Source organism: Alligator mississippiensis, chromosome 6 (genome assembly GCF_030867095.1).
Source record: "Alligator mississippiensis isolate rAllMis1 chromosome 6, rAllMis1, whole genome shotgun sequence".
In the NCBI taxonomy this organism is placed as follows: domain Eukaryota; kingdom Metazoa; phylum Chordata; order Crocodylia; family Alligatoridae; genus Alligator; species Alligator mississippiensis.
In genome coordinates, this window is record NC_081829.1 from 5,848,978 (window position 1) to 5,919,158 (window position 70,181).

At 51.6% G+C, this 70,181-nt stretch overlaps 1 protein-coding gene across 5 annotated transcripts; it reads left to right on the top strand.

Annotated features, from left to right (window-relative positions):
• The first annotated feature begins 439 nt into the window (after positions 1-439).
• SPOCD1 (SPOC domain containing 1) lies at positions 440-35,126 on the top strand. Of its 5 annotated transcripts, none has more exons than XR_009462929.1 (17): positions 440-500; positions 2,104-2,933; positions 4,954-6,664; positions 10,540-10,593; positions 11,900-12,004; positions 13,330-13,452; positions 14,468-14,573; positions 18,845-18,986; positions 21,842-22,001; positions 23,240-23,356; positions 24,030-24,155; positions 25,041-25,158; positions 27,173-27,317; positions 28,650-28,806; positions 30,243-30,332; positions 30,989-31,280; positions 32,779-32,861. XR_009462929.1 is itself a non-coding variant. In XM_059729581.1 (17 exons), the coding sequence occupies exons 2-17, from the start codon at positions 2,254-2,256 to the stop codon at positions 33,657-33,659; spliced, it is 4,902 nt and encodes a 1,633-aa protein (XP_059585564.1). In that variant the 5' UTR covers positions 440-500; positions 2,104-2,253; the 3' UTR covers positions 33,660-35,126. The 5 variants fall into 5 exon arrangements, 4 of the variants coding, with proteins under 4 accessions (XP_059585564.1, XP_059585566.1, XP_059585565.1 ...); XM_059729581.1 differs by having other exon boundaries at positions 30,989-31,175; positions 32,779-35,126; XM_059729583.1 differs by having other exon boundaries at positions 4,954-5,627; positions 30,989-31,175; positions 32,779-35,126.
• Positions 35,127-70,181: the final 35,055 nt, after the last annotated feature.

The window sequence follows — 70,181 nt, forward strand, 5'->3', positions numbered from 1 at the left end:
GGAGCGTCAGACACTCAGCCTGCTGGATGTGCTCGTCTCTCACCCGTGACAGATCCAGATTACGCTCTCCCCTCTTCTATTTCCAGGCTCTTATTCAGCTTTCGTTGCCAGGAGATCTCAAGAGCCTTCCAGGGTTTAAAATGAGCCCGGTGACTAATGTCTGCTAAGTGGGGCTCCTCTTCGTCCTCATGAGGGCACGTTCACAAGGGCAGGGGAGCAGGGATGCTTTGCTGGCCAGCGATGCCACAAGACGAGATGGCACGACTAGGGGGTGCACTTACTAATGGACTCCCTCCCTTACTACGCAGTAACAGTAACGCAGCAGCGCTTAGCTCAATCCACTTCCGAAGCTGCCTCAGAGCCACGTGCGCCGGCCCCGCCCCTTCGTCCTGCGCCACGTGCTGCGCCGCCTCGCGCCTTCCCCCCGCGGCCACGTGCGGCTTCGTTCCGGGTCACGTGACGGCGCGCCTCGCCCTTGTCACGTGGTGCGGGACTGCGAGGTGAGCGCGGAGGGACAGGGCAGGGCTCCCCCCTCCCCCCGGGCGGAGATGGTGCGGTCCCCACTCCCCCTCCCCCCGCAGAGTGCTGAGATTGGTAGCGTCCCCACGTGCGGGCAGAGAGCGGCCTCCACCCGTGCGGGGGGTCCTCGTTCGGAGCCCCGTGTGGAGGGTGGTGGCGTCCCCTCCCGCCGGGTGCAGAAGAGAGTGGGGTCTCCTTCCCCCTGGGGTGCAGAGCATGGTGGGTTCCCAGTGCCCCCCAGTGCAGAGGATGGTGGGTCCCCATTCCCCCCAGTGCAGAGGATGCTGGGGGGGGTCTGCATTCCCCCCAGTGCAGAGGATGGTGGGGCCCCCATTCCCCCCCCATGCTGAGTATGTTGGGGGTCCCCATTCCCCCCAGTGCAGAGGATGGTGGGGCCCCCATTCCCCCCCCATGCTGAGTATGTTGGGGGTCCCCATTCCCCCCAGTGCAGAGGATGGTGGGGTCCCCATTGCCCCCCCATGCTGAGTATGTTGGAGGTCCCCATTCCCCCCAGTGCAGAGGGTGCTGGGGGGGTCTGCATTCCCCCCCAGTTCAGAGGATGGTGGGGCCCCCATTCCCCCCCCATGCTGAGTATGTTGGGGGTCCCCATTCCCCCCAGTGCAGAGGATGGTGGGGTCCCCATTGCCCCCCCATGCTGAGTATGTTGGGGGTCCCCATTCCCCCCAGTGCAGAGGATGCTGGGGGGTCTGTGTTCCCCCCCAGTGCAGAGGATGGTATCCCCATTCCCCCCAGTGCAGAGGATGCTGGGGTCCCCATGCCTCCCCAGGTGCAGAGGGTGGTGGGGGTCCCCACCCCACCCCGAGGTGCAGAGGGTGGTGGTGCCCCCTCTCCTTCCCCCCTTCAGATGCGGAGCAGGGTGTGCTTGCCTGCACCTGCCTCGTGCAGGAGGGTGAGGCCCTCTCCATGCCAGGCCGCACAGTGTGACTGGTGCTACAGTCAGGCTGTGTTTTATTCCCATGGGGTGTGCGTGATGGTGCACAGAGCCTGCCTTTGCTTGCACAGCACGTGCACGGGCACGTGGGGGTTTCAGGGGCACGCGTGGGTGAATAAAATCAGACGAGCATGTATAGGCGTGTGTACGATGGCACAGATTACCAGAGCAGGTGTGGGTGTAACAGCTCACGGCTGTGCAAAACCTTGAACAAGTGCACGGTGCTTTCGGATAAATATGTTGACCTCTGGGCATCTTGGGCAGAAAGAATTAGGGCAGGAGCAGAGAGGTGGCGGGCATGCCCCCCTCCAAGGGGAAGCCTCCAGTAGAAAGCGGCTGCCATGAAGCGAGGGGGCTCTGAAGAGGGTTTGACCCGGGGCGAGTCGGCTCATGCCGTGCACAGAATTGGCCTGGAAATGCCAAGTGCAAGGGCCAGTGTTGGAGGAAGGAGCAGACGTGGCAGCAGATGCCAGGCTGGCGGAGCCTGGGAAAGGAGCAGAGAGCGAGAACTCCAGAGGTTCAGGTAGAGGCAGCTGTTATCTTTGAATCCAGCATTTCCCTTCAAATGATGCGGCTTGCGGAGAATAATGGCTTTGTTACTAAGCTACGTGGATGCTGTGTTTGTTTTCCAGCAGGTCTGTTTGTATGTGATGTGGGGAACGCAGCCCCGGCTCCAGGACTTCTGAACAACATCTTTGTGCCAGTTACAAGAGGAATGAGGCAAAACCAGATGTAATCGAGGCCTGAAGAGAGCGAGAACCTCGGGCGGTCCATTTATCCTAATGGAAAATCAGAGCTTTCATATCACAGCTTGGAAAGATCAGGCAGGGGGAGCGCCAGAGGGGATGGAAGACATTGTCGCTGCCTGCCTTGCGGATAAAGAGTCACAAGGCGAATGCTCAAAGCTTGCTCCAGAAGTGGACGGTGAAAAGGGGCCATCAAACATTGAAGGGTCTTCACTTGGCCCTGGAAACTGTGACAAAGCGCTGCCGTCAGAAGAAGCGCTTAAGGAAAAGGCTACTGTTGCTGGGGGGGCTTTTGAAAGCCCTAAAATAAGTGGCGTTACCGGTGATGACAATAAGGGACGCAGAGCTGTCCCAAGTGAAACCCGCTTCGTGAACTCGCCGCATCTTGATCAAGCTTTAGATGAAAATAATAGCAGAGAGCGCCAGAGCGCTCCAGAAATCCCACATCTTGAGGCCTTGGGGAAAAAAGAGAAGTTGTGCAATGTAGAAAATGTGGAAGTCCGAGGTCCTGAAGAAGCAGCGACGTTGCAGGAAACAAGGTTGCCCGGTTTGGGAGGTGTCAGAACAGAAGCGTGTCTTAACCGGGAAGGAACCGCAGTGAAAGCACTGCTAAGCCCAGTAGAGTTTGCAGGACCTGTTTCCGTCTTCTGGGAGCAGGGAACATCCAGGTCACCCAACGGCCCTGATCCAGGAAAGGAGGAGGAAGAGCTTTGCAGGTTTCAGTCGAATTTTTTTTTGCCCTTTTTCCTCTCTAGCTCTTGAGAACGTAAAGGAAAATAAAGAGTTCATTAGCAGACTAAGGCAAGACCATTGCCAAAACTCCCTTACCCACCCAAGGAGACCACTACCCACCTGCCGTACTCTTACAACCCCCTGGACAGTCTTAACCTCGTCACCCTCTCCCCTCATTGATCTCTTCCATAACTAGACCTCCCTTCCATTTTCCAAACCCTCCCAACTCTATCTGAAGGGCAGAACATGCAGACGTACCAGTTTCTGAAGCCATTTGCTTCAGTGAAAAGCTCCTGAGTTGCATCCTTCCAGTATTTGTCAGACCCCATTTCTCTGTCTTGCAGACTGAGGGCTGTCACAGTGCAACCACATTTCTTTGCAGATTTTGGATGCAGGAATGCTTGTGACACCCAGCCCCACATTTGGGGAAGGGATTCTCACCATAAGTCCTGTGAAGAGTGTGAATTTAACCTTATTTCTGCCTGTTTTGAGACTCCCATATATCACATGATTGGGGCTGGTTGGTATGAAGCCATAGTTGTTGCTCTCTGGGGACACAGAGAGGGAGGCAGCCTGATTTGGGTCCATGGCATCTTGTCTGCCTGCCCTAGTATTTATAGCTATCAGTTGTTTTTCATGAGGCCTCCTCCTCCTCGCTGCTTTTTTGTGACTCAGTCGTAAGGATGACTGTTTTACAAAAATAGAGTTGGAAAATAGGTGCGTTTTCAGGGACTTGAACAGGGTGAAATGGATTCACACTTAGGCACCTAAATCCACTTCTATGTCCAATAGGTAGAATAGATTCTGGCCTTAATTCTGTAATTGTGTAAGTTGTCACGATGCCCCGACCATGACATAAAACTTGATCGAATCACTGTTGTCTCTGGGTCTCGTGCACCTGAATGGGGAAGGGCGGGCAGAGGGCCCTGAGACCCCTTGGTCTGATGAATCCTTGAGAGAGAGCACTTCTGTGGAGGAGGAGGTCCTCAAACTGGACTAGAGCAGGCCAGCCTTTATGTTTCCACAATTCCCAGCTGAGGCAACTAAGGCTTAGTTTACTGTTTCATTCTTAAACAATTAAAAATTAAGGATAGCAAATAAAAATAAGCATGAATAATTCATAAATAATGACAGTAGTTATGCATCCAGCTTATTTAGTCACCTGAATTATTCATCCTCATTGCTGACTACAATTTTGTAGTACTCAGTAATCGTTAAGGGCCATATGCCATCTCCGTTCAGCTTCCGTTTATATCTGGGAGCTGCGTGCACGCGTATTCAAGAAGCATGTGGCTCTTTAAATACAGTAGCAACAAAGGTGCATGATGCAGCCCAGGTTTGTGGGAACATCAGGCAGTCTGCAGGTGCTGGGTGCGTTGCCATGATCTCAGCACCACCGAAACGTGTTACATCTTTGAGTGTGCTTCAGCTGGCCCTGTACGGTTCGTCTTGAGGCAGTGGTGGTGTCACAGATCGTTCCTGGCACCAGTGTGAGTGCCTCAGCCAGCAAGTGATGCTTCTTGATCAGCTGAGGTTTAAATATAGGTCTCAAGGTGGAACAGAAACCCAACCTGAAATAATAGCAATTTTAAACTATTTGAGAGTAATTGTTTTAGTACAGATAACTTCCGTTATGCACCATTGGTGTAATTGGCAGTCATAAAAGTGTGATGTCATAAAATCTTCGTGGGACAGTGGTGAGTTTGGTCTTAAAATAAGGAACGATGTGGGACAGTTGAGAAGTACGGTAGCCAGGTCTGCAGAATTGACCTGGGTACCTAAATTCTTAGGCTCAGACCTTGCAAGGCATGGACTATTTTCAGTCCCATTAACATTCGATGAGGAGTCTTGTGAACCCTTTAGTAACTTGGACCACCTTAATTCTTCACAAATAGTGTTGACGAGGGGGAGCCAGCATCTCTTTAATTAACTTTGGTTGTAGCACAAGTGTTTCTGAATTGTCCAAGCAGAAAGAAAACATTATTCTTTTGTTTCCCATCACAGCATTCACACCACAGCTGGCAACGACCCGGTTGCAGGCGAGAGAGTGGGAGAAACTCCTGTTTCAAATGAGGATGGGAGTGATGAACACTCAGCAGTTTCTTTGAACGGGGTCAGACAGAACAAAGTGCCATTGGAGAGGGAAGGCGAGATGGCCGGAGAGGGTTTCACTTGCAGCAGAAACTCTGATGTCAGAGAAATAAAAGGAGAAGATACAGATTTTAAGGAAGAGATCATTACAGCTTGCGGGCCTTTGGGAAGTCCTAAGAGAATGTGTGGCAGGAACAAGATAAGCCTTATGAAGCCAAGTTACGTAGTCTTGAAAGATCTCAGGGACGAGTTAAAAGAAAATGGATATTCGTTAATGAGCTCAAGTGGCGAGAGACTGTCATTGAACACCCAAAAGGAGAGAGAGACTGTTTTCTCTGACGCGTTACAAATCACTTTGCGTGGGGGTTTAGAAGAAAGCAACACTAAGAAACAAAATAAAGTCCCCAACATTAAGACAGGGGTGCAAAATAAGAATTCAAACAACGCGAAGATCATGGAGATCAGTAGGTCAGAGAAAGGAGTCACTTCTACAGGATCGAATGGTATTGATACGGAGATTCACTGTGCTATTGAAGAAACCCAAGAAAATGGATCACTAGTGGAAATGGGCTCTCCAGATTATTCAGGTATGTGTGAGCAGGGCATTTTCGCTAAGCTGTCTCTTCTGGAAGACAGGCAGAAGAGTTCCTCAGTGGATGCGTTACGTATACCGGAGGTGTGGGGAGTACAGCCGGATCCTTCCCCTCTCTCCAGCATGACCCCTGAGAAAGAGCAGGAAAAACCCAGAAAGGTAGTTCCCATTGAAACGCTTATAAAACACTGGAACAAAACAGATAGGGAATTAGGGAAAGATAACATATCTGATAGCTCCCTAACAGTGGATTCTAATAGAAAGGGATGTGATTCCAGATGTTCAGGAGGAAACCAGACCAGTCGTATTAGCCAGTCCAGCAGAATTGTTCTGGCACCTGAGAATACTGTTAAGGGTCTTAGAAGAAAGCCGATGGAAGAGACTTCTGTAGATCTATCAGTCAACAAGACTCAGCGCATGCTTGGTGACAAAAAGCCGTGCAAAGCATGTTGTCTCCTCTCTGCTCGTAGTGAAGAAGACAGAAATATCGCAGACCGGGAACCCATTTGCATTTCCTCATCTAGCGCGGCAAAGTACGAAACTCCTGTGAAGCGTGAGCTTTCTCGCACGATGGAGAACCATCTTGCCCCAGTGGAAGGCCCAGCGCAGAATTCATCGGAGGAAGTTGAAGTCTTCCACGAGCAGCCGAATGCAGAAGAGCAGAAATCCTGCAACCAAAGAAACTTCAAACCCAGCCGGGAAAGTGATGATGGTTCTTGGTTTCTGAGCAAGATTGCAGAGGAGTTGGAGGCTGTGTGTGTCGATGCTGAGCGCAAGTCAGTGCAACAGGACTCTAGAAGGGAGTGTTTCGGTCCTGCTGAGGTTGCTCTGCTATCACAAAGCACGGAGGTGTCTGTGTCTTGGAGAAACAAGGCCAAGCGTTGTTCTCCCTCTGGCATGCAAAGCAACAGGTACCGTGAGATAAGAAGCAGAGCAGCTCTTTTTTCCCCCAAACAGGACAAAGATGAAGAAATTAGCAGTGTAGGAAAGAAAATGGATCCTGATCCTGCCCAAGAAACGAGGCGTGAAGGGGTAGGTTTATAAATAATATTGTCCCAGGTAATGGTCATGGGGAACATACAGAAAATAGAGCAGCTTATGAGCTTAGGCTGCCTTGGCTTTACTGCAGTTGGCATCTGGAGCTAAGAACTTGGGTTAGCTTGGCCTGGGTTATTGCATCTTCCTGGGGTTGAACTCATGATTCATCTGTATATGTCCCTAGAGCTTCTGGGGTCATATCCCATGAGTTTTGCACTGCCATACCCTAAGCCACAGTGTGGGGACAGGCATCACCCAGGGAAGAGTAGTGAAGACATATCGTAGCCATCCTCCCATCCCCTGCAATCTTGTATCTTGACCAGAGCAGTGGCTCACTCAGTTGCAGGTAGAGCGTTGCACGCTCAGACCGAGTGTGACAAAGATGAAGCGTGACCACGCTGTAGATCACCAGGGGTCATAACTAGCTTACAGGCTTCAGCGGAAATTTTTTCTCCAGCACACAGTACCAGCGATGCAGAAAGATGAGATGGGCATCTTTCACCAAAGTGATTACTCTAAGCGGCCACTTTGAAACGTTGTAATTTAAGTTTGTCAGTTTAAAAGCAGTCGCTCAGCTGGAGCCAGGATGTTTTAAAAATATGCCTCCACATTTAGAGAAACGGTGTTTGTGATTCAGTCTGTGGCACTTCGGTCCATGAGTCCATACCCCAGCTTAGTGCCACGAGGTGTTGTGCTGATGGAAATGCTGTATCTCGTCTGAAGGAATCAGAACTCGTGGTAGAGGTGAGATCTTTTATTAGACCAACTCGATTTTTGCAAAAAATGAAAGTTTTTTTGGTGCAAAAATCGAGTTGATCTAATAAAAGACATCACCTCCACCATGAGTTCTGATTCCTTTTGCTTCTGCAATATGGCTACAACCTGGATATCTCATCTGAGATGCAAAAAAAAGTGTTCCAGCTGCTTGTGTATTCCGGGTTTAAAGAAAAAGAATAGGTTTCTTAGTCCTGGTGTTCTCACCATGTTCTCATTAGAATAGCTATATTTTACCTTCTTAAAATTTCCCCTGCAGTTTCATTTGGCTGTCTTTTCCCCCTTATCCTAGACCAGTGGTTCTCAACCTTTTTAGACTCAAGGCACCCTTTGCTAGATCCAAAACACCCCTTGGAAAACGCCATCTCTTGCTTTCACTCCGTTTATGCCTACCGAAAACTAACAGAGCAATTCTCCTGTTGCAACAACACTCAAAGACCAGAGCAGGTCAGGATGTTTTTAACACTTTGAATTCTTATCTGAAATCTTTGGTTTTAGTTTGTGAATTTTGGAAGCGTGCCTAACAATGCTGTTAGGCGTGTGGTCGGAAGGGACCACAATGGATCATCGTGTCCGACCCCCTGCCCCTGGCAGGAAAGAGGACTGAGGTCAGATGACCCCAGCCAGGTGGCTTGATAGTCACCCGGCTGGGGTCATCTGACCTTGGTCGTCTTTCCTGCCAGGGGCAGGGGGTCGGGCACGATGATCCATTGTAGTCCCTTCTGACGCTACAATCTATGAATCTATGAATGCTAACATTGCTTAGCACCCTGTGGCACCCTTGAAAGGATATCAAGGTCCCCTGGTTGAGAATCACTGGCCTAGACACTTGTGCTGTGCTTTGCTAAATGGCTGTCCTGGTCCGCCCCAGACGGTGGTTGGGGTGATTTCTGTAGGTATGGCAAGCAGCGCTCTTTGGGAGGAAATGGGTTTTTATTTAATTCTCCCTTTTTCTGGAGAGACTCTTTCCTTGCCTATTCTCCACATTGGGTCTTTTCTCCGCTGGAACAAGATGAGGATTTTCCTTCTTGGATTTCTTCCTGGTTTTTTCCAAATTGTTCCTCCTCTGTAGCGGTTGTAACACGTTTCCTTCGGCTCTAGTCTACGGACAGATGGCTCTTTTGTTTGATTGCTGTTACCAAGCTACTGTGCATAGTTTAACTTGCATCACGCTCCCTTTGAAAACTTCAGTCTCAGAAGAGTGGAAGACTGATTCCAGAATTGATTTGTTTTGACCTGTTTTCCTGCATTCTCCTGCATGATTGTACCTTCGGCATATGCTTTGTTCCCCTACCAGTGTGACACTGGTGATGGATTTGCAGGTCTGCTGTGCTTCACATGTGCTACATCATCTTTTTAGGCAGTAGAATAGAAAAGTATTTCATTCTGTAATATATACAATGTAGAATTAATTTGATGAATAATGCGTTGAAAAGGAGAATTTGGTCCTAGGTATCGAGAAGTCCCTGCCGACAACACGCACAAACAAGAAACATTTGGATGCTTATCTTGCTTCAAGAAACATTTGCACGCTTATCTTGCTGGGATACTTTAACCCCAGCTGACTTCCTGCCCCTTGGGCAAGGGGGCTGGACCCGATGATCTGACGGGGTCCCTTCCAGCCCTCATGTCTATAAAACCTATGCAATCAATGAAAATTAAAAACAGAAAAAGAGTCCATGCTATGTTTAGCCATTTTCTACCCAGTTTTCTCACATTCCTGGTAGTGACTCATAAAACCTGCTGCTTTGTGTTTCTCCTGTTTAGCCCGAGGGCCTGGTTGTACAAGTTGTGAACATCTTGAGAGGGTCTGAAACCCTTCCATATCCGTGGCCGTATGCGTTGAGCTCTTTACCGGGAGGGACTTAGGCTCCGACGAGAGGTCTTGTCTGCATTTTCCTGAGTTAAATGACTCTCAGTTAAGTAGAGACACTTAGCACATTTGTTAAGGCTGGTCTCGCCTCTTCCCAAACGCTTGTTCCAGGTTACGGATGTTTGTAGTCGATCCTCAGCTGAGCCCTAGGGTAGGTGGTTCATGGAAATTCAAAGGCAGCCCCAACTCATGGCATAAATGATGCTTCTGCAAACAGAGGCAGAAAACCCGGCTTATAAACCCACACCTGGCTAATCTGCAAACGTGGCGTTAGCTGCAGCAGGATCAGAGGCAGATCCACGGCATTTTGCCTCACCTGGGAGACAAAAGAGATTTCATCCCAGTTTTTTCTTAGTAGAAAACCCGGTAAGCAATCTCGCCTCCCCAAAACAACCCATCACTATAGCAACTGCTAGGCGATGCCAACGTGCAGGCATAGATATGCAAGCACTAATATAAATGGAGCTGTTTCAGGGGGCAGGAATACATTTGGGTTTGGCAAGGTTAAGAAGTTAGAAGCAAAGGGCATATTTATGACTCTCGGTCGTGCTGGGACTTGTTCTGGGGTTAACAGAAAAGACGAGGTCCAGGGCATACCAGTGTAGATGAAAGGCAGACGTGCTTACCTGGAGCTAGACGGAGTTGAGTGTACAAGTCTCACAACTGCAGAATCTATAGCTCTTTGGATCATCCTTCATCTGTAAGCACCAGTATGCTCCGCATTATTGAAACATGAGAGAGCTCTGTCTCCTTTGAAGAAAACCTGTTTGCAGTCTCGATGAAACAAGCTGCATTTTGCTGGTGTGCATGGAAAATGATTCTTTCCGAGGCTGCAAGACACATGGGAGTAAACCTGCTTGGGGCTGCTTCGCCTATCACCTGAAACACCTGTGGCACATGTCACTAATGGCACGGGCAGGCTCTGGCGTATGGCACATGGCTGATCGGGAAGGGGATTGGAGTGGCCCTCAGGGTGGGTGCGGGGCTAGTTTTGGCACACGTGCCATAAAGGTTGGCTCCCACCGATCTAAAATATCACTTGCCACTCGCAGCTCTGACCTGCCCCCCTTGGAGCTGGGCCCTGTGATGCTGTGTCTCGTGTTTTGCGACCGATTTGTTAAGGATCCGATATCAGAGAGGCATCTTGCACGGCACAGCTAGCAACGGACTCGATTGGGTTCAAATACGAGTGGGTAACCTGTCTCTTCTCTTTCTGTCCAAGGAGGAAGAGGAGACTTTGGTTCATCAGCCGAAGGGCGTGCAAATTGTGTGTTACGTACGTTTGCCTTTCCAGCATTATTATCTTCTTTGCATTCGATTTTTCAGTGAAACCAGTAAAGGCTGATTCATAGCATCATAGAAAATGAGGGTGGGAAGGGACCTCAGGAGGTCACATGTAGCCCATCCCCTTGCTCAAAGCAGGACCAGCCCCAAGTAGATCATCTAGGCCTTGTTTCCAACGGGAGTCTGAATCACCCAGATTTTTCTTTGCCATTTGCTTCCCTGAGCTTGCTGCCCCGTAGCCAACTCCTCCCCTCAGAGTTGGGAGCTAACTAAAAAGAAAGCACCGATCTGATTTGACAGCCTCTCTTCGGTGCATAACAGCACTTGAACAGTTCAGAAACCTTGATGCATTTTATCATCCTACTGCTACTACAGCGGTGATAAGGTTGCTGCTTAACAAGCCTGCCGTTCTGGGGGTAGAGGACCTCTTGGGAGCCTCTGGGACCTCCTGGGAGCCAACGCAATCGGGAGCCAAATTGAAATCACCCACTGGGGAAGAGTGAATTCGGCTACCTTCTCCTTCCAAAGATCAGAGGATGGGAATAATTAATTTCCCTCTTCAGAAAAAACGCTTTGCCAGTCAGTCAGAGGAGGAGGGACATGCTTACCCCTTGTTCCCACTCCAGTTGTTCGTGCTGTTGGATAAACCCGGAGGGGAATGGCTCCTATCACATTTGAAAATAGTTGAGATTTCAAAACGTTTTTATATTCCTCATTGTGACAAAATCAAAAGTTTTCCAAGTTTTTGGCAGAAAATATGAGTGATTAAGAACAGGATCAGATGCCTGCCTTTCATGCATTACTGTTCTGCATCTAAAGAGCTCATTATATGGAAAGCGCCAGTAGACGGTATGCCCGTGTGCGGAGGAGAGGCAGCGATGTGGACTAATAATTGCAGATCATTTCCTTTCCCTGTTCTCCCATTCCTCCCTTGGGCATAACAAAAGTGCCGTTCATCTGCTCCCGGCCCGGCTATTGACAGGCTGTTGCGGCTTGTGGGAGACCTGTTGCTCACGCTCAGGTCCTGAAGTGCTCGGGATACTTTTGTGGTTCAGCAGTGACTTTCTAACCAGTTCAAGGGTGGTTTTGCTAGGCCCCAGCGGGAGTCCTGCCTAGCACTTGTTGCCTAAAAGGACAGTGACAGTCCAGGGAAAGGAAGGCAGGGCAGAAGCGGGGTGGGCCCTGGGGAGTCCAGCAAAGATGTGGCAGTCCCCCATTGTGGGGCAGAAGGAAGGTTTTCTCAAATAGTTATTTTCTAGCCAATTCTCTGTTTTAAATTGTTTTGCTTTTTCTTTCAGAACATGTGCGGGTCAGTAGTCAGACTCCTGGGAGCCCCCAGCAAGGCCCATAAGACAAGCGGACTGAAGAGGCTGCTGGAGCTGGAGGATTCATCGGCTGGTGAAGTATGTGTTTGCTGCTGGTCCTCTCCAGTATTTCTCCTGACACCATAAGAAAGTAATACAACACGTGGCTCTGAGCAGCCACAAGAGAGGAGTTGGCAGGAGACGGATGCTTTCTCTCTCCAGCAGTGGCTTGAATTCAGACCCTGTTGTTAGTGCTCGGAAACCTTTCCACCCCCAGCCCTGCCTGGGGTGCGATTTGACAGGTGTTTCAGAAGAGCACCATTGTCTGATTCCTAAGAGACGGGCATCCCTGGGTGAAAAATCACCACCGTAGTTGGTAGCCTTGCTGCCAGAGAAGGAGTTGGGAGTCAATTTGTGCTCTCCGGTCTGTTGGATAAAGCCCTTCTAGAGAGGAATAGTAGGAGCAGGTCAGCCTCTCTTTGTCATGTAGCCCGGGTACCGGTAGCGAGAGCAGGTGGTGACCTGTTTTTGGTTTTTTTTCTCAGTGAAAGCAGGATGTTAGGAAACCGCTGTTGCAGCGAGGCTGAAGGAGACAGATTCTCAGCAAGAGGCTCCTAGATGAACAGGACTTCCTCGTGCCTGATCAGGGTGTGAGATCTCCGGGAGATCTTCCTCTGCATGCGTGGAGTAGAGCGGAGTGGGCCCAGAATCATCCCTTTTCATCTGTTTGGTGGTTATATTTTAGGGACTACTCAAATACCATTTTTCCAGTCTCAGTGGGACAGGAATGACATGATCCATCTCCTCCAGGTCCTGTCTCGGACACTGGCCTCTTCGGAGGCTCTTCAGACATTTCAGAGGCAGGCGTAAGAAGCCTGCTCTAGAAAGAAGTGTGATAGCTTGCCCCCCTCATCAAGGTGTCATCCTAATCCATAATAAAAATTGGTTCAAGATGCGAATCATGAGGTGCTTTTTGTCTCTTTTTGGGGGGGCATTCATGCTGGGGTGTCTTGCTATCCTACAAATGCACAATTTTTTCTTTGAATCTTATAAATTTCTTGGCCTCAAAAACATGCTAGTAGTTCAGCATTTAACTACATGTTGTACATTGACCAGTAAATAATGATTTGTGCCTTGTGCTATTACATGGGTTCAAAGCTAAGTGCCAGTCTCCCAACCCCCTGTTGCTGTCAGTGCTGTGATGGCAGCCTGCCTCCATTCGGAAAGGAGAGGATGCCTCCCGTTGTCCTTTTGGCATCAGGAACGGTGACTTCAGTATGCAGAAGTCAAGGAGAAGTATGAAAATAGGATTGCTCAACGCGGTTTCAGTAGGGGCAGGTAGAACTAGGGGACAGTGAGCACTTCATTGAACACTTGCTTTCCATTTTGAAAACGTGGTCACTGGTGATGTTTTTCTCTTTTAGAAAATGTCTGAGCCGAACTGGGGAGTGACCAGCAGCAGGGCTCCGAGGGCACGTAAGAGAGCGAGGCTGGAGGGATCAGAGCATGTGTCAAATGAGGGATCTGCTGATTTGCAGCCTGCTCAGGTATTTTACCTTTCACAGCATCCTCCTGACCTAACCCAGGGGGCAAGGGAGTTGGGGACAGCGAGGAGGTGGGGACATCTCTGATTTCCCAAACAAAAATTTAAAGTGAAGCCCAGAGCGAGGATCCAGAAGGCTTATTGTGTGCTTTTCTGCCTCTTACCTCAAGATCGTTTAGTTTGAGTCTGCCCCAGGTCCCTAGCAAACCAAAATTGTTACCAGCTGCTGACTGTCATGTGATGCTTTTTGTCATCTTTGAACAATGCCTTCACAGCTGCAACCTCAAGGGCAGCGGGAGGGGGGGCTTGCACATTGTATTTTGGATCGTGGAGCTGGCTGGGGGAATCCAGTTGAATGCATATGCAGGAAATCCCAGTTCTGCTTGAACTGGCTTTGCTAGTGGACAGGTGTCCTGCTGCAAAACAAGGATATGATGCCACTGTTCAGGTATTTGGAAGGTATAAATAGGAAGGAGAGGTTGTTTTCAGTAGGAAAGAAACAGTAAAGCAAACAGCAATGTGCTGACACTACCCACAGGCTCTCAAGATAGAGACTATGAACAAAAGATACTCTAAGCAGAACACTGAACTGCGTTTGGGTGTGTAGGACATGGGATGCATAGTTTAGGGAAGGGAATGAGTCACCAGCAGATTAGATAAAATCCCAGCTGGATTATTGCAGGGGGGAAATCCTGGCTGATAATGGGCTTGTTGACTTCAGAAGTCTCTTTAGACATGGGAGCTGTCTAGGGCTGAATCCCGCGGTCTTTACTTTGACAAAACACACGTTGATTTTAATGGGAGTTTTGGCTTTGTGAAGGTTGCAGGTTAAAAAAATAGTAATTCAAAGCAGTGCCTGATTCGGGTCGGATACGTGCCTGCAGTTGGGTACTTGCCGTCGTGTCGCTGAATGTTGTGCTAGTGAGAGTGATTGTGCACATCTGTCATGAATTCTCCCATATCCCTTTGTCGTTTCATCCCCTTTTTTCTTCTTTTCTCTTATCTCTTCCTTGCCATAGAAGGAAATTAAAGACAGCGACTGTAACGCGGTGCTGCCTAAGAAAACAAAGCGGCTCCAGAAACCGTATGCAGCACATATTCTTTGGCAAAGGCCTTTGAACTCAGGTAAGCTGTTACACACTGAAACGCAGAACAGGTGGCCAGACAGCCTAGCCATTGTGCTCTCCCTGTCGTTAGCTGGGCTTGTTCGTGTTCTTTGTTGTACTGGGTTTGGAGCAGGTTGCAAGCCTGCAGGAAAGGAGGTGTAACAGGTGGAAAACCTCAGAAGCTGCCGCCCGGCTGCAGGCGAGCAAGGTGATTGCAAGCCTGCTTAGGAAGACTGGGCGGCTGATACGGATAATGGGTTAGCCGCAGGAAGTAAAAGGCTCCCAGGAAGGGAGGCTGGGGAGAGAGGAGGTGGGTAAGATATTGGACAAACACCATGCCAGAGTTGCCTCTCTCTGAGCTTTGCTTTATGGGTTTAAAGGGCCAGACAGAGAGAGGAAGGCTGCGAGACTGAAACCTGCAGCCCGAGACCATGTACTCTCTCTGGGTCTGAGGACTGAAGGGAAACCAGAGATTGGTTTCTGTTCATCGTTTGGAGAAGATCTTTTCCTGAATGTGAAAGGCTTGTTTGTGGTCCCTGGAGACAGACCCTCCAGGGGTATAATACATAGATGGGTTTTGATACAAAGAGGGCTCCTGAGTCCGCCAGAGGGAGTACATGCAGCTACAGGGTTGTGTTCAGATCATCTTCTGCTTCCTACAGTGGCAGTCCATCCAGAGGAATTATTTCCATGGGGCAGCCCATCCTTCACAAGGACTGCTGAACAAGAGGGGTTTCAACTTGTTATGGAGCAAAAAAGAGCATGCCTAGTGATGCATTAGCTTTTTCCCAGGGGTCAAATTGGGCTAACTTTTGCCAGCTTGGGTTACCATTACTTTTCCTGAGACTCTGGCTACTTGTGCTTTGGAAACTAAGCTGTAATTATTCAGATAATTAAGATTGTAGCCCTTATGTTTGTAAAGTAAACTGCCCATGTGGGAAAAAGACACCAATTGGAGCACAGGTATCTTCTACCTGAGTATTTAGAGAGGAGAAAACAGTAGTTACGAGACGGAGGTTTTTTCCCTCAAAGGGGTGTTGAACCTGAAGCCAAATGACAACTTTTGATATTCATTAGTTCACTTTTGAGAAACAACTTGAGGAAAGAAGAGGGAGGATCCAATTAGGAGGATTCTCATTGTCTGCATACTGGCATTAGGTTGCACTGTCTCTTCTCTGCCATTATAGACTGAGATTGGGCTGAGCCAGCCCCTGACCAGTCCTTGCAGGATCTGCATTTGAATCACCATTCACACTGAATCCATTTGTTCACAGCACCAAGCACCTGCATGGGTTAGCGTGATGCATTCGCTGCTGAACAGGCTGCCTGAATAGCAGATAACTGTCACAGGTCTGGGAGTCGTGAGTCAGAGTTGCGTAGCAAAGCCTGAGCTCATGGTGTGACTGTTTCACGGCATAATGACGCCCATCCTGAGACTTGCGCTTAGAACAATAATGTAATTACAGCAGCAGAAACCCTGAAATATTATTCAGGCAGCTTGAATCCCTGTGTCCATCCTCCTACTCCTCTACATGAAGGAGAATTTGCTAGCTGTGTTTTCTCTTTGGGGAAGGAACTTCAAGAGGCATGGGTCCTCCGCCCCCAGAATGGCAGGATTGTTAAGCAGCAAGCTTATTATCACTGGACTAGCAATAGGATGATAAAATGCTTCAAGGTTTCTGAACTGTTCAAGTGCTGTTATGCACAGAAGACAGGCTGTCAAGTCAGATTGGGGCTTTCTTTTCAGTCTCACTGGGCGCGTCTACACCTATGCTTTAATGTGCAGTAGTTTATTTTATTGCTCATCAAAGCGTCACATAAAAACCCCCGCAGTTATGCTAACGCACAGTGAAATAGGCCCCTGCACGTTAAGCATCACTTAAAAACCGTGCACGTTCATTACTGTGTGTTAAGGCAGCCTTGTGGTCATTTCTTTAGTACCTCACATTGGAGGCACTACATTTAATGCACATTAGCAAAAGCGCCTTAATGCACATGTAGACGCGCCCACCGAGTTCTAAATCATGTTTGCTCGGTTTATAAGTTGAAAGGAGTTTTCTTCAATGTCTGGCGTCTCCACTTAGAGTCTGACAGTTCAGGCTCCGTTTATCATCAATAATAAAGTTTCTGCCTGGGGGTTGAATTCTGCTGGCACTACTTGAAAAGGCAGTGAACCCAACTTGCTCCTAGCATCTGGGTCTGCAGAGAAAGCAAGAATAACAATTCATTTGGAGTCTAGCCCTGTGCCCCTGGCTCACACTGACTAGTTCTCCCTCAGGCAGGGAATCCACTGAGGTCACAAGTAAGTACTAGGCCAAGGATGTGGGATTTGCAGAACCGGGCCCTTCGTTAGTAAAGCCAGCAGAATTGACTCGGGCACTTGCTATCTTAGCAGGCGGTACAAAAATGAAGTTGTTTCACTTATCGGCACTGTCTGTCAGCAGAAAAGCAGTTGCCACAGGGGATCGCTAACAGTTCCCTGCGGTGGTCTAACTTTGTTGGTAGCGTTTCTACAGCTAGCAAGGAAGATCTTGCTTTTCTGCTGATTGATGTGTAGGTGACCTTTGTTTTATTTATAACCGCAGCCCCATAATTCCCCAGGTAGCAGATGAGCAGCAGTCTCGTCCTGAAGCACATGCAGCCTCCGGTTGCTATAAATAGATTAGACCTTAATCCTAAAAAAGATAAAGCAGTGCTGCTCCTTGGATGGATTAAATGATGTCAGGGAGAATTTTCCAGCGTGTGCAATGGAAGGAACGGTATTGGGACGCTATAACCGAACGCCACAGGTCACAGCTTTGGAGCGATCTGCCCATTCACCTGTCCCACGAATAGAGTGAAATCTTTGCTCCAGAGGGTCACCCCTTGCTTTTGCTTTGTTAAGGTAATGATATCACACGATCTGTTCTGCCATTACAGACAAGCTGGGAGGGGGCAGTAGATACCCCCTGACAAGACCTACTAGAAACCCTTGAATAGGTCACAAGGATCTGCTGCTGCTTCTAGCAATTTATAGGAAAGGTGCACGTGCTTTCCTTGCAGGCGTGGAAGGTCTGTGTTCACATCAGCTTCAAGTCCGCTTTGTGTTTTTCCAAGGCTATAATGTTCTTTGAGTGAAGCTGCTGCAGCTTAGTATTTCCTTTTTTGCCTTGGATTTTAATTTAGCAACATTTCACTCACAAATGTGACTTTTTTCCATGCCTCTCCGTAAGTCATAGATTCAGAGATGTTAGGGTCGGTAGGTCATCGAGTCTGACCCCCTGCCCTGGGCAGGAAAGAGCGCTGGGGCCAGACGACCCCAGCCAGGTGTCTGTCCAGTCTTCTCTACTCCTTGTCTTCTTTGTGGCCACCCTTCCTAGTTTAAGCGGTAAACCAATTAACCAGTTTACTATCAGCACCTGTGTTACAGGGTGCCAGGTATGTCAGAGATTACTCTGCACTGAGTCATGTCACAGCACTGTGATGCAATTTTACTATATCGTTGGATGATCGTGGCTACCAAGATACAGAAGTGGAGAGCCAGAATCGAAACAGTTAAGATAAGTCAGTATAAGTAGCAGTTAGAAGAATTAATGAACGGTGCAGTTGAGTTATACAGCGCGTGGTGCTGTGTCCTTCTGTGTTTATAGCAACTTACCCAATACCCTTTCTGTGGAATGCCAGGATCCGTTTTTATGTTGGGAGTCCATGCTGCTAGACAGAAAGCTGTGCCGTTTGCACTGGCATTATCTAGCTGCTTGAAACTCAGAGCCACTGTTTTCCAGAATGTGGCTTCAGGTACAACATGGGGAACTCTTCCATCGTTTTGAGTTCATGTTCCCCCCCAAAAACTAATTAAAAGAATTAGTCTTTTTATTGCATGGTAAAATGCAAATCCTTTTGTACAGCTCTATCCAAACAAAAGCTTAACCCAGCAATTCTCAGCCACGGTGCCACGGCACCCTGGGTTGCCTTGAGACCCTTTCAGGGGTGCCGCAGGGTGTCACACAGCGTTAGCACTGCGAGGTGCGCTAACGTGATTCACGAGATAAGCCCAGACATTTCAAATAGGAATCCACAGCGTCAAAAGCAGTCTGACCTGTTGTGATCTTGCTGAATTCTTTGCAGCAGAAGAATTGTTCGAGTATTTTTCTGGAGTCAGATACTGAGCGAAAACTAAAATCTGACATTTTCCAAGGGGTACCATGAGTTTAAAGAAGGTTAAGAGCCACTGGCTTAACCCTGTGGTTCTCCTGCCAGCGTTTCAAGGAGAGCGTCTGAGATCTTGGTGCTTCCTTTTTTCTTTTTAAGATGATGATAATGAGAAGAGGAGGAGGAGAAGGGCAAGATCTCTCCCTAAGGAAGCTTCCGTTTCTGTTCCTAGTTTGCCGCTGTCTGCAGAACAAATTCGGGTTAAAGTAATTGACTCACTGCGTGGGATGCTACAGAAAAGGTGAAGTGGCTCATACATGATGGGAACAGGGATAAAAAGAGGGCTGGGGACATTCTGCATAAAAATCGCATGCAATTATTGAGCAAAGTCTTATGTGAGGGTTGGTGCTCATTAGATGCCAAGGCAGCAGAAACTTCTTTGTGGATTTGACTCCTGTTATTCTGGAGCAGAATAACTCTTCAAGCACACAGCACTCAGAACAAGCCTGTCCTTGTTTCTTCTAGGGGAGGGCCTCATTTTTCTTTACTTAGACTCCTCTTTAGTCCTGCATCAACTGTCTCCTTTCAGCGAGAAATGGGGTGGGATTCCCTTCAGCATCCCTCTGTGCAATTCCTCAGTCACCCAAAGGGCCCTGTTCATGAGTGCTGTGAACCTCTCCTTACCACCTGCAGCAAATGGGCTGGTGCGTTAGCACAACCAGGCCCGGTTGATTTGAGGAGCTTTGGGGTAGGAGCTGAAAAATGCGGCCCTTGAAGAGAAATATTTTATTTGGGACTCAGCACATTGCATATGGGGCAAAGTGCTGGCAGAAGCAGATGCACACCGGAATTATTTATTGCGGTAGATTGCTCCATTTGTTATCTCTTTGTTGCTGGTGTTCATGTTTATTCATTTAGCAGGCTTAGCTCTTTATCAGGTAATCATGTAAGAAGGTTATGCCGTTGCACAGCAAATTGGATCAGGGCAGTGAGGTTAATGCAGTAGAATTCAAGAACTGAAGAGCTGCTAGCTTCAAACTCTTATTAGGTCACAGGTGGAAATGAATTTGGTGGCACATACCAGACAGCCTGATTTCCCAGTGTCTGGCATAGTAATTTGAACTCGCTTCATGATGCTCAGCTTTTATTCATCGAGGGCCTGGTCCAAAGCTCTGTGAAGTCCATGAATCATTTCCCTTTCCCCTTTTGTTTGCAAGGCAAGAAAGGTTGGCCTGACATAGCAGAAACCACCCACCACTGGCCATCATCAGGTGTGTGGCAGTCCAAGGGGTACAATGGGACGGGCGCTGCACCTGGGAGTGGAATGGCATTGGCAAAACTGTCTAGGGAAAACGCACATGGCCACACTTCTTTTCTGTGAGCAGTACATTTATCCACAACATTTGAAACCAGAATATTAATTTGCCCTAGTGAATGCAGGTTTTTGACCAGCCTGGTCTTGGTTAGTGTTTCTTAGGTAGACCTCTCTATGCTGGAGGTCAGGTTACAATGAGGCATTGAAAAAGTGAGATGCTCAGAGTACAGGAGATAGGAGGGCCCCATGCTTAAATGCAAATTATTGCTTGGGGATACAGCACCATTCCCTTGGGACAGTGGCTCTCGAACTTCTTTGCATTTATAGTCCTATTTTCAGCTTGTTCTGTTGCTGCGTACCCCAGTGATTCCATTGTAAAAAAATAATTTGGCTTTATGGCACTGTATCCACATGGTTTTCCATCACCTGCAGTGGTTTAAGAGCTTTATACTCTTTCACTTGAGCCCCCACAGATATGAGATTTAGGACTGTATCCTCTGGCCATGCTCTATCCCTTTTCCAGCAGAGATGTTGCTGAATTGTTCTTTTTGTCTTTTCTTCTTTTTTCCTCCATTTGTTTCCTCTCTCCCTCCTCCTGCTTTCCGATTCTTTCCTCTCTCATATTCACTGGGAAGGTGATTCTCAGCCAGGAGGATGCGGTGCCCTGGGGTGCCTTCGAGGTCCTTTCAAGGATACGGCGGGGCGCTATGCAGTATTAGCACTGCGAGGTGGGCAAACATGATTCACAAGATAAACCCAGAGATTTCAAATAGGAATCCACAGTGTTAAAAACATTCTGACCTGCTGTGGTTTGCCTGAGTTCTTTATAACGAAAGAATTGCTCTAGTATTTGTCTGTAGTTGAAAACCGAGTGAAAACTAAGAGCTGGTATTTTCTGACGGCTGCTCTGAGCGTATCGAGGGGTGCCTTGAGTCTAAAAAGGTTGTTAACCCCTACTCTGGAAGTTTATCACATACCCTCATCGTGGGCATATCTGGAATTTTGAAAAGGGGGGTTGCAGATAGCGAGACGTATCATCGTGTATAAAACAACACGTACGTCTTCTCTAGTTAAAAATAAACCAGAAATTTTACTAATACACGAGGGGTCTGGCACTGAATTATTCAGTTGAAGAGTGAACAAATCTAACTTCATTGGACTGAGTTAAAAACAATCTTCCGGGCTGTGAAATAGGAGCTTTATTACCAGGAGCAGCAAACAGACAGCAGAATTTTAGAACAAAGGGTAGCTTGATTGGTGGAACATCAAGACCATTAAACAGGGGAGAAGGTCGTTAAACCCTGTGGGATGAAGAGTTTAGAAGGGATCAGGTAGATTTTAATGAGCTATGAAGTCAGTTGATCCCCTTAGCACCGCCTGGCTAGACACGTTGCCGTCCTGTCCAGGAAGCTGATTTTAAATTTTGGGTGGATCAGGAATCACAGAGGGGTGCAAGTGCACCCACCAGTGCACCTCCCTGGATCCACCTCTGCTCCCCATGTACCTGCCTTGGGGTGGGGGAGCAGATCCCTGTTGCCCTCGCAGCCGGCAGTTGCCCCATGTGTAATGTGAGCGTAAGCAAGTTGAATTCTTTTAGGGTTTCTGACACGGCTGCACAGTTTGAACAAGCTGTTTCACCATGCCAGCGGTTTCCCTCTGAAACGGTGGGAAGGTTCGTTTTCTGAAATCCCCTGCTCACAGACTGTTTCAGGTTCAGCAGAAGTTTCTCAGGCCCATTTGTTTGGAGTTTTAACTGAAGAAAGCATGCCGGTTTGGAAATCAGTTCCCAGGTAGCAAGCCACGCTGATATGTCCGTCTAGTTCTTGCTTACTATGCTCCAGGTTGGAGGAATCTCTTGATCTGGATGTCCCCGAAGACACGATAATGAGATTAGCAAACAACATCGAGAAGGAAATATTCCGCCGCTTCCTCTGTGTTGACCAGCGCTATAAAAACAAGTACCGCAGTCTCCTCTTCAACCTGCGAGCACCAAAAAATAAGGTAACAGATGGAGACAGGCTGCCAAATGCTTTCCAATACTCTTTTGCCAGTGTTCTGCATTATTAAATGAGAAGTGGTGGACAGATGTCTTTAAACGTGTATATATAGAACAAGAGGCCTGAGCACAGAGAGAAATGCTCCAGCCTTAGTCTCATTCTGTTTGCTGCTGGAAGAAGGCTGCATTACAATATGTCTAGGCATCCCGCTCTTGGACCCCACCCGTGACCCTTAGAAACTTTATGTAAGGTACCAAGGCACCTCTTAATTCATCACTAGGGGTCTACTTAATTCACAGTTTTGTGGGTTTCGTGAAAAACGGCATTGTCCGCGATCATCAGGAAATATTGCATTGGCTGCAATGTCTCATGAAACAACCTAAAAAATCCCCCCGGCATATTCATAAAATACGCTGTTTTAACACATCCCAATACTTACCGCAATACAAAGACAATGCGACAATCGCTACGGCCGTAGATCACGTGAGTGAGAGTTACTGTCTGCCGGTGACATGGACTGAAGTGAAGGCACCAGTCAGTGAAGCGAAAATGTTTCTATTAAGGTGAGCATTCATTAGTATTTCTAAACATTTTGTAGAACGCTACGTATAATCATAAATGCTTATGATATGAATTACCATTCCTATTATATATGCATTTATATTGATAATATATTTACACTGAGATTTAAATTTAATATTCAGATTTATAATAATATGCTAAATTATACGGCATAATTTACTTTTCACGGAATTTGCAATCAAATTATACGGTATATGCCTCTCCGCCAATCAGCTGCGAGGGGCGGGGCTGCTGGGAAATGCCGCAAAATCAGCTCTCGTGTTGCAACCAAGCTGTGAAAATTGCTTTATCTCGCTGTGAGTTAAGTAGACCCTTGTTCATCACCAGTGGCCCGTACCCTGCCTACAGACAGGTAAAGACATTTGTTCGGTTCCACCCACCTGGGTATCTGCTGCACAGCGTATGAAATCGGGCCTGCCTTGGTATACATAGCTATCATCTGAAGCTGCTGTCTAGGGAAATTCAGGCCCATATATAATTCCTGGCATGACACAACCCATCTGCACTTGAGCCCTGCTGGGAGTTTAGACAACTTTGCCGAGTAATGTGATAAAGGCTTTGAAATACCTATTTAGCAGGGGATGGAAAGAGGGAGATCTTTGGAAGCGGAGCTGACTGCAGACAGCCCTTGTTTTGCTTCACCGTTTTCTGTGCTTTCAGCTCCTCTTCCAGCAGGTGGTTCTTGGTGAGGTGACGCCACAGTGCCTGGTTCAAATGAATTCCCTGGAGATGGCACCAAAGGAGTTGGCAGAGTGGAGAGCCAGGGAGCACAAGCAGGTAAGTCAGTCCACTGCAGCTGCAATGTCAGGCCTTTGCGGTTGTGACGTGCCCATCCCTTGGACTGGCAGTAATGCAGATGACCTAAGCCAAAGTCATAGCTGCTCTGTGCTACTTAGGGGCTCTAACTCCAGATCAGTTGAGAGGCCTGATGCTTTGATTGCTTTGCCTCTTCCTAATCTGTTAATCTTTTTTGTAACTTTTTACAAAAGCGTGATCACAGAACAGTGCACCGCTCTTCTCACTGCTGCTACAGGGAGCTTGCTAACCATTGGCTTCCCTTGTACGGTGCAGTGAGGTTTACATAACTGATCCTTTTTTCTTAACAGTGAGAGAGACTCCTTAACAGTGTCAGACTTGAGATGCAGAGAGGAAGGATGACTCTTGGGCACTGGGCAGTTTGGGGCACAGGCACCAGCTCTGTGGGTACTCCAGGGCTCAAGCACCCACTGAAAAAATTAGCGGATGCTTAGCACCCACGAGCCACGGCTGGCGAGCCAGGCTGAAGTAACGCGCTGCCTCTTCTCGGCATGCACAGGGCTCGGTGCGGGAATGCATGACTTCAGACACTGTGTTTTCATTTTGTTTTTTACCTCTATCAGTTCTAAAAAATGTATTTTTGCAACCGAAAGATGCCCTCTGGGGCCCATACACTTCACAGTGAATCTTCCAGGTGCTGGAGGTGATAGAGAAACAGCAGCAAGAAGCACCAATGCGTTGCTCCACAAAACTGACCCACAAAGGAGAAATAGAGATACACAGAGAGATGGAAGAGAACGTCACCTTGGAAGACCTGTTTGTGAGTATTTGAGCAGAGTAAATTTACTCAGTGTCCTGCCTGGTTAGATATAAAGGGAGAGGCAAGGGGAAGTCCTAACTGTTTGAAACCATCTCATTCACTGAAGCTTAAAATGCCAATTGCTGGTGTCTGACTGTTTGTGCAAATGGTTTTCAGTGCAGTGGGTTGGTTGGTGTGACAGGCTGACTAATGGACAGTGGGTTAGCATAAAGCTGTTTTTTTCCATTGGACTCTCCTGTTCAGATCCTGAAGTTATGATAAAAACAAGATGGATGGTTTTGTGCTAATCTAATGAAGACATTAGCCTTCCTAAAAACACTGTGCAGTAGGGGTGAGGGCTTACAGAGAGGAATGCAGGATGACTTCAGGCCATTGAGATAAGGAAGCTTACATGCTGCTGCTTATCTGACCTGTGATGAGTCCGGGTCAGTGCTGTATCCCCTCGCCCAGTTTGTTTTTAAAAAGGACATCGGTGGAGCTATGGGCTACTAGATCAGTCTCTTCCTGTACAAATGTGTTGAACCATTTGGATTAATTATAAAGGGGATGGATGTTCTGTGGTATGTAGATGGTGTCTCTCCATCATTTCAGCAAAAGGTTATGGTTAATCGATAGTTCGTTGCTAAGAGGCCTGGTTTGGACTGTGGTTTGAAGGCTTCGTTGGAAGATGGAAGGCAACACGTACTAGAGTGAGCCTAGGAATTGCCCCGTGCCATGCTGGCCTCCTCCTGCCCTGTCTTGGGACCATGGGTGAAACCAGGCGGTGAATGAGAAGAGTGTGAATGGATACTGAGTCATTACTTCCAATAACACTGTTAAAGGGCATAGCCTGAGTACGAATCAAGTCCCACCTGTACACGCGGATAACTTGTACACTTCCTTTAGGAATCAGTGTTATGTATGGAGACGCAGCCTATTCCCCAGTCTGCTACAGAGTCTGAGAAAGACACCACAGACCAGCATAAAAGTCACTTACTGGACCTGGATTCCCATATCTGTGCTGGTAAGTAAGCTGGGAGAAAGGATCCCATCGCTTGGCCTGAGAGCTTACATTTTTCCCGAAGTTAACCTTTTTCCACATCACAAATCCATCTAACAATGTGATACGTTTTATTCAAGTGTCCCAACGAGGAACATTTCTGGCCAGGGCAGTAGTATCTTCTTGGAATACCTAGTCCAAGCTAGTGTTCTTGGTTAGTCACTTTTGTGGTCACTAAGTTCACCTATAAAAACCCGTGTATGAGCAAGCACAGGGAAATAGTGTGAAAGAAGTCATGGAGACTCACGCTAAGACTAGAGGGAGAGGGGAGCACCCTTTTCTCCTTCCTCTTAGTCCCAGCCTGTTCCATGCCAGATGCTGGCAGCTGGGATAAGTCTATGGCACATAAACAGCAAGTGCAGTATAGCTGAGACCTTGTTTGCTGGTATCCTGGGTAAATGCTCTCTTTGGCTATGGGACAGTTTGAGGCACCTATGTATAACTTACATGCTGCTGGGTTTTTGGTTGTAGCCGTGCTGGTCTAAGGACATAGGCAGGCAAGATTCTTTGAGTAGATGTGATCTCTCGTATTAGACCAACTGAGTAGTTGGAAAAAAGTTCTTAGCAAGCTTTCTGGTGCAGTCACCCTTCTTCAGGCACAGCAAGAGACTTGAAGTTGGTCTAATAAAAGAGATCACATCTACGCAAAGAGCCTTGCCTTTTACGTATAACTTAGGCAGACAAGGTTCTTTGGGTGAATCTGATATCTTTTATTAGACCAACTATAAAAGATACCAGATTCGCCCAAAGAACCTTGTCTGCCTATGTCCTTAGACCTGCCCGGCTACAACCTACACCCCCGTACGTATAACTTGGGAATTCCAACTGTGTTTATTAACTTTATGCTCTTCAGGTTGTCTTTACTATATTCACACTCCTCGTATTAAATCGGGGGCTGGGTGGCATCTGGTGCTTGAGCGTCTACCTTGGAATGGGATGATGCTTACAGACTATTAACTAATGAATGAGCTAGCAACAGAGTCTGTCAATCCCTGATCAGCCTTGTCAGCTATCTTCAGAGCTACAGATAAAGCAGTGATGCAAGACAATCATCCTCGACTGCGAGGGATTGCTGATATATACACAGTGAATGAGCCGTACCATAGCAGGACAAAAGTGGGGTAAAATCATTACACTCCAGTTCGCTAAAAACAGATGTTAGACTTCCGGGAGGGGGTGAGCCTTTTATCCTTGGATCCTACAGATGAGCAAGTGCATTGTCCCTGGTTAAGTACCAGTGAAGTATCTGAATTAACACTTTGCCCTGGGATAGTAGAGCAGGGGCGGGCAATTATTTCACATGGAGGGCTGCTCACTGAGTTTTGGCAGGCCATTGAGGGCCACATGACAGGCAGCCAGGGGCAGATTAATATTAATTTTCTAAATTTTTTAGGGACCCCGTGGGCTGGATAGAATGGCCTGGCGGGCTGCATTTTGCCCACCCCTACAGTAGAGGCTAATTTGAGTTAGTTGCCATTCAAACTGGTGTGTAAATGACTGTCCCAGACCTATTTTGCTGGGAGTAACAGCCTGGGACAGTCAGTCTTGGGATAAACCTCCATATCTGATTTTAGCCCGTGTCTGCAGGGGAAAGGAGTGAAGAGCAGGAACAGGGGACTGCAGGTGTTAGTGCTGGGTTTTAAAAACACACAGATGCAAAGGGCAGGGAAAGCCCAGAGGCAACAGGACCACTGGGGACCACTTCTGAGAAGGGCATCAGACAAGAGTGCCCAGGGTGTGAGCCTGCAGACCGGAGAATCAAACGGTGCCTGGAACTACCCAGACTGAGGGAGCTTTAAAATCCCTGAATTTAAAGGCATCAATGTGGGGAGCTTGACAGGTTGTGTGATGGGATAAATAGTGTCAGTTCGAAGGCAGTTTGTATTTCATCGCTTCTGCTTGAATTGGAAAGCCATTTTGTAAGAGATGAATGTGCTTAGAGGGCATAGAAGCATCCCATTTCCCTTTGACTTTACAGCACAGCCAGGCCCTGATGGCGAAGAAGGGTTTAACCCACCAAGGAACAAATTGCTCACTCAGAAGAAGGAAGCAGAGCTCTTCAGAAAATTACATTCAACCAGAGTCTGTTCAGCCAGACGGAGCCAACACTCGGAGAACAAGAGGTCAGTGTGGGAGTGGGGAGGCCGAGATTTGCCTTTTGCTTTTCCCTAGTTCAGTCTGAACTGTGAGTAGTAGATTCCTGTGGCAATTGGAAAATGTGGGGTGCCTGGGTACTTCTACCTGAGCTGCTGAGCTGTGCAAGGGACTGGGTCCAGTCCATTCAGAGGTGCTGTTGCAGGGTGGAGTGCTCTGAGTAACAAGATAACCAGTCTTAAAGAGGTGTAAACGCCTGAGCATTGGCTGAGCCCAGGCGCTGAGTAAGAAGTACCCAACATTAATGAGGTGCAAAAAGCTGAGTGCAGGCAGCTCCACCAGGAATTAGCAGGAAGGACCTGAAATCAATGGGATGTGGCTGTCTTCACTTCTTCACCAGCTTCTAAAAGTGCCCGTACATCTCCCATTGTCCACACCAGGAGTTTGAAAGATCCAAAGGCAGATCCAAACCAATGCTTCTTGGCTTAAACCAATTACCAGCGGCTTCAGGGGAAACAGCATGCCCTTTCAGTGTTTGGCTCCTTACCTTACTGGGATGGGGTGGGGGTTTCCCTCACTTTAAAGCATCAGGTGGTGGCTGGATGCTGAACAAGATGGACCATTTGTCCCATCTAATACAGTGAATGTTATACCATGACACAGGTAATCAGGGTTCATGGTAGAGGTGATATTTTTTATTAAACCAACAAGATTTTTGCAAAAAAATTCTTTAATTGCAAGCTTTCGGGCACAAACACCCTTCATCAGACATTGGAAAAAAGATTGTAAAAGTGATCTTGGGTAGAAGTGAAAGTTCATATTTCATAGGATTACACAGAGGAGTCAATAGATGTATCATGTACCTTATATATATATATATATATATATATATATATATATATATATTACACACGTGCATATATATAGTAAAATAGTACCATGGCAGAAGCACTTACATCCTTGAGGGATGGGGATAACAGATGGGTCTGGAGAATAGAGTTCATACCTGTTACTCATCCTCCCTGTTGCCCTTAGTCTGTAGCCTTTGGGGCCTTTGTCAAGAGGAGATGGGTGGGGGAAGGAGCATGTGTAGGTCCTTTAGCTGGGACTGAGTTCTGTCCAGTGGGGGAGATACTGGACATATTTCGTATATCTGATTTATGTGTTACAAGACAGAAGAGAGGTCCCAGCTAGGCCAGCCAGCAATCTCCTTTTCCCTGCTGTAGGGTCCTGAGCATGCAGCGAAAGAGGTGGCATTACTCAGGGAAAAAAGGACTAACATGGGTATGACACAGATCTTACAGATCTGCAGAGATGGCTCCGCTACAAAACACATGCAAATCCCTCTTGCTTTCTTGTAGGCCTGTCTCCTCCGGCATCCTCAGGAAGAAGCCGAGGCTGCAGAAGCCCCTGGATAAGAGCACGGTGCTGTGGGAAGGATCCATTCAGATGTTCAGCATCAAAGAGTTTTCAGCCAAAGCGTATCCGGTTTCAGGCTACAGCAGCCACCTCGTTCAGGTATGAGCCTTGTTTTCTGTTATACAGTGGGAAGGAGAAACTCTTCTCTGCATCAGTAGGACTGCATTTGTTAATAAAACATGCCCCCCCCTCCCCTATTTACACCTTCAAGAGCAAACTGGATGCTTATCTTGCTGGGATCCTATGACCCCAGCTGACGTCCTGCCCTTTGGGCGGGGGGCTGGACTCGATGATCTTCCGAGGTCCCTTCCAGCCCTAATGTCTATGAAATCTATGAAATCTATTGCCTGTGGTGTTCCAGGGGCTGTGTACCACAGCTCAAGTATTTCACTTGTCCTTTTGAGCAGTTTAAAATCCTAGTGCCCAGTCCTGCAGTCCTTGTACAGTTTTTACCTGGCCGTTCCTCCCATCAGCAGTGAATGAAGCTAACAGGACTTTAAGTAGGAACTGATGAAGGAGATCAGGAAAAAGGGTGAATGTCCTGGGATGAGTTAAGTACTTTTGGGATCTGCAGTGGTTTGAGGGCTTTTATAGTTTGCTCCACGTATGCCCCCGCAGATGCGACAAATAGGACTTAAAAGGATCTCCGTTTTTGTGCTACTGCAGTGGAACAGTAGAACTGTGGAAATGAAAGCAGGGAAAGACCACTTATAGCAGCTAATACAGCCCTCAGGGCTCCTGTGCAGGATGGTTCCTTGTAATACTTTGTCTGGTTAGAAGGATCAAAAGACGCCTCTCAGAAAAGGTTCAAGTTGCAGTGTTTGCTTTTGATCTAAACCACATTACGCATGCACTGACGCCATGCTTCAGGTGGCTTTATATCTGGTAACGTAAGCGATAATAGTCATAACCAGTGGTGCTTAACTTTTGCCCAGAGGGCTGGATAGGCGGCGCCTGGTCCGTCCATGAGCTGGATCCAGCTGGTGGTCCTGATCCATGTGAAGGAGGCTGGGGGCAGCCTGGTCCCAATGCAGCTGTGTGGGGGAAGGGACCTGGCCCAGCCCTGCAGGTGGGGGCAGGTGATATGACTCGAGCCAGCTGCATGCTCTGGCCCTGACTCAGCTGCATGGATGAAAGGGGGTGTAGTTCAGCCCTGTGGGGAGAGGCGGTGTGACCCAGTCCCAGCCTGGCCATGCAGGGAGAAAGGGGGCATGGCTCAGCTCCAGTCTGGCCATGCAGAGGGAGAGCGGGCATGACCTGGCTCCAGCCTGTCATGGGGGACTTGGGAATTTGGCAGTGAGGGGAGTGGTGGTATTAAATACCTTTGCTTCCCTACTGCCATATTTCCCAACCTGTTAGGGAGCCCCACAACCAGATGCTATGGCTCCATGGGAGAGACTTGGCCGGAGGTTGAGCACCCCTGGCCATAACAACCAACAGTCTCAATAGGAGGGTCCCTGAGTAGGTCCTGAATAAGTCTGCAGGTTGTCAACTAATGACTAATCTTAATATGCTTGCCCTTTTGGTTTGTGCAGGCTCTACCAGCACAGATCCAGTCCAGGGGCTGTACTCTCCCGGAGGACGTCTGGGATTTTTTAGACAGCATCTGGCCAGCTGAAGCCAAGGTATCCTTTCAAAAGGATTGAGTTTTGGGGTGCTGCTGAGGATAATTTTCTGTGGGAGAAATTGCCTCGCAAGCATGTCCTGGTTCTGTCCGTGTGTGGGCCAGTACCCGCCCAGAGGTCTGAATATTGGAGCTGGTACAACAGTAACTCTCGAACCTTACATTATGGGAGCAGAACGGGGGTGTCAGCTGCCAGAAGCTGCCTGCATTCACGCAGCTGAAATGGCTGCTGCTGCGCGCTCCACATCTGCTCCCCAGAGCTGCGCTGACATCCACCAACAGGGCTGTGTGGTCTGGACTGTTTTAGTGGTCGGGTGGGATTTTTTGATTCAGCTGAAGCAAGTGACATTATATCATTGCACGTGTCGAGTACAAGTTGTACAGTGTTTAGGGCCCGGTCCTGAGACGTGCAGTGGACCAGTGGGAGACACACACTGTTCCCTTTCCTCCGCTGCAGTGCCTGGATGATATAAGGGAATTGGAGCTCCTCTGTGAAATGAGATTAAGCTTGAGCCCATTCTGGTCTGTGGCCTAAGTATCCTTGTGTTAGCCAGTCTCTTTCTTTACAGCGCTTATTTACTGTTCGTTGAACTTTGGTCACCGCATTGTGTTTTCGGGCAACCCACAAAACGTCCTGATCTCTTTTTGTTTGCTTAGGAGATGAGTGTGATACGATTCTACCCTGCTGTGGCCCAGGCCATGGGCACTTACAACATGCTCTATACATATTTGAACAACAAGCAGAGATACGGCATTGTGGACAGCAAGCAGATGGAAATGTTCCTGGTGCCTCTGCCAGCCTTCCAGCCAGTTCCTGCCAAATTCCACCCCCAGGGAGGCCCAGGTGGGGACTGGAAGCAAGCTGGGTGAAGTAACATTGCTTCCTTTTGATTGAAGACCAGGGCTGGCAGCGCTGTAAATAATTTAAAGTCATCTGTGGCTGTACAAGGTATTAGACACACAAGAGGCTGTAATTATTTTCCAAAGAACATCGAACTTGAAAAAGCCAAGTTATGCAGGGCAGCAGGAAACACTTCCTGCCTGTGTCCTTGCTGTGTGATAACAAGCACTTAAAGTCGCGTAGCTGTACCTGGTCATCTAGAGCATTTTCTCATTGTATTTGAAACATGACATGGGCACGAGGAGCCTGGTTCTCGCCAGGCGACTGTCAATCAGAAGTAAATCCACCAAAGTCCATGGATTTACACTAGCAAAAACTGAGAGTCAGGGAAAAGTGAATCAAGTGTAGTAAACCCGAGTGGCCCAATGTCACATGGTGTTTTCCTTTCCCTGCACAGCTCCACATCACATGCCCTGAGGTAGCTACCACACACACAGCTGATGAAAGGTCTGGAGCTTGCATGCTGATAAAGTGTAATGTAAACTCATGTAACCCCTGTCGCACAGCACCGGGTCTTTCCATACAGCTCCTTGTCATGTGAAATTCTGTTTGTCCGGGCCGCTGCTAATCTCTCACATGATGTAACTTCATATAATCCCCCTGTCGGGATCACGCTCGGTGCATACTTCAGTGCAGGCTGGCAGCTGATCGGAGTTTCCAGTAATCATCGCTGGCCAAGCCCCTTTAAGGAAGCAGCCAAGTCCATTGGTTACTGACCCCAGATTGGTTCTCCGCTCAGCGAGGTGGGAGCTCAGTCCTTGCAGAGAAGCACATTATTCTAATTATAAGTGTTTGTGTTCCTGATCTGGACCTTGGAGAGGGCTGCCATCACCCCAGGGCAGGAGACTAGAGGTGCGTTGATGCGGTACAGGGGTACCATACATAGAGCTCCCTTGAGCTGTCCCTGCACTGTGCCCTCTCAATGTCACCTGAGCCATTAGAAATGGGTTGCCTGTTGTTTTCAGCTACAAACTTGGATTGCAAATCATAGCAAAACCACCTTATATTTAGCTATGGTCTGCCTCAGGTCACAGCTGGGTGGACATGGCATGTTTGCATACAGCATTGACGCAAATCTACTTACTTAAAGTGAGTTTATACAATTAGTGTCAGTGTTTTGCCACTGGAGGAAGAAGCACCTCATTCACCAGCCAGGCTGGCGTATTGATTGAGTCTGCTGCTGACCTGCTGGGGGATAAAACACTGAAAACAACAAAGGGGGGATTTTTTTTTCTACAGCAGCCTTTAAAGTTGCACCCCAAACATTTGTGCATGCATGTATTGGTGTACCTGAAAAACCTTGGATTTCCTGTTGTAGGGTTTCAGTCAGAGCTGTAAGACAGGCCAGCCTATCCTAGCTAGCATAGGTAAAAATATCCGTGAATATGAGGCAACTTGGGGCAGGGTTATCTCAGTATGCGCTGAACAAAAAGCAAGGATTTGGCCCAAAGTTAGGAAGATTCCAGCAAACATTGCTGAGGGGTGGATGCTGGGGAGAGGAGGAAACCCTTCTTTAATTCCATTGTTTCTCTCTGTCTTTTAATAGGTCTTGAAGCAAATCATTCTAGCTTATTATTAGGGCTGATCCTCCCAAAGGCTGCTCCTGGAAAGGCCCCTGCGAGCAGCCTAAAGCCCAGTCTTTCGACGGGAACCAAAAGGAAGAAAGTTACTTTTAAAACCGACCTTGTGACCGAATGCTTTGCACTTGCACCACAGAGTCCTGGGAGCAAACAGGAGCTGGCCCCCGCACCCCTGAGCAAGCTGCTGTTTAGCAGTGAGTGTTCCCCACTGATTTCTCATGGCCCTGAGCTCCTAACATTTGAGAACATGTTCACTTTCGATGTGGCAGCAGGTGATGGCTTACACGAAGAGACATCTTTTGGGGCGTCTGCTTCTCCGTGCCTCCAAACCAGAGGGGAGGAAGCCAACCAATATATCCAGAATGGGGCTCTCCGTTCACTTGGCCACGTGTGCGTGCATCAGGAAGCTGGTGGAGAGCAGCAGGGTGTGACAAGGGAGCTGCAGGTGGTTGTAGCACCAGATACCTCTCAGACCTGGGATATTGGACTGTTGCATCCATGGTCCTGTTGTCCTGATGAGGAGGGTGGCAGTGCTGCCTTCGACGCCAACGTGTGTGCTGTTCCCCAGTTATCAATCATGTTTTATCCGGTTCAGCCTGATTCCCACGAGTCTTCTGCTGTTTTGCACCTCCAAAATCCCGTTGCGACTGGAGACTCCCACCCAGGTGGCCCCATAGAAGAAGCATTGTCTCTGATTCACCAGCTGGAGGCACTGGTGCAGCAGAATTCACAGCTCCAGAGCCAGACCTTTCCGTTTCCTTCTGTCGATGGTGCACCTCAGATAGCAGGAGGATCCACGTTTCCACCAGCCCAGCATGGAAGTAGTTGTGCCCCCAGCTCTGAATGATCCTTCTACCCTTGTGATTCCGTGTGTACATTTGGAAATACATCTTCCACTCCTAGCATCCTTCCCTTCTGGACAGAGCTCCCTGTTCCATACTTTGTCTTGCTTTCAAATCCTATTAACACTTAATGCAAAAACAACCAAATTGGATTAGTGGCTTTTTAACTATCTTGCATAGGGCCAATTACAACTAAACGTAACATGCTTTTGGCTCTGGTATAATTAAAACAACACTGACTTGCCGTCTTGTAGATCAAGAAAAATATGATATTGCAGACTGTGTATGGATAGAGAGATCAGAACCCCTTCCTCCCCCCTCAGTTAAATCTTACTGTAAAGTCTGATTTATGTGCTATCTTTGAAGCTGTTGGGCATTTACATTACCACAGCCAAGGTTTAATAATTAACTTGGTATGCCCATGACCCACAGACCCTACGATTTTAGGATGTTAAACATTTCACTTCTGATATCAAAACACATCATGCCAAACAGCATAGGAAAGAAATCCCCATTCTGGTCATTCATTGCCACGGAGAATCACCAGCACGGTTGACAGAACGTGCTCCTTGCGCATGAAAGCAGCATTGTCCCAAGAATAAGTTTGCAATTGCTCCTAGAAGACGCAACATCTGGATCGCTGACAGTCCCCCATGGGCTGCTTGGGAGGTTGCGGATTGCTTGAAACATGCCCGTAAGGCAAGGTGGCCTCTGAGGTTATTCCACCTGCTCCGAGAACAGATGGAAGAACATGAAGGCATCTCGGCGTGTCGGCAGCCACCTGGCGGGGGGAGTGGGAGCAGAGATACGGAGTAAGTGCCACGGTGCTTCAACCTGAGAGGGGACTTGCTCTCTCTGCTTTCTGTGGCTGCAACAAGGAACAAGTGACCATTTCTCTGAGCATCGAGACTCAAGGAAGCACTTTGCAAGGCAAGGCTTGAGGCACTTTTTGTACCTGTTCAAAAACTATTTACCTCCAGGAGAAGAGGGTGACTTTTTTTAATGACCTCTGGCGCTCTTTGGACTTTAACCCTGTAGGAAAGGTTTTCAGGGGACCTTTTTAAAACCATGGTAAGAGCATAAGCAGCATTGCCCGCTGGCAGAATAATACTGAGCTGCTAACAGTTTTAACGTTACTGTGCAAGTACACAAAATGTTTTTTTTATATTTATAGTACTTGCGGGTTGTTTTTTTGAGTGGTTATTTAAGCACATACATCTCGGGATCTTCATGAAGCATGGGCACTGTGTGTCGGTTGTTTGAGGCTCCTTCATTTTACATTGTCCCAGGACATGATTTTAAAAATCTCTCATGTTCTTTGACTGGTAGGCACCAGCAATGCTAGAAGACAAGGGTTCAAATATTGGCTGGATGATCTCCAGCTTGGGGGAAAGCCAGAATGGTAGATTGTTCTGTTTTTATGTTACGGACCTTGCAGTGTTTTTTAAATAAATATAAAGGCTAAACCCCCACCCCTGCAGTTTCGTGGCTTTTATTTTTTAACAGAGGCCGCTGAGAGGTGCCAGGCAGGATGGAGTTGGTCCCAACTAAGTTTGCAGTTGGTGCCAGGCTTGTCGCGTGGTTCGAGCACCTTCCTCTTGTCCAGCACGGTCGAAGATCTTTGCTCGGACAACTGCTGGCTGAGCTGATCGAGGCCAGGGTGAGTCAGCAGAAGAGAAGAGTTTGCATCTCTGTGCAGGGGGTTAGCGCCCAGCTGAGGTCAGGGAGTGGCTCTGGAGAGTGCTGCCCCGCTGCGGGGTATCTTTTCCCCCGATGGGTTGCCTAACCTCCCCTCCTTCCCTCTGGTTTTCTCCCAGCCACAGCTCTCCATTCTGTGCTAACTCCCCACTCCCGGCTGCATGTAGACCTTTTAAACACTTGTAATAGGCTGCAATGACGTCCGCTCTTAGTCATTGTGCAGCCAGGCGTCACTTAGTTCTTCCCTATTCCCTGAGCCCTTCTGATAATGTCTCCAAGCCCTTGGCACCACTTCCCCCTCCGTCTTTGCTTCTGACTCATTGCCCATGACATCAAGTGCTGCAGTTATTAGGATGAAAAAACAGAAGAGCCGGCATCTGTTGTAAACCGAGATTCAGCTGCTGTTGGGCTAGTTGCACACAGCTGGCCCCACTGGAAAGTCCTGTTGAGGAGCACAGAGGCTGTGTCTACACTGGAGCATTGGACTGCCCCGGGGCAGGGCAGGAATGTGCGTACCAGTGGTGGGGGGTGTCCGAGCTCTCCCGGTTGCTTTTGCACCTGACCTCCTTGTTCACCCTGGGACTGTGCAGGCCCAGAAACCCCCCCATTGACTTCTGCAGGCTTTGGTTCAAACCATCTTACACCTCTAGTTGCAGTGGCCACTGGGCACGGTGCCTCACTCCTCCCTTAAGCAGAAGCATAGGGTGGGGGTTTGGAGGGTCTTTGGGAAGCCTTCGCTTTCCCTGTAGTGCTGGAAACCAGCACAGGGGAGAAGCAGAGAAGAAACAGCAGCAGGCTGCCCTCCCCATCCAACACAGAACCAACTGGAGGGAAAACAGACCTCCCAGGTTTCAAATCCTTTCCCGGCCCTAGATATTAGTTGACCAAGAGAAAAGAGCAACAGGCTGAGCGTAGTCTGATTTCTAACGTGGCCTGTGTGATTCCAGGCTGTGGAAGTATGTGCCTTTAAGTGCTGGCATTAATGAGCTTAACTATCCCCAGTTGCCTAATAGATTGGATAATGAGCAACATTCCTAATACACCATTCGATGGGGTTAGATAATTGCTCTTTAAAATGAAGCGACTTTTTATGGCTTTTAAATCAAGCTTTTGCCTTGTTTTACTTACAGGGGGCCAGAAACTCCATTAGCATGAATTGGTGTGAGCCTGGGCAGGGCTGGTTTGTAGCCAGCCAAGGAACTGTCCCACCGGGCCAAATTCATCCTGGGGGCCAGCCTAATGGGATAAACCAGTGGTTCTCAGCCTTTTTAGACTCAAAGGCTCCCTCGTTAAACTCGAGGCCCTCACGGAGAATCTCAGCACTTCATCTCCACTCATTTTTTTTTACTACAAAAAATAATCGACCAATTCTGTTGCAAAGACCTCCAACCACAGCAGGGCAGGATGCTTTTGACACCTATTTGAAGTCTCTTGTGAATCATATTTGCACACCTCACAGTGCTGACATTGCATGGCACCCTGCACCACCCTTGACAGGATCCCCAGGCACCCCAGAGTGCCCGGTTGAGAATCGCTGGGATACGCTCTACCTTACGAGAAGGGTGGGACTCTGAAGTCGTTTCATAACTTCAGTGGAGCTACCACACTGGCTTTAATTGAGGACGGGATTTGGTCTTGTGCCTGTAAGGATCTTCTCTTCCCTTGTGCCTTTGTTTTACTTGGCTCCATCTCTCACAGACGAGGGATCACATTTGGATCCGTGGCACAGAGAGCTGTTTGCGTCACCGACTCAGAGCTCCCCCATTCTGGCGCATCTCTCCCAACCCAGGCCTGTGCCTGAGAGGCGCAAGAAAGCTTTATCACCTACCTACGCCCACCCACGCATGCACACAGCATTTCATTTCCTTCCTCCCAGCCCCATTCAGCCTGCTGGCTGAGCCTCTGCGTGTTTGCACCTGGAGGCATGCAGCCTGGCTTAGCTTCATGCAGAGGCTGCTCTTACCCATTTCCTTATCACATCTCTTTTTTTTTTTTCTTCTCCACCGCATCCTTGCTTCCTCTTTTTGCAGGCCCTCTCCACCCCCCACGTTGCTAGCAATCGCCTGCTGCTGCTTTCTGATTTTTGCAGCTTTCCCAAGCTGGAGTTTTTCTTCTGTTGTTATGTTTTCCCCCCTCTCTCAAGCAGAAGGGGAGTTTGTGCGTGCAGGAAATTTCCTCTAATTGACTTCAGGGTGTGTTGCTGCCAGAGTTGGGCTGAGGATGAGCCTGTACGCAGGGGGCTAGCAAGGCCCCTTGCTTCGGGAAGGCGGTGCTGCGTGGACGCAGTCGGCGTGAAGGGAGACAAGGAGGACTCGGTGTCTTTCCTGAGGACTCCCAGCTGCATTTTAATGTGTTAGAGAAACTCTACTCCCCTCCCTGCCTACGAATTTATCTCGCTGCTTTGTACGGCATCCAGATGGCACCGAGCGCTGTGTCATGAGATAGTAAACAAAGCAGGCTGCCCCGCTGCTACGAGGAAACGCTGCGATTAGGCACTAAGTGCTTCTCAGCCCAAACGGCTGGTGTCAGTTCCTGGCTGCTTTACCTCCTGTTGACAGGAGTGAAGGTGGCGGGGGAATGGTGCCGGGGGACGGCAGGGCCTTGCTGTTGTGCACAGGGTGGGAGACGTGCCAGGGCGATCCGGTTCCAGCAGTGCAGCTTCGTGTTTGCAAGGCAGGACCCTCCTTCCCGCCGGGCGGGCGCGAGAGGGTCGTGTTTCCGCTCCTGGGTGCTGAGCGCCACGTGCGGTTGGAGTTGGAGGGTGCTGGGCGTCGGAGCGCGGTGGGTGTCTTCCGCGGGGCATCCCCAAGGGAAAGCATCCCAAATGGAGCCAGTTTGGAAAGGACGAGTCCAGGGTGGAGGCAAGATTAGAGCTCAGGGCCCCGGAGCTCCTGTTGGGAGTCACCCACGGCCCCGTCTTCCTTCTTTGCCCTTGGGCCTCTTCTGGCAGCAAGGAGGGCTGGGTGTGGGAACCCACCAAGGATCCGTGCTTGGCGGCATCTGGGTTTACCTCCCTCTTCAGCCCTTTGGATCCACATAGGCTGGCAGCTGCCCCATTTTTAACCCTGAAGGTACCATCACCCTAGAGGCACCACGCTCCCAATTTGCAAGCGGTTGCCCGACCCAGTTGGGCAGCTCAGCTCAGCTCAGCTCATAAAGGGCCAGTCAGAGGCATTGAACAGAGCCTGGTCTGGCTCTGATGGCTGCATCGCAGGCTGCTCCTTCCGGTTGCCTTTGGGGAGCCAAAAGTCTTCTTTTCAGCTGTTGCCTCTGATCGGCCCATTATGAGCGGAGTTGCCCAGCCGGGTCATGCAGCCCCTCGCAAATCGGGAGTGTGGTGCTGTGAGCGTGGTGGTACCTGCAGGATTAAAAGCAGGGAAGCATCCACCCTACATGGGTTTAAGGGGCGGAGGGGAGAGAAAACTCAGATGCCCCAAGCAAGGTGGGGTCCGTTTGCTTAGAGCGACTTCCTTGGTGCTGGCAGTGACTTCGCTGCCTTGCTGCCAGAAGAGGCTTTGTAGCATGTGGCCCAGAGGAAGGGAGAAGGAAAACGGGGCAGAGGGTGACTGAACGGGAGGCCCCTCCATAGTGCCCTACTGGCACTGCTTGTACGCAGGGTGGGCTTGGCCCCAGCGTCCCCGCGTCCTCGAGCAGTGCAGCACACGCTGCCCCTAGGGCACAAGGAAACAGCCAGCGGGGGGGCTGCACAACCCATTCACCTGCCGTGTTGCAGTGTGGGTGGGATGGAGCCGGGCTCTGCCCACGTCTCCTCACCCTGCTACACCCCGTGACTTCAGCAGGCTGCGGCACCACGCAGCGAGCCCACCAAAACCCAGTTTGCCCTTCTGTCCTCGCACCTTGCCAGGGGCCACCGCCTGGTGCATCGGCTCTTGCGGCTCGCTGGTCTGTCTCCATCTCGTCTGAACGGAGACGCTCATAGGTACATCGCAGCTGCACATATCGGATAGGGACAGGTCATGTTGCTGCCATGGACTCAGATCAGCCTTCCTCCCTGCACTGGGTGGGTCAGGCCCGGATGAAGGGTTTGGAAGAGAAACGACCAGCTTTGGGCAGTGGACCAGGACTAGACGTCTGCAGAAGGACCTGCCCACCGGAGAGGCAGGCAGAGCTCTGGTGACCTTCAAATGCTTCCTCGGGGCTGGCAGCCCTGTGAGCCCTGCACCAGCCCCAGGCAGCGGGAGAGGGGACTCCCTGCGTGGGTGCAAATCTAGGGCCAGGTTAATGTCCCTGGAGACTGAAGGCTTCTATCTGCCCTACTAGTGGCACTGGGACCAATTGCCCCCAGCCTGATGCAAGGGACATCAGCCAAGCCGCAGTCAACATTGGTGGCCGCTGAAGACGTCGAGCCCTCCGGTGTATTTGCTCATGGGGACTGTGTCTGAGACCGACCGGTGCGTGCTGCACAGGCACGGCTTCCCGTCCCCGCGGGTTTCCATGCAGCGCGCACCAGGGAGAGCCTCGCTGCCCTCTCCATCGCACGCAGGAACGGGAAACCCAACAAGGCTACTTTTATTGCCGTTTCACCCAGCAGAAGAAGCCCCAGAGACCTCCTCTCTCATTTCTGACGGGGTCCAGGAGCGCTCCGGCAGATGTGGCTGCATGTAAACAAAGCAAATTAATTAAAAGAAAATCAAAACTAGGCACACTGGTAATTAGATAATCCGCCAGCCCCTAATATAATTAATTATGCTAATGTACCCGGCTGCCACCATCAAACAAAACCGATTACACTGAGTAATGCTGCAGGGAGGCCTCTGCTTGCGAGGGGGCCGGCGCTACCCGTGGCAGCCTCCAGCAGAAAAGAGCTTCACGTGGCTTCTCCTGAGACCAGGAAGGTTTCTGTGGCCCACCTGTGATGGGGTGCCAGGGTCTGTGCAGGGTCCTGCTTGCCTCTGCAGTCAACCCAGCTCCTCGCGGTACGTGAGAAGTCCAGGCTTCCTCCAGGATCCGGATCAGGGACTTCCCGCAACCCACGGGCAACCTGTTCTGTGGGATTCTCCAGAGATTCAACCTGGGGGTTGAACAGCTAGAGCTGAGGCTGCGGCGAGGGCACGGGTTTGCTGCAGGGCATCCCTTGCTCAGGGCTGTTGCTGCCCCAGGGGAAGCTTGGGTTGGGCATCCCTCCTGCCCTGGTCCTCTGCACGCTCTGACCCCACACTGCATGGCTGCATCCAGGCTGGTTTTAAATGGCTGCGGGTGATGGGCCCATATTTATTCCCTGCAGGAAACTGTCCCCAGGCCTCATCCATCACACCTTGGGGGTCTTCAAGAGAAGGCTGGATAGGCACCTGGCTGGGGTTGTCTGAGCCAGCGCTCTTTCCTGCCTCGACGGGGTTGGACTCGATCTGTTGAGGTCTCTTCCCACCCGAGCATCTATGAATCTCCCTTGGGGAGAGTTTTTTTCCCTGAGATCTGAGCCTAAACACTCCTTTGCTCAGCTTCATCTCCTTGTTCTTAGTTATGCCTCTGGGATCCCTTAAACACCCTCCCTCCCTGCTCAGCGTTTATGCCCGTCAGATGCCGACGCTCAGCTCTCATGTTCCCAGCAAGCTCTCCGCTTCGCCTGCCTCTCATCTCCCCTCGTCGTTCAGCTCCCCCGTCATGGCAGGCCTCTTCCTTATTCTCTTTCGTGCCTCAGCGCCAAGGTTCCCGCCGCTGCATGTGGCCTCACCCTGCCGTAATGAAGAAATTAAACTTCTTCCATGTCTTTGCACAGCTGATCTCTGCTGCAGAAACATCCCTGCCACTTGGGCCCCCCCACACGCAAATGAATATTTAGCAGGCTTTTTTCAAAAGCCTCGGGCCTGTCATCAAATATCATCTCCCGGGATCTGGAATGAACCTGTCACGTAGAAAACAGCGTCGAAGCGCCGTGAACGGATCTTAAGAAGCATTTAACCAAGCGAAGATGCAAGCGCCAGCCAAGGGAAGGGGGTAGGCAAGCAGACAGGTTGATGCTGCAACAGAGCTGGGAGGGCTCCCTGAGGTTGGAAATACAGAAGAAGGCAGGTTTGGAACAACACGGAGCACAGTTTGCATCTCATTGACTAACCAAAGTGCATGTGTGCACACATGCACATGCACATGCACATCTAGCTTTCATGGGCTGAAACTCACTTCCGACGTGGAAGCAAGGACAAATTCTGCAAGGAGGGGGTGGAATTAGCCTTATCGGAGCTGCTCCTTTCCCTGCAGCGATCGGCAGAGGGCAGTCGAATACTTGGCAATGGCAAGTCTGTAGGGATCTGCCCACCCCCTTGGGTGGTTTGTGTGTAGGGCACAAAATAAATGTTAGCAGGAGTGCCAGGCTTCTCTGTTCCAGAGCCCGGTGTTTAAAGCCAGGTGGAGGGGATTTATAGCGGGTGAATAATCGAGAAGGAAGAGCAGAGCGTTTCCACGCGGCACCTGCAGCAAGTAGCAAGGGGAAGAGTCCGTTCTATGTATTTATTTAATCCATCCGGGTTGCACTGGCCACGAAAGAAGCCAGGCACGGTTGCCGTCGGGCAGTCATTATGGTATGCCGCGGGCCCACGGGAAACTAAGGGAAAGGACAGGCAAAAGGGAAAGGACGCAGCCAAGACTCACTGCACATTGGGAGTGGAGCGCACATCTTTTGCTTCCTGGGTTTCGCCCCCCTCCTCTCTCCTCTGCTTGTCTCTCCTTCTCTGCACTATGTGCCCACGCGAGTGCAACAACTGTGTGTGTGCCACAAGACATGCCCGGGTGTGTGTCTTGCTGTGCGTTCTCTCAGGTGTTCAGCTCGGCACTAGATCAGACGTGGCCAACATGCCACGTACAGGAGCTTGCAGAGGGGGTCGTGGGCTTGTCTCACGACTGGCCCAGCAGCGGGAGGGATGCGTGTCTCTGGCAGTGGGTTGTGGGTGCAATAGAGTCATGGATTGTAGAGTCGGAAGGGACTGCAATGGATCCTCGTGTCCGACCTCCTCCTCTCCCAGCTGGCTGCAATCCGGCGTCTCTCAGGCCACCTACTACCAATAACAGGTTCCTCTCCTGCATGTGGAGCGGGAGCCTTCCTGTCCCATTGCCAGCCAGGAGACACCGTCCTGAGGGGAAAGAGGAGGCTGCAAAGGCGAGGAAGGGGCTGGAGAGTGCACCTCTCTTCTGTTGTGTGGAAGGAAGCAGGACCAGGGCAGTGGCGACTGCAAACCTGAGCCCGGGCCATCAGACGGGTCCGGCCCTGGAAAATTCTCCATGAGAAATGGGGCAGCCCCCTCCCAAAGGGGCATGGGGTGGTAGGGCCGGGGGTGTAATGTGGAGCAAGGGGTCTTGTATCCTGCAGTAGACCCAAGGAATGAATGGACTCCCACTTTGAGGGCTAGCGGTAGGGGGGAGCCTGGGGGGGAGAAAGGCCCCGGTGATGGCACTATGAGTGTCGAGGAGAGGTAGCGGAGGGCTCCCAGAGGCACTGCAGATGCCGTGGGGCTGGGAGCCGGTGCTTGGAAGTGCTCAGCCTCCTCCCCAGGGAGCCTTGATGCATCAGACTAATAAAAAGCTCACAAAATCCATTCCCTCGGCGGCGTGTTGACGTGCCGGGCAAGAGGGCCCGTAATGGCAGGCAGAGCCGCTGGCCCATTCGAGACACTTAATTACCAGACAATTGCAGCCGTGTCACTCCCTCTCGCACTCTTTGCTGCATGAAGCTGTAAGGAAGCTCCGTTCGGGCTGCGATGGAAGAGAGACTGGTCAATAAGCCTCCCCCGTGAGCTGACGTGCTCGGCATAATGCCGGAGCCCGGCCTGGGCAGAGGACAGCGAGGCAGGCAGACGCTTGTTGCTGCCCCGAGCCATCCATTTACACCTCTGCCCCTCCAGCGCGTGACCCTCATCTCGGTGCGCGGGTGATGTTTGCCGGTGGAAGTCATGGATTCTTTTTGTCTCTGCTGATAGCTCATTCCCTGCCTGTCCTCTGCTCTCTTTTCACTTTCTGAAGCCATCAGCCCTGCTAGGTCAACTTAACTAATGGAAAATAAACTCCTTTCTGCTTGAAATCTCCTCCCCGGAGCCCTGGATAAATTACAAGCTCAGGCAATCTTGCTGCGCACCTGCAGGCTGCTTTGGAGATGAATCCGGCCGGTCAAGCATTAGCAGTTGCCCAGAGACTACAAAGAGACGCTAGGCAAGCGAAGAGAAGGTAGTTCCTGCTTCGGAAAAGACGCTGCGGAAAACGACGGACGTGTTGGATGTACATTAACATTGCAATGGGGCAAAATAGCCATTAAGGGGTGGGCAAGAGAGCTATTCGGCTGACTCATCTTGCCAGTCAGGGAAGGCTGGTCTCATTAGCTCCCTCTCAGGGCTATAAAAGGCGCAGAGCCTTTCTGAGCCAGGACGAAGATGGAGCACAGTGCAGGGAGCCCTGCGGGGAGACATCCCGGGAGCAGCTGACTCAGGATAACGCGCAGGCACCGTTGTGCTCGGGGCTGGTTTAAGACGGTCTCAAGAAGGACCCCGAAGCCAGCAGGCTCTGTACTCTTTCCTGACAGCATGTGTTCTGGATAGCGAAGGAAGATCCCATATGGCCTTGCTTTTGCAATGTGTGACGCAGCCGCGCGTGCTTTGCAGGGCAATTGCATTCAGAGCTGTCCAAGAGTGCAGGTCCCCGGCACTTGGGCAAAGACAGTACAGGGCCTTTGAGGCACAGGGACGGTGCAGTGAGGCCGTCCAGCTGTGGTGGTGCTGTTCAGACACTGGTGCTGCGCAGACAGTCATTCGCTGCAGCATCTTCCCTGCAAGGCTCCCAAAGCAAGATCCTAGTAGAGCCCCCAGTACTCCTGCAGGGAGCTGTGCCATCATCTTCTTCCTTGGCCCAGAGGGGCACAAGGACTTTCCTAAGACTCAGTGCAGGAGCCAGACGTGGAACCCGCGGGCCCTGCTCCCTTGAACCTTTGCCTTCACCATTTGCCACATCCCCTCTTAGCAAGCATCTAGCCCCACGGACAAGTTGGAGCTCACCCTTCCCTCCACCCCGGGCTACCGCTTTTGTGACTTGGTGTCTAGGATCCCTCCCGGGGGAGCTCATCTTACACTGCTTCACTATCTTGTTGCTTCCACTTGGCAGGGCGCCGGCATCTCCACTTCTGGGGATTGCCCACAATGCGAACATAAAAAGAGATAAATAAATCAATAGGCAATTTTCCGTGGTGCTCTCAGAGCCAGACGGAAAAGCCAGGCTCTGATCTCGCTATGGGCTTGTCTGCATGGCACCGTGCACTGATACCTGCGCCAGGTCCTGCATCTGAAGCAGCGTTAGCCCCGTGCTCCAGCTGAAGCTCGTACGGCTGCAGTCTCAGCTGGGGTAATTGGCCCGAGTAGAGTACTATGGTATGCAGCTATGTTATGGCTGGCATGGGAGTGAGCTTGGCACTGTGTTGCTCCCTGCAGATGTGCCTTAAAGATGGGGGTGGCCTCCATGGACAACGGTGGAGCTCACCCTGGGATCAGGCTACAAGCATTTGGCTTGTTATACAAGGCCACACCACTGTGGCCTCTTGAACCCCATGCCTGGATGGGCCCATCCTACCCAAGGGGGGCATCTCTGGCTGCAGAGGGAGCAGTGCCCCAAGGAGATCCTTGGCCTTGCCATGGTGCTTGGGAGCAGGTGTAACCTGTAATTACCAGCCTGAGCTGCTGCTGAGCAGCTGATGGTTATTGAGCTCCAATCGATGGCTGGCTGGGGATCCCAAGGATAATTAGAGAGCAGAGCAGGTTGGATGTCAATAGAGCACATGCTAATTCTCCTATCTGCTGGAACCCGAGTTCAGAGGGAGGGAGGGAGCCTTTCTTGTTCCAAAGGATGGGGAAGACAGAGAAGCGAAAAATCAAAGCACCAATGGCCCATTAGAAACCTCTGCTCATAATTAGTACGAGCAAACCTCATCCATCAAGCACAGCCCGCCGCTGCAGGGAGGGAAATGTGTTACCGCCACCGCAGCTTCATAGCCGTGGGAACGAGCTGCTGTTGTTCTCTGGACCATTATTTGCTGTCGTGCAGGGGGCCGCAGAGGTGTCCGCTGCAACTGCTGGGTCTGTGCTGTGCTGCACAGAGGGGGACAGCCCCCAGGGGAGGAGGACGAAGGGCGGCAGCCTTGTATTGCGGGCGAAGGAGGGAGGCAGAGGTCTGGATGGTGCTCAGGAGGTATGGCCTGCATTGCAGCCCACCTCTCCGCACTCGCAGGCTCTGCTTCCCTTGTCCAAGGAGGGTCTTGGCTGGCTCCTGGGGAGGTTGGGATGCAAACAGGGCGCCCAGGCGTTGTCTCAGTCAAGGGCCAGGAGCGGGTGAGTTGTGAATGATGATAATTCAGCTCCTGCCCTGATCGTTTTCTTTGTGACTTAGAAAGAAGTTGGGGGGGGGGGGGGTGGAGGACAGGGACAGGGATGTGGATGGGTGACAGCAGGGTTTTTTCAGCATCCTTGCTTTATTTTTGTTACCTTCTGGGCTGTTCAGATTTGGCATCTCCTTGGGCCCCTGGAGAGCCGGTAGGGCAAGGGGATGGGATAGGCCAAAGCAGTGAAGTCCAATGAGTAGAGAAGGGAAGGGTGGTTTGAAGGGCTTATCCTCAATAGCATCTCCTTAAGCATGGGCCTGTGGCAGGGAAACCCTTCCAGCTGGAAGGAGGAGCCCCTTGCTCCTGCAGTCGGCTGAGCAGGACCCCCGGGCGCATCTTCCCTGTGTCTGGAAGCACCGAGATGTGACATAGCTCTGCATGCCATGGTCCGAGCTGCTTGGCGCGTGACCCATGTTGCCCTCAGCTCTGACTGCGCTTGCTGGCGCACGCCCAGCTCCATGCTCCGGCTTGCCAGCGCCACGGGCCAGTGGGGAGGAAGGGAGGGGGCACGGGCTGCTTCATGGGGACACTTCCTAGGGCGACACCGAGGCGGGGGAGATGTGCCCCAGGCCTCGAGAGCACAAACCAGGGAGCGAGATTCGATGCTGCTTAGAATAAAAGCAAAGCAGGGGCCCTCCCCGCAGCAGCTGAAGAAACCAGAGGAAAGGGGCACATTCGCCATTCCTTTTCAGCCCCTGCTTTATAGAAAGGGGCTCCCCAAGGGAGAAGGCAGACCCCAGCTTGCACTACCCCACCCTCCGTAGCAGCAGGAGCGTTGCTACCCAGAGCACGGATCAGAGCAGCCCTTGCCACCTCATCCATCTCCGCTGGCTTTCTAGATAAGAAAGATTTAACCCAAGCATGAAAGTGAGAGGCAGGTGGGGGTGGAAGGGGGTGCATTTTGGGGACGGCGTCTGTGAAATGAATCGACTGCTAACAATCCAGCAAGAGAGAGGCGGAGAGAGCGAGCGCCGACATCTCATCCCGCATACAGCGCAGTCCGGGCCGAAGGAGATCAAAAGAGCTCTTATGGAAATGAAATGCACAAATAACATCCTACTGCGAGGAGGAGCTGTAATGAGCCGGGGACACAGGTCTAAGTAGGGAAAGCGGAGCTTATTAGAAGGCAGATGAATGGAGGCTGTTTCCACAAGTACCATGAATCAACCTGTTAAATGGACACTGTCAGCTCAGATTAGGCCGACGTGTAGGTGCTGCGAGGGCCGAGCGCTGCTAGGATGCCTTGCAGGGTGTAGGCTGTTGGGCTGCCTTCGCTTTGCTTTCGTATCCTCGCAGCTCGACGGGTGCCTGTTTGCTGCTCACGCCGCGCAGCGCAGAGCTCAGCGTCTGGAGCACGGGGCGCTGCTGCTTGAGATGAATAAAGCTCCAGCCACGCTTAGCAAGGCTAGGGCAGCAACGCAGCTGAGGGGTTCTGATCCCATTGTGTGCAATGCAGAGGTACGCACACAAACGCACAGACACTGCGTGCATGAACACACACACACACACACACACACACTGCATGCACATGCATACCTAACCCACGCAGAATGGCACAAACGCTATGTACGTGCAGACACATACACCACACACCAGCACACAAGGCCACAAACACAGTATGCATACACACATGCACAAGGGCAGAAACACTGTGTGCATACACACGTGCACGCACACTGCATATACACACATGCACACAAGGGTGCAAACACTGTGCATATAGACACAGCCACACAAGGGCACAAACACTGCACACACGCGCACAAGGGCACAAACTGCATACACACATGCACACAAGGGCACAAACACTGTGTGCCCACACATATGTGCACTTGGGCACAAACACTGTACACACACAAGGGCACAAACACTGCACACATGCACACAAGGGCACAAACTATGCATCTACATACACAGGCACAGAAGGGCACAAACACTGTGTGCATACACACATGCACGCAAGGGCAAACACTGTATGCATAGACAGATACACAAGGGCACAAATGTTGCACACATGCACATACAAACACCACACAGGGGCACAAACACTGCATGTGCACACATACACGGCACAAATGTTGTGTGCACGTCACACAAGTGCACATACACCGTGGATGACAAACGACACGGACACTGTCCCACAAACATGCACGTGCACCAACACTGCACATGACACACATGCATGTGCACGACCACTGTGTGTGCACCCTCAAGCATGCTCCCACACCCCCCTACCCCTTCTCCTGAATCTCTAGGATTGCGACTAAGTTGGTTCAAATTTTTGGAAAGAGCCATCCTGTCTCCTTCCTCCGAGCAGCGGGGGACGCGGGGGATGTGTTGCAGCCTGGTGGGGTGCGGTGGGGCGCGGTGGGGCTTCCAGGCCACTGCAGCTGCTTTGGAAACCTGCAGGCTCCAGAGTCTCTGTTCTCCATAAAGGGAGAAGGACTTTGGATCGTGAACTCCAACAGCCTCTAAAGAAACACAGGAGCTGGTGTGGCAGCGTCTACAGTAAATCCTGCCCCGCAGGTCCCCGGCCCCCCAAAGCACACAGCCCCTCTCTGTGTTATTAGAGACGGGCTTGTGCCCTGACTGCGGATCCAGGTGCCTGGAGGTTCCTCCCTGCTCTGCCCACCAGTGACCCCCCCTGCCTGTCTGATCTGATCTGAAACATCTGGCTGGAAGCCTGTAGGCACTGGCACCCAGGGGTCCACTCACCTCGCCCCTGCCGGGTGGGCTGCGGGACTCATCTGTCTCTGCTTTCCATCTTTGGGGGTGTCTGGCCCCTTCCTCAGTGCATGGCCTTTGCCTCCGTGCAGGTGCTGACGAATTACCTCTCTGCAAGGGGAAGTGAGCTCTCACTCCCTGCGTCTCCAGTGAGCTAATCAGGAGCAAACCTATGTGTTAAAAATTTGTTGAGCCTAATGAAAGCATCTGATCGTTTCCTGGAGGTAATAGTTGCCATTAAATCAATAGCACAAGCGTCCTGTTATTGCAGTGTTTGACAGGAGTGCAGGGGTGGTGTGCGAGCCAGCTTTAAATCATCCTATCCTACTGCCTCGCCGCAGCTTGGCTGTCCCATGCAGGACGCTGTTTGTTCCCATAAGCTCTGCCAGGGCTGTCCTTGGGCTGCGTGCCATCTCCAAGCTCTGCTCTGTTTGTAAAGGCTCATGGGACACACTTGGAGTGAGGTGACCCAGCCGCTGGTCATAGGGTAGCCTGCTCAGCCACGGAGATCCTAGTTTGCTTGGGGGTGAATAAAATCTGGAAGAGTCTGGTTACGTGGCTGCGGGTCTTTGCACTGGGCCCACCTTGCAAGACCCTTGGTTGGACCAGCATGGACCCGTGGCCTCATCGAGCATGCTGCCAAGGAGCAGGATGTCACGGACATGGAGGAGGCTGATGGTCCCTTCACCACGGGGTTCTTTGGAGGTGGCCAAGGGCTGGATTGGAGAAGAGTGTCGGGGTGCAATGTCTGGGGGCAGCAGGATGGGAAGCCCCCAGCGTCACGCTGTCATGGGGCAGGGATGTTCCCTGGGGCATGGGAGTGTCCCGACACCGGCTGAGCTGGGGCTGAGGCTTTGGGTGATGCCCGCTGTGAGCAGCATGCAAAGCAGATGTGCGCGGGGGGAACCCATGTGCTGGTGTGAACGTCTCCTTGCGGAAGGTGCCAACGTGAGGCCGTGTGGTCCAGTGGTCAGTGCACTAGCCTGGCACGTCTTGTAATCCCAGCCCCATCCTGATATGTGACCATGGATAAGGTGTTTCCTCTCCACTCCTCCTTCTGCCTGGTCTGTGGAAAAGGCAAGCTCTGCTATGAGGCTGTGCATCATGGGGCCAGCTGAGGCCTCTCTTGGATAATCAATATGTGGCACAGAAATCCTGTTCTGCGGGCTCCGAGGGGGCAGTGGCCCGTGCTTGGTTTTCTGGGGGGGTGAACTTCCCCCCACACAAGAACATGGCTGGACTGGGGGTGTAAGACAAAGCCGATCTGTTCCTCCCACTGCAGTCTCTGCTGTTTCCTTGCTCTTTCGTGCACTGATGTTGGAGGATAAGACATCTCCTATCCCGTGGGAAGACTCCCCATCCAGTGAGGACTTTCATCCTTCCTATTCATCTCCTTCTTTCCACCCTACCGGCATATCAGAGTCCTTTCTGCCACTGCTGCATGCCTTTGTGCGCTGAGTGGAAAGGGAAAACCAGGTTTAAACTTTCTCCCCTGGGTTAGCCAGGCTCTGGTAGGGGTAGGAAGAAGGGGGGGACACAATGCAGCTCTGGCCTGGCTGGGTCCGGATAACCTGCAGCTCCCAGCCCCCTTCTCCCTGCACCCCCACCACTGCCCCAAATCCCTGGCATGGGCCAGTGCTGCACTGTGTTCCTGCATGCCACTTCGGGCCCTGTGGGTGCACCTGGCATGACTCCTGCCAGACCCGGGACATGGGACGAGGCAGGGGTGCAGGGAGAAGTGGAGAACAAAGGTTAGATTTCCCCTAATCTTTGCTCTCTCTGCTCAGGGGTGGGCAATTATTTGGGCTGGAGGACCACTTAGGGAGTTTTGGGGAGCTGGTGTGGGGGGTGCTGACCCGGCCCATGACAGCTCATCAAAACTTGCTGAGTGGCTCCCCGGGCCAAATAATTGCCTGCCCCTGCTATAGACTGTGGCTTCCTATGGCAGGGGCATGGACTGGTGGTGCCAGGCCCCATTTGCATGGCAGGCAGGGGTGCCTGGGCCATGCCCACTCTGAGGTGGTTTGGGGCATTTTTGTTAAACTAGAGCAATGTTCTGGGGTTGGGGTTGTTGCAGTACTATTAGTTATGGCAGGTAGCACAACAGCCCAGAGAGCTGGACCAGGCAAAGAGTCACCATGACCTGAAATGGTCTGGTGAGGTTAGGTCCAGAGGCCGGAGGCACAAGGAGGTTTTGGTGCTGAGGACATTGTCTCCTCTTCTCTTCTCAGTCTGTTCTTGGGGCACCGGATGGATCAGCGGCTTGGAAAGAGCTCCAGGCATCCGGGCTTTGAGGAGGGTCTTCTTTTCTCGCTACGAGAGCGGTGTTGGGCTGCAGGCAGTGAGTGGGACAGGGACTGGGACTGGGACTGGGACTGGGGTGGGGATGGGAGTGCTGGTTTTCCACCCCTGCATCACAGAACGTCTCCTTGTTTGATGCCATCGGGGTCTGTGCATGTGAGCGGGGAAGCATTGCTGCGCAGGGCATGGCGGGGAAGGAACTGGGTTTCCCCAAGTGTCTGCTTGTGGCTTGGAGCTGGTGTCCAGACCAAACCCCTAAGCCCAATGCCCGTTGCAGTGCCAGGGCCTCGCAGGCTGGTTCCACCTGAGGGCTGGGGTGCCGGTGCGGCGAAGACAGCAGAGGACGTTCACAACTCGTGAAAATGCAAAACCAATTTGGAGTGGGCAGGGGAGGCAGGAGCAGAAGGCTTCTCCTGCCTCCCCCCTCAGCTCCCGGTCTGGTCCCCTCTTCCAAATATCAATGCCAGAGTCGCTATCAGCTGCAGAGCAGAGGAGCTGGGGCGGCGAACGGTGAATTCTGCGGGGCGAGGACCTGGAGCCTGGAGGAAGAGGCTTCCTCTATACCCGCTGTAGCCCATATGTCTCAGGGGCTAATAATGGGCAATGGGCCTTAATGCCAGAGTGGGGAACATGGCCCTGAGGTTTCAGAGGATGGGGCACTGCTGGGCTGCTGCCTCCCCTGTTGTCTGGGTTTATCAGTGTCATCGCTCCTGTTGTCCTCGTGACACGGTATCGATGTGGTCTTAGCGCTGAAGTCTCAGGAGCTGCGGTGCTGGCAGATCCCAACGCCAGTTTTGTCTTAAAGAATGATTGCAGGCTGCGTTCAGTGGCAAAGGTTTGCCCAGGTTTATTGTCTACAAGCACGGCCCTAATACGGCTTAATAATACATCGGACCGGGAGCAAGGCATTTGTGTCTGTGACAAGGCAATTGGTGCAACACCACGCAGGCTCCCCCGGGCTGCTGCAAAATGCCCCCCAGCTCTCCATTTCTCCAACGATCAAGGTGCATTACGTGTTGCATACCGTCTGTATCTCGACCGTCTCAAACCATCCTGTACCGTGGGCTTGTTTCACTTGCTGACCTGGGTGTTCCCATTCCACCCTTATCATCCTAGTACTGGACTGTCCTACCTCGTACCATCATCTCCCCCTCCCATCCCTCAGTAGGAATGCACATCTGGCTCCCATACCCAGTGTGAAGAGTTCATGCATCAGTCAGGTTTGCTGGTGGGGCCTACTCTGGCCGGCGCTTTAGCAAAGCTTTTGTATGAGCGGCATATATTGATCAATACTCCAGCCCTGCATCCCCAAGCGCTCATCTCCCAGGTGCTTTGTCGTTGGTCCTTTAACTACATGTTCCCTGGCCTTCTGGCTCTCAGCCACATCATGCGTGAGTTAGTCTCCTTGGATTGAGGCAGGAATGAGTCTGGGTGCTGGTAGCACATGGTGGGGGGACCCCCAGTGCCATTTCCCAGTGGGGAAGTGGTGTGGATGCTACTGTGCACCCACACTGGGTCAGCGTCCCATTATGGTGGTACTGGGAGCACTGTTTTAATTTTCGGGGGGGTATCTTTAATGATCCTGTGATGTTTTTCATGCTCACAAGTGCTATTTCCGCTGGATCTCAGTGTAGATGGTTCCTCCCTTGTTGGACTAAATTCCTCCTGCCTATGGAGTATGGCTTTCTCTTTCCTCCCCAGCTGTCCTGACCTGCCAGAGAGTGCTGTGTTGCACTGGTAAACCACTCCACAGTTCCACCCCAGAGGTGGCTGCATATTGGCGATGGGACAAGTAGCTCCCTCTTTCTCTGATGTCAGGACTAAAGGGGAGTGTTTCTCTTTCCACATCTTTAAGACTACCAGGGGGAGCTGTGGGGTTGGCATGTCTTTCTGCAGCTGCTAACATGAGGATTTTCCATGCAGTGCTGTGCTGGCTCAGGCTCTTGACATGCAGAAGAGGCCTGTGTTGGACTGATGTGGCTTCATCCCTCTTTACGGGCTGTGCCAAATGGGTTTGGGGTACATGTAAACAGGCCTCTGGGACCCCTCCCTGCTCTGGGGGCTCCTAGCCAGGGCACAGCTCTGTCTTGCCGGTGGTATTGGGAGCTCATCTGGAGCAGAGACAACATGCATGGTGTTGCTGTGGTTCCCTGCTTCCTAGGAGCAATGAGGAGCAGAGTCTAGAGCAGTCCCTGGGCTTCTCTGTCTGCCAAGGATGGTGCAGATCCACCCTGGACAAGGAGGGAAGGGTGCTGAGTTGTTGCACAGCTGCTGTCAACAGCCTGCCAGTGGTTGGGGGCCGGGTGCCAGTGCCGTGGGCATGGGCTGAGCTGCCCAGCCAGTGCAACCCAGCAGAGGCTGAGAGGTGGCAGCAGAAAGGACTATTGTGCATAATGCAGCAGGATCTGGGGCTCCTCTACAGAGGTCTGTAGGCAACTTTTGGGGGTCCTGATTCAGGACCTGGACTCCACCCCGGCCCCGTGCTGTGCTCGCGGGTGACTTGGCCCAAGTGACCAAGAAGTGGTCTCATGCTCCCCGATGGGGTCCGGTGCCCCAGGCACAGGATCCAGAAATGGGCTCTGGGCTGCAGGCTCAAACCCACGAGCAATGCAGGGGCTGGGCTTAGCAGGCAATCGGCGCCGGCATGGCTGCTTCTCTCGCTCTCCTGTGTTTCCTTCGCTTGTCAAATTAGCGTGAAGTAATTTAGAGGGGGGTGTCAGAGATATCCCCTCAGGACCCCATCCATTAAGGACGCAGTTGTTCCGTATTTTCCCCCGTCCCTTTAAATAAATAATAATAATAAAAAAATCCCAGCCCAGCAACACACCAGGCTTTTTGTGCCACGCTTGCCAAGAGACTTCAGCAGGAGAACTTTATAGTCCACAACACCATAAAACGGGCTCCAAATTACCTAGCACTCATTTAAAACAATTACCGTTTTTATCTGCGGATATTAAAAAGACGATTGTTCGCTGTAGTTAAAAAAAAACCAACAAAAACCCCAACATTTTTTTTCTTTTCCCCTGTACAATTGAATTGTTACAGACCTGAAGGAGGGCCGGGGCTCTGCTATCCTGGGCTCGGGCTGGCTCTACGCCGACATGGTCTGAGGTGGGCTTCCTGTGGCTCCCCTGCCTTGCGCTGTGCAACGAGAGGGGTGTTTGCAAGCTGTCGGGAGCACTCTTGCAGTGTAGTGCGGGGGGCAGATTAGCGCTGTTCAAACACACCCGTGTCTCTGTGTAGTGGCACTGTGTGCCAGGACCAATGTAGTTCGCATCATGGGCTGATTGCCAGTCATGTCAGCTGTGGGGAGTTTGGCACAAGCCCCCAGTGAGGCTCGATGTGGTGGAGCTGGAGATGGATGAAGACCCTTAGTGGCAGAGGCAATCCTCTGGGATAATGCTTCGGCCTCTCGGCTGTACCTGCTGGCTCATGCCAGGTGCAATGGTCATTTCATGATGCAGGCATCTGCCCACTGCGAGCTGGGTGGAGATTCAGCAAACTCAAAGTATGAGTTGGCCTCTGAGTCCCTACCTCCAGCTCTTGCAGTGCTGGGCGGGGGCCTTGGACTGGAAAACTCCCAGTCGCCAGCAGCTCCCACCCAACCTGGGTAGGGTACACGTTGGGGCTGTGCACGGTGCCATCTCTTCCACCACACAGATGGTTCCTCTGTGACCCTGCTCCCCAAACCACTCTGGGCCTGAGGTCACGTCACTGAAGTCCATGGATTTGCTAGAAGAAGCCCATAGAAAGTTCCTTCTTGGGTCTTCCTATTAGGGGACCTTTGCTCCTCCTGACCCCATTCAGCGCTGGCACCAAAGGAGGTGCTGGGCTCATCCGAGAGAGGAAGCAGGCCTGAAGGGTGGCTCCTGCCTCTCTCTACATCAGCTCCCCCATGCTCCCTCACACCTCAGGGAAGCTGGGATGCATCCCGCCCATCTCCCCCCCTGCCGCCCCACCTCATCCAGCTGCCATCCTGCTGCTGCGCCGTTCTAATCCTGGGTAATTGGATTTACAGGGAGTGCTGTATCCAATTACAGGCTCCTAATTAAAGGACCAAAGTTACAAGTGCGATGTGTCTTGCTTTCAGCAATTATGATTAATTTTGCCAGAATACACATGCAGCCACTGATTACAGGATCTGCGGGCAGACCGGAGCTGAATGCCGATAATTGAGCCATCAGCAGGAAGAGGCTGCCGAGCGCCTGCGCGGGGGGCATCTTCCACGCTTCTGCTGGGGTAGAGGTGGCGCGTGCAGAAGAAGCAGCATGGGGCAGGCGGAGATGGAGCAGGATGGGGCTGGATGCCTCCGCTCCATAAAATGCCGCGTCTCCTTCCTGCCCTGCCAATGGAGGTTAGATAGGCATCTAGCTGGGGTCATCTAGACCCAGCACTCTTTCCTGCCTATGCAGGGGGTCGGACTCGATGATCTATTGAGGTCCCTTCTGACCCTAACATCTATGAACCCATTGCTTCGGCACCTCAAGCCCCGTCTCCTTCATTATTTGCTGCATGTCTAATGCTGAACCTCTCCCTGGTTGCGTTCATACCAGTGAGAGCTGGCCCTGTACCGGAGCAGGATGAACCAGGTGCTGTCTCTCCCCGGCCTTAGGTTGCTGGGAACGTGGGTTAAGCAGAGCAGAGACAAGGCAGTCTCGTTCCAGGATAGGAAAGCTGCCCCGGAGGTCCTCAGGACCAGCCAGCCAGCACGAGAGGGGTGTCTTCCTGCACCCTCTTCCAGACCCAGCACTAGCAAAATCTGATCCTGAAGTCATCAGGTTTTATTAAAAAAACAAAACGCTCCACTTTGGAGCAAAGTTAAGGGCTGAATGTAGAGACAACCGGGCAACATTTTCCAGCTTGTGCCAAGAACCCTTATGGCTTTTGCACTGTAAAACCCGGCCAGGGGCTCGTGAAGGTGCCAGGGAAAACCCCCATTTGGTTGTGTAGGAGGCCGGCTCTACTCATAAATAATGAGACTTAAAGCGCCCTCCACCCTGACAGCATCTTCTTGAAGCAGCAGACTGGTGGGCTGTATGATCCTGGCAGAAGAATTACAAATGAAGTGGGTTGTCCAGGGACTTCTGTAGCAATCGAGTGCCAGAAGAACAAAGGATCTCCGATAGCTGCCTTGATGAATTTGTTTAGAGGAGTGGAATGAATATCCTGGGAGAGTGTTCTTCAACTCCTTAATAATGGATTGGAAAGGAAGAAAGGAGGTAAAAAAAAATCCTCCTTTCTTTCTTTTTCTTTTTTTTTCAAAGAGAGGTTTCAATGGAGGAAACACAGGAGTCAGAACACGGCTGGGAGCTTGTGGAGGCAGGTGGATAATTACAGCCATGGCTCGGGCTGATTTGGTTGAGACGTGGCTTCGTGCAAGTAGGAGAGCACCAAAAAAAAAGAGTTGCCTTTTGCGCTCTCCAGCACCCAAGACCAGTGGGAAGTTTTGTGGGAAGGGGGAGAAACAAAACCACCTTTCCCAAGGGCACATGCATGCACACACCACCCGGCTCGGGCCTCAAACAAGGCCAAGAGAACGCAGAGTGACTGGGAGGGTCTGGAGGATCTCGGCTGGAGATGAAGAGAGGGGGAAAGCCAAAGGCGAGGAACAAGAGGCGGCAGGAGAGCTCTTTGAAGGGGAAGTGTGGCGAGGATTGCTCCATCCTCTGTGCAAAGGGGACCAGCTCCTGGCACCTGAAGGGAAAGCCAAGCACACATGGCTAAAATAATCTGGTGCAGATGAGACATGAGCAGTCCAAGAGGAAACCGAGGCTCTGACTATGCCGTGCAACAGGAAGCTGCCCTCCCCTCTCCCTCGTTTCTCTCCTGCTTCGTTAGCTTGCTTCCTATTTTACATGGAGGAAAGCGAAGCCAGAGCAAGGAGGATGAAATCTATAGGTCAGTAATTCGGGCACTAGCTTAGGTGCTGGGTGGCGGGTGCTCCCTTTTCTGCCAGGGCGTCCTGTGTGACCCGGGGCAAGTCCCTTAACTTCCCCACCTGTCACACGGGGGTAAGGGTCCTTCCTTCTGCAGAGAAACCCCTGAATCGTTGGGAGGCACGTGGGTATGGCAGTCTGGAGACCCTGGAAGGGATAAGTGATAGACACGTGGGAAATGCAGATCTGCTTTTTGGTGGCAGAGAGAGCAGGGCTCTTCTAAAGGGTTTCGAAGGCCAGCCTGGTGTGCGTGCACTTAAAGGAAACTTCATCTAATGAACTGAGTCGAGGAAAAAATAATCTGGGATGCCCGGCACTGAAAGTCGCCCTTGTACTTTCTGTCTCGGTGTGTGTCGGCACCTTGAGCTCCGCAGAGAAGGGGCAGCTTCCTCCTAGCAAGGCCTCAGCACGCGTCTCCTTGGGGGTCTCTGACACCCAACCCATCAGCCGAGGAGAGAACTGAATGGGGCACCCGACCTCGTGTAATGGCTTCTGCTTTCCGATCTCCCCCGAGATGCTGAGAAGAAATGCTCCGCTGCCCAGCCCTTGTGCAGGCATTGCAAACCGCCGCAGACGTGTGAGAGTCCACGGGCTCCAGGCAGCACAGCCTCTTGGGTCCGCGTGTCGACCCTGGATAGAAAGGCGATTGATCGCTCTCCCCGGGGCTGGTTCAAGGTGCCATGCTCGCTCTATCCATATTCCCGAGTTGTTCTGCATGACCTGGAGAATATTATCAAACAGCCTACAGGCTCAGCTGAGATCGTGGGTCCCATGGTGCTAGGGGCTGTACATATCCATGGCACTTCACATCTAATTTGACTGGACTGAAGGGACCAGCACCATTTTGCTGAACCCCAGATAAAGTGAGTCAAGTCGATAGGAGCGGCGTTCCCATCTCCCGCGCCCTACCCCGTACAAGGTCACCCCTTCCCTTCGAAACCCAGTCTGCACAGGGGTCCTTGTTCCAGTCTGTCCTGGAAGACGTCCTTGTTCTCACCTACTGGTTTGCCACTGCAGCAACAAACCACCACCCGCTTCCCCAAATGCTTTTTGCTGTCTCCGTCTTCTAGGAGGGGAGGCATCCGACACGTCTGAGTGTGCGGGACCATTGGGAAGGGATGGCTGAGCCCGGGGAAATCCTACTGCTTCCCAGTCCTTTCTTCACATCTAAACAAAGAAACCCCATGGCGATCTCTGAGCTCTGGGACTCATTCAGTGAGGTGCTAGGCTCCACCGCTCCCGTGGATCTGGGTCCTCAGGTCCAGCCAGAAGCAGGTTCTCTGTTATTGTCTGAACAGCTGCTTTCACAGCATGCTTGAATTCACCTGTCTGTAGTGGAGCCTTCAAATGTGGTCTGTTGAATGTTGTCCGCATCAGAAGACATCTCTCCGGGGCCCCGTGCCTGTTGTGACACCGCTGGCTCGAATCTGATTGTCCAGGGAGCGTGTGTCCCTCGTGGGGATGGGACGTGTTGGCCACTTGGTGCTGGCTGCAGCGCGGACCAAGCGATAGCGCTTCCTCTTCAGCCCCCTCTCTGCTGAGCGCTGTGGCCCTGCAGTGCCACGGGTGCAGTCAAGGTTGCCCGGACATCTCCGTGTGCCCACCTCCAGAACTTGTCCGACCTGGGAGAAGTCCTCAGGTCATGGCCCCCTGGATGATGCCCACCTGCCTCTTTGCAAATCCTGAATTTGGGAGTGGCTATTTCCCCTTACATTTCCAAGTGCTAAGCGCCTTGGGGGCCCTGTCATGGGTTCAGAGTAAAAGGGAAGATTCATAAGTTTTATGCAAAGTCTTTGTTGCTTATTATAAAAACCAGCCAGTCCTGGAGCTCACAGGAGCATAAGGCAAAACCCCTTGTTGGTCGGTGCCAGGGGTGTCCTTCCTTGGATATGTACCCATGATGTATGGAGTCGCTAGCTGGTCCTTGCCACGACCGCAGTTCCCACCTCCTGCTAACTGTGCTCAGACAGGAGAAGGACCCATCGGGGCCTGGTGTATATCCTCGTGGCTCCGTGGAGTGACATGGGTTTATGCCACAAGAAGACCCAGTACTTGGAGTCTCCCCGTGGGTGACTTTGGCTTGGTCTTCCCTGACGCAGCAGTAGCAAGGTGACTAACCTGTGTTCACTGCTTGTGTAAAGCCCTAAGGGGAGGCTTTCAGGGTTTATAGAGAGGTAGCAGGCTATACCCTCCACGTAGCAGGCTATACCCTTGCCCTGTGGTCTCTCCAGCAGGATAGCAAAACCCACCTTTTTTCCGAGGTCGTGTTTGTGCTGCTAAGGTTTGTCAACCAGAAGCTGCCTTTTATTTTCAGGAGTTTCGTGTGTGTCCACACACACGCATGCATACGCACACATGCACACATATGCACACGGGTCATGAGCTGGCCAAATCCCGCTTTCCTGTTGACTCAATCAAATCACTTCCTGAACAACCCAAGTCCTGAGTGGGCACCCAGCTGCCAGCTAAATGCCAGTGTGGCCTTTTTTTCAGTGACAAAGAAAGCAGGTGCAGGCCCTGGGCTCCTACGCATGATATACCGCATCTCCTGCTGACACCGCCTCTTGCAGCGAAGCAGTTAGTGGCACCTGGGCTGTAGCAACCTCACTTTGTCAGCAGCTGCAAGCCAGCAGACAGTTCAGTGGTGAAGCTTTCTGAGCTAGACCTGGCCCAGGTACTTGGTTCGCTGCTCTCCGGGGTGCAGGCTGGCAGGAGGACCACACTTAACAATTTACTCCACGTGGGCACAGAGCTGCGAGGCTCTCCAGGGACATGCTGTCCTGAGGCTGAAGTGTCAGATGCTGAAGAGCTTCTCTGCAGGAGACTCCAGGGATGGGAGACAAGCAGTGCCTTGAAGGGTGGCTAACAGACATCAAGAGTTTCTGGGGGAGTGTAAGCTGACTTAGAAAATGAGGGTTGGAAAGCACCCCAGGAGGTCACATCTAGTCCACCACCCTGCTCAAAGCAGGACCAGCCCCAACTAGATCATCCCAGCCAAGGCTTTGTCTAGCTGAGTCTTCAAAACCTTCAAGGATGGTTAGTCCACAACCTCTCTGGGTGACCTCTTCCAGGGCTTTATGACCCTCCTCATGAGAGAGATTTTCCTAATCTCTAACCTAAACTTCCCTTGCTGCAACTTGGGCCCGTTGCTCCTTGTTCTGTCATCTGCCCCCGCTGAGAACAGCCCAGCTCCATCCTCTTTGGAACCCCCCTTCAGGGAGTTGAAGGCTGCTATTAAATCCCCACTCAGTCTTTTTTTTCTCTAGACTAAATAAGCCCAATTCCCTTAGCCTCTCCTCATCAGTCATGTCCTCCAGCCCCCCAACCATTTTCATTACCCTCTGCTGGACTCTTTCCAATTTCTCACATCCTTTCTGTAGTGGGGGACCCAAAACGGGACACAGCACTCCAGATGTGGCCTCACCCATGCTGAACAGAGGGGAAGAATCACTTCCCTCAATCTGCTGGCAACGCTCCCCTTCTTTGCAGCAAGGGCAACTTCCTAGCTCCCTTCTTGTATGTACCGTAAGAGAAGAGACTTTAGGGTTGTGTTGACCAGGGAGAGGCTGGCCGGAAGCAGAAGACTCTTCTCTAAGGAAAGCAAGCAAGTAAGGGACCAGCAGGCAAGTAAAATGGATAGAGAGGAGGTGGAGGTGGGCATGGGCAGAAAGGGGAGCGTGGAGGTAGGTGGTTGACTTGGCAGAGCAGAGCATGCAAGGCTGGGAGCTGGAAAGGAGGGCATGCCGTGGGTAGTTGGAGGGCTGGCAGCTTGGCAGGAAGGTGCTGATTCACTTTCTGCCCTTGGGCATCTGCTAGCAAACACTGCAGGTGATGGAAGTAGGTAGACCAAACCCAGCATGCGATGCCCAGCTCTTCCAGTCACCCATGAAGCAAGGAGCATGGCCAAGCTCAACCTGGGGCCTTACCCCAGATACCTGGGGATGGAGGCCAATACTTTGGCCAGTGCTTCAGCACCTGCAGAGCCAAGCACCCTGAATGTGGGTGCTTTGCTCAGGATTTTTGAGGTGCCCTTAGAATTGGCTCCATGCTTCCTGTGCCGGAAGGGGAATGGGGAAGGAAGGGGATGGAGCCTGCTGAAGACTTAGCAGCGGCTTGGCCTGTGGAGTCCGTCGTGCTGCATTGATGGAGGCAGAAAGCTCCTGCATTGTGCCCAGCTCACTGCCACTTGGGTCTTCCCTGCCACCTCCATGCTGCACCTGTCCAGCAATAGCATGGGTAGGCCTTGGAGCTTCCTCTTCAAGCACAGTCCTTTATTGCTTGCAATGAAGGAGAAGATCGCTGACCACATAGCGCCTAGGATGCACGGCCAAGGGTGTGTGTGTGTGTGGCAGGTCTGCGGGCATGTGTTGTAATGGGTGCATGGGTTTTGAATGTGGGTTAAGGTGTGTGAAGAAAAGTTGCTAGATGGTGTGTGTATTTATAACTTCTATGTATCTATATAGACATGTATTTTTGCAAAAAAAAAAAAGAGAAAAGCATAGTGAGAAGATGAAGGCCTGTCCCTTGCACTACAGGCAGGCTGGCCCCTGCAAGAGACAGCAAATGCTTCCAAGTGCGAGGATCTCGGCTATGCAATGATGTGGGATTGCTCTCAGGCTTTCCCTCGAGCTTGCTTTTATGGCGTGTTGGCTGGGGGCAGGTGAGAGCATGAATGCTGCGTGCCCCCGGAGGCTGTGGGGGCACGGTGACCGCCCGCAGGTGGCTGTGGGGAGCAGGGAGCTCTTGCAGGTGGCTGCGGCGGTGTTGGCAGCCAAGCAGGGGGGATGCCCAGCACCAGCCAGCAGTCAGTGACCACCTGCAGATGCCACCGGCAGTGTCGGCAGCAGCCAGTGGCAATAGAGGACTGCCCACATATGCCACTGGCAGTGTTGGTGACGGGGGGGTGGGTGGTGATTGGCAACTGCCGGCAGTGTCAGTGGTGCTTTTTGCAGGGGGTGCGCTACCAAGCTCAGGGGGTGCACGTGCACCCGCGTGCACCCCCTATGCATTGTCAATGAGTGAGAATAGGGGGCATCTGAACTCCACAAGCTCCAGGCTTGGGGCTTGCACATAGGATGCCTGCCGTGGATTTGGGACTATCTGGACTGAAGAGTCGGGGAGGGAGGATACTTGCTGGTTGTAGCTCCACACAGACTTGAATGATTGAGCCCTGCTTAGTCAAAATTTGGAATTTGAGTATTGGGCTTTGCCCAAGAGAATTTGGAACTGATTTGGCCCTTGAAATAAAATTAACAAAAAAAAGTGTATGTGCGTGCATGTGTGTCCATGCATACATGTACAATCCCCACTCCCTAACCAGCCAATCTCAACATTTTTATCCTTTCATCCTAGCCTGGAAAATCAGGGTTCCTTAGGAAGACAGCTGTTACATGCTAATAAGTATTAATTGAAGAGAGGTTGCCTGTGCTCTAGCAGCCATGCACAAATGCAGGGTTTCATTTCTGTGTGCGTGGAAGGCTCCATTAATATTTAGTTTTTATACCCAGGATCGCATTATCGACAGAGCTGGCGCAACTGCCTTGAGCTACGGCTGCTTGAAACTTCTCATTACAACTCCCTCTTTGCAGCTGCTTGCAACTTTCCCAGTCCTCAATTGTTCAGGGTGAAATCGTGTGTCTGCCTAAGGCTGAATTTTTCTTTGTTTTTTTGAAAGCTTCAGCAAAAATGGGTCAGCTGCTCTTAAGAATTGGGGTTAGGGAAAAGATGTGGTTTTAATCTCTGTTAAAAAAAAATCCATCCATCCATCCATCCATCCATCCATCCATCCATCCATCCTTCTTTCCTTCCTTCCCTCCCCTGCAGTGTTGGTCAGCGTCCTGCTCTGGAGTGGGAATTGGGCTCTTCTGTCAAAGATCTGCCTTTTATTCTCCATTTAAAACAAAATCAGCTTTCCAAACTGGGCCGCGTTACAGGCGTCATAGGGCAAAAAGCAACCCAAGTTCCTGTATGCTCAGCAGAGCGTGAGCTTGGCAGGTTCATGCTCCAAATCGTCCATCTGCACCGAGCACCCTCCGTTCGGGTCTGGAAGGGCTCGGCGGGACTCGGCGTGCGACTGCTACAGGTGGCAGCTGGAATGGAGCAGGGAGACTGCCTTGGCTGTGGTCTTGATGCTCCTGCTGCTCCTCGGGCCGCACAGTGAAAACGGTTGCTTCATTTGAGCTGGATTAGGGGGAGGGAGGTGTGGGTTGAGCACTCGAGAGAAGACTAGGACAGGGGCAGGCAATTATTTTGGGTGGAGGGTCACTTACTGAGTTTTGGCAAGCCATCAAGTCTAGTGGACTCCAAGATGAACATGAGCCAGCAGTGTGACGAAGCCATCAAAAAAGCCAATGGCACTTTATCGTGCATCAGCAGATGCATGACGAATAGGTCCAAGGAGGTGATACTTCCCCTCTATCGGGCGCTGGTCAGACTGCAGTTGGAGTACTGCGTGCAATTCTGGGCACCGCACTTCAAGAAGGATGCGGATAACCTGGAGAGGGTCCAGAGAAGGGCCACTCGTATGGTCAAGGGCTTGCAGGCCAAGCCCTACGAGGAGAGACTAGAGAAACTGGACCTTTTCAGCCTCCGCAAGAGAAGGTTGAGAGGCGACCTTATGGCTGCCTATAAGTTCATGATGGGGGCACAGAAGGGAATTGGTGAGGTTTTATTCACCAAGGCGCCCCCGGGGGTTACAAGAAACAATGGCCACAAGCTAGCAGAGAGCAGATTTAGACTGGACATTAGGAAGAACTTCTTCACAGTTAGAGTGGCCAAGGTGTGGAATGGGCTCCCAAGGGAGGTGGTGCTCTCCCCTACCCTGGGGGTCTTCAAGAGGAGGTTAGACGAGTATCTAGCTGGGGCCATCTAGACCCAGCACTCTTTCCTGCTTATGCAGGGGATCGGACTCAATGATCTATTGAGGTCCCTTCTGACCCTAATATCTATGAATCTATGAATCAAGGGCTGCATGGCTGGCAGCCAGGGGCAGATAAATATTAATTTTCTAAATTTTTTAGGGGCCCCATGGGCCGGATAGAATGGCCTGGCAGGCCGCATCCAGCCCCCGGGCTGCATTTTGCCCACCCCTGGACTAGGAGGTACCAGAGGGGTAGGGAGGCTGCGGGTGGGAGCAGCTGGGACTTGCTTGGCGAGAAGATCAGAGGTGAGAACGGGGATGGTGAGGTTCTGGCGTTTCCCGACGATGATGCTGCACCTTTACCGTGGGTGTTTTTCATGCACAACTTGGTTTCCACTCAGTGTGTAGCTGAAGGGAAGCCATTAGACTCAGCTGCCGCAGAGTGTGACTAGCTTTGGCCTTATCTCTGTTTGCAAAATCCACAGCATTTGTACAGTTCCTCCCCGCTCCCCCCCGAATCTTCCACAGCCATTTTTCATTTCTAAGACAAACACACGGTGAAAACTCATCTGCAGCCAGCCTGCTTTCCGTGACCCCGCAGGAACAAACCAGCGCACGCATCCGGAATGACTTCTCGCCCACCTGACTAACATAGCAAAGCCGTGTGTCCTGCCTGGCTTTCTTAGGCAGCCCTGTAATACCAGATGTGCGCAGCTCATCTGGGAACAATAACAGCGCGGTGGAAATGCAGCTGTGAGCTGGTGCTTACAAGCAACTCCGCCATCAAGGACCTGCTTGCAAAGCCCGGCCATCCTGGGTGAACGATGGGGCCGGGACTAACTTGGCACGCGCCACGCCATGCCCAGCTCTGTCGGCCAGCCCGCGCGCGGGCAGTGGGGGGAACGCATCTGCTGTAAAGAGTGTCTCATTTGTTATGGGCTTTTTCGGAGATAAGAGGAGGTCTAAGCTAAGCACTTTTCCCTGCAAACCTGGTGCTAGATTAACGCGAAGCATACTGTATCCCTTATCTCGTCCCCAGAATCCTGTCTGCCTGAGCACCGCCAGTGTTATTCAAATTAGTGACTGGGTCAGAGGATCGTGCTTCTCTCTGGCTGTGCAGGGTTTTATCTTTGAACTTGCTCTTGCCCATTATCTTGTTCCAAGGCAGCTGAGACTCTCGGGTTTGGAGCATTTAATCCAGTCCGAGCAAGCAGCTTATCTGAATAGGGAATCTTCCTCGGTGATTTTTAAACAAAGCCAGATAAATCCTTCATAAAAGAAAAAGTGCTTTCATCGCCAAAGGGCCCGTCTGAGCCGAGGGATGACGAATGCTCCATCCTTCCACATCTTCATTTGCTTCACGTTTTGTTCCCCGGGAACTGAGGCTAGACACATTTGCTCCCGGGGCAGCATTCTGCTGAAACAGCTGGATCTGCCATCGGGCCCGCTAAATCGCCCTCGAAGCCAGCCTAGGGAGAGAGCTGCAGATCTGAGCAGGGTCCCACTGGGACGGGTAACAGCTGTTCGCGCATGGAGCAGTCGTGGCGTTTGTCAGCTTCCCGTCTGCAGTGCTCTTGCTCTGCCCTTGGGTGGTTTGGGGATGGGAGAGGGGAATGCATGCAGTTGGGCCCAGAGGCTTCAGGAAGGAACCAGGCACCCTGCATAATGACTCCGGGCACCAAGGGGAGGTCGGGCTGGAAGGGACCTCCAGAAATCATCTTGTCCAGCCTCTGATCAGCCCTATCCAAACCATCCTGTACAAGCCTATAATCTGGAGAAGGTGCAGCTGGAGGGAGGGGGGGGTCTCCCCCAGCAGAGACCCCTCAACTCCAGGGCTCCCCCGTCCAACCCTCCAGGGACAGGCAGTCTCCTCCCCGTCTGACCCCAGACTGCAGACCCCAAAGTTCAAAAAGGAGAGACCTCTGCCTACTTCTCAGAGCACCCCGATTGGCTGCCCTTCCCCGGGAAGGTGGGCAGGTGGGGCAGGCAGCCAATCACAGAGGGTTTTTTTTTCCTTTTGGCAGGGTTGGGATTTGGCAGAGGGGGGAGTATTGTCCTGGCTCAGGCACCAGCCAGCCCAGGGCCACCAGCTGGCTCCATCAAGCTGCCAGGGGCCCATTGCTTCATGGCACCTCGACGGCCCTTCCTTGCTAGCTGCAGTAGAGCGGAGGGAGACCTTCTCCATCCTCTGCCTCGTTGGTGGGAACGGAGATTCCCGGGTCAATTCTCCACAACCGGTAGGGCAGTGGGTGGGTCAATGCTGAGCCGTGGCTACTGGCCCAGGGTTAGGGCATGTGTGTCACCAGCTTTCTGGCCATCCTGTGTCCCTGCAGACCTGCCCTTCCCTTGCCCCATATCTCAGTTACCCAGGAGCCAAGAGGCCGCATCCTTGCAAAGCTGCGGGCTGTGAGCAAAGCATCTACCCTTCGTCTCATGCAAACCAGTTTGGAGTCTCTCGGTGTGAACTCTGCAGCCCGCCACTGGAGAGGAGTACAACAGGAGGGTGCGTGGAGCAGTGTCAGGTACCGGCGTTTGATTTGTAAAGGCTCGTTTGATGGCCAGAGACAGAGAATCAGCCTGCACTTAGCTGCCTCTCATCCTCTTTATCACAGACAGCTCACGCTTGCCCTGGGTACTTGTAAAACTCTGGAAGTCTGGTCTCAAAATAACACTCCTCACCACATTATCTGTCTCTTCATCTCTCTTTTACCTCTTCATCTCCTTCTTTCTTCCCGTCCCCTCTTTGCCTTCCTCCCCGCCCATCTCTTCCTTCTCCCCTCTGCTCTTACGACATTCAAACGGGGCTTTGATCTGCTCCAAAAAGCCCCTTCCTCACGTAGGACTGACTGCAACGCCTTGGCTGAGCCTTATTAAAATAGATGAAGATCTCCCTTTGATCCTGCTCCGTGCTCCCAAGACCTCTCCCTACTGCGAGCCTGCCAGCAAAGGCTGCCTGCCTTGTATCCGAATAATGAGGCAGATCTTACCAGGTGAGGGATGGGGAGCGGCTGTCGTTGCCACTGCTGGGTTCGAGGAAGGCTCTTTGGTGCATGCGTGTGAAATGCCAGGACCGAGCAGGGTGCCGCCAGCCCTGGAGATCTGTGGACGCTCCCTGAGATCAGTGGATTTGCTGGTAAGGCCATCGCGGCTGGATACCACATGCCCAGCACCCAGAATTGGAACTGGGGCTTCAAAGGGCGCAGCTCCCAGCTGAGGACTGAAGTGAAGCAGCTCCATATTCCCTTTGGGTACTGAGCTCTCCTGAATACCTAATTCCACATTACCTTGGGGCCTGGGCATGGGAGGAGGGCAGGGGCATCTTGGGTGCTGCAGGTAAGCCCAGTGCTCGCTGCCAGCCCAATTTCACGTGCCCTGTTTCATTCGGATGTTCCTCCTTCCCATATTCTTGTGGCTGGGATTGCTTGGCAGCCTGGGGCTGTTGATTTATGGAGCAGGGGCAGCATCAGTTGGATTCGTGCAAGCTTCCTCCTGGAGGGTGGAAGCGGGGCTGCTGACCCCCGGCCTGTTCAGTCCTGGTCTCTCTGCCAGCGCTGCAGCCAGGCCACCAATTCATGCTGGTTGTGATGGTGTTTCTAGGTCCCAGGGAAGGGCACTGAGGTGTCTGTTCCTTTCCATCGAGGCTGCCAAACCTCCTGGTCCATATCCAGGACTCCTCCTGGCTCCCTGGAAGACCTCGGAGGAGTCGCTTCTCCCTCTCTGTGCTTTGGTTGCCCCATTAGTCCTCACCTGGGCTTGAGACAGGGTTTCTCACCAGTCGATCTCAAAGCGTCATTGGTTGGTGTCACGGTCTCCATGCTGCTGGTGAGGAAACTGAGGCACAGGATGCGGAAGTGGCTTGTCCCAGGTCACCCAGCAGCCAAGCAGGCGTAGGGTCACCATCAGGGAAAGCTTGCTAGCTCTGCCCTGGGGCCGGATGCCTGTGCAGGCTGCAGGTCCTCCCACCCCTGGACTAGTTTTTAGAAACTAGTCATGCCATCCCTGACCCCTTGGCACACTTGATCTGCCTCTGAAGCAGGGGGCTTTGTCCAGCCCCGTGTAGGAAGTAGGATGGGGAGTCTGCCCCACCTCTGGGAAACTCAAGAGACTGGGGCAGAACGTGGTCCTACTTGTGGTGATTACTTCTGCTGAATAGTACCAGTTTGGTTACAGTCTCCCAGTAGCAGCACTGCCTATAGCGTCCTGATCCCCTGGGCAGCCTGGTATGAAGGAATGAAGGGCCAGGGGAGCAGCGTGAGATCCTGGAGAGGAGAGGAAGGGACATGCATGCTGCAGTGCATATCCTTTGTGGCTGAAATCCTGGCCCTCAGGAAGCCATTGGGAGCTTTGCCACTGAATCGCTGCCCTCTCACTCCATCAGGCCGTCCCCACTCTTCCCTCATCTCCCCCTTGGGCTGATGGCAGTGAGGTGGCATAGTCCCTTCTGCCAGGGTGGATGGGGGGTGCTGAGGAGCTCATGGCAGGGACACAGGAGCCAGCACTCGCTGTTCCCAGCTGTCGTGCTGGCAGGCTCCCTCGCTGCAGGCCTCTCCCCATCTGTAAGCTGGGCTCATGCCTATTGCTGTGGATTTATCACTGCCTGCTTGCAAAGGGCTTTGAGATCCTCGGAGAGATGGGGCCAGCTGCCGTGCGTGGGGTCTTTCACCTGGGAGGGTACCTGTGCATTTTACAAGCAATACATCCGACGCGGCAGTGTTGCACCCACCTCTGGGGTGGAGCCCTCCAGGGATTTTGCAGGTGCGGCAGGTGAGAACGTGGAATGAAACCCCTTTTCTTTCAATAAACCCATGTGGGGGGGTTTATTGAAAGGGTTATTCTTTCAATAAACCCATGTGCCCCTGAGTGAAGCAACGGAGGTGAGAAGGTGAAAATAACCCCCTCTCTCCCCACTTCAAACCTGGGACAAGGAGAGAGGGAGGATGAGAAAAGAAAAGGAAAATACTGGCCAGCAAGGGGAGCCTCCCTCCAGGGAAAGAAAGAGCTTGTTAGTCCTTTAAAGCGACGTGTCTGAATTTGATAAAATAGGAATAATTAATTGGGGCCCCCCGTGGATTTGGCTCATCATGTATCAGCGGCGGAGCCCGCTTCTCTGAGCACTGACCTGCCTGCCTTGCTAATCAGATTAATCGGTTGCTGCGGCGCGCGGTGCCTTTGTGTACACGCCGTGAAAGCCGTCCACTCCGGTGACCAGGGCCTGGCACTGCCGTCCGCGAGGCGAGAGCTGCCTGCCGTGGAGAAGCCAGCCCTTTTGCAGCCCCTCCCCGCAAGCTGAAGGAAGAGGAGACAACACCTCAGCAGCTGGAGGTGCAGCTGCCTTGGCTTTGCCCCATCTTGCCCTGCTCCTTGCTGGGATTTCTGCCCACCTCCAGCCTTTGGGAAGTGCATCCTGCTCACCTGCTCCAGTCGCGGTTGGCATCCACCGGTCCCTCCAATGCACCTGGCTTCGGCCTCCTGCGCTCCATACGCATGCACAGGCTCCCACCCATCTGCGCTTGCCCTCACCCCTTTGCTCCTAACACACAGCCCCATGTCCATCCACCTGCGCTAGGTGCTGCACCCCCAGATCACACTCCAGACAGCCCATAGCAGTGCATCCCCACACGCATAGTCCGCACACAAACAGGTACTCCATTCTCTTGCCTCTTCTCCCAAGTGCTGGACCCAGTCCCTAGCTCCCAGGCTGCTGGATGTCTCTAGGGCTCATTTGTTTCAGCTTGTGCCAGCCACAAGGATCTCCGGCGGGCTCGGGGCAGGCTTCTGCCAAGGAGCTGTGCCCGCCGGCAGGAGGAGCAGAGCTGGCATGTCAGGGCTGCAAAGAGGCTGTGAAAACACCTGGGGAGGAGGAGATCCGGGGCTGTCTGTTATGTCTCAGGTTTGACAGAAGGAAGGGGAGGCCGGGGCGCCTGCCAGGCCAGGAGCTGTTCTAATGCTGCCTGGGAAAATATTTGCCCAGATTGTCAGAATGAGGTGAATCCTGCTAATTATACTTAATTAACTGCCAGCCGCCTACGTGTGCCTGCTCCCAATGCAAAGTGGCATGGCCTGTATCGACGTGTGGCATCTAATTATTCCTGCACGCGGCAGCATGGCACCTTGTGCATGGGGAGAGCCGTGTCCCTTAGGTCCTGGCCCTCTGTTTGCTGTTGTCTCTGCCTCGCACCCTTATTCTTGGCAGCGCAGGGAATGGCATAGCCAGCAGCACCCAGGGGTGTGATTGGGGCAGGCAAAATGTGGCCCATGGGCCGGATGTGGCCCGCCAGGCCATTCTATTCAGCTCACAGGGCCCCTAAAAAATTTAGAAAATTAATATTTATCTGCCCCTGGCTACCTGTCATGGGGCCCTCGATGGCTTGCCAAAACTCAGTAAGCGGTCTTCTGCCCAAAATAATTGCCTGCCCCCGGGTGTGATGGAGCAGCCATCTCTGCCAGCCTGAATGACCAAGTACCTGGGCTACCTGGGCATGAGTTTGGAGGGAGACTTTGGGGGTTTGTGGGGCCCGGGCTGCCAAGTTGTGCCGTGTGTTTTTGAAGGGCCTATAGAAATGGGGCTTGGGTGTCATGAAAATACTGGTGATCACATCAGTAGAGGTTGTGCGAGGTAGGACATGGAAGGACAGAGGGTTGA

Coding starts and splice junctions, on each gene's coding strand:
- SPOCD1 (XM_059729581.1), top strand. CDS start 2,254: ATGGAAAATCAGAGCTTTCATATCACAGCTTGGAAAGATCAGGCAGGG. Junction 24,156..25,040: donor TCACCTTGGAAGACCTGTTT/GTGAGTATTTGA, acceptor CACTTCCTTTAG/GAATCAGTGTTATGTATGGA. Junction 28,807..30,242: donor ACAGCAGCCACCTCGTTCAG/GTATGAGCCTTG, acceptor TGGTTTGTGCAG/GCTCTACCAGCACAGATCCA.